This window comes from Manihot esculenta, chromosome 11 (assembly GCF_001659605.2).
Source record: "Manihot esculenta cultivar AM560-2 chromosome 11, M.esculenta_v8, whole genome shotgun sequence".
NCBI lineage: Eukaryota > Viridiplantae > Streptophyta > Magnoliopsida > Malpighiales > Euphorbiaceae > Manihot > Manihot esculenta.
Window position 1 is genome coordinate 13,821,678 of NC_035171.2, and position 72,089 is coordinate 13,893,766.

General features: G+C 38.2%; 2 protein-coding genes across 2 annotated transcripts; one reads left to right on the forward strand and one right to left on the reverse strand.

Moving 5' to 3' along the window:
• The first annotated feature begins 33,374 nt into the window (after positions 1 to 33,374).
• LOC110626869 (cysteine protease RD19A) lies at positions 33,375 to 35,631 on the forward strand. The gene is made up of 4 exons (XM_021773018.2): positions 33,375 to 33,875; positions 33,957 to 34,076; positions 34,807 to 35,053; positions 35,141 to 35,631. Exons 1-4 carry the CDS (start codon positions 33,405 to 33,407, stop codon positions 35,404 to 35,406), a joined length of 1,104 nt encoding a protein of 367 aa, XP_021628710.1. The 5' UTR covers positions 33,375 to 33,404; the 3' UTR covers positions 35,407 to 35,631.
• Positions 35,632 to 38,947: 3,316 nt separating this feature from the next.
• LOC110626347 (V-type proton ATPase subunit a3) lies at positions 38,948 to 51,708 on the reverse strand. Its single transcript, XM_021772185.2, has 18 exons — positions 51,350 to 51,708; positions 50,854 to 50,898; positions 50,020 to 50,142; positions 49,830 to 49,937; positions 49,033 to 49,143; positions 48,771 to 48,944; positions 47,131 to 47,268; positions 46,805 to 46,912; positions 44,307 to 44,414; positions 44,050 to 44,198; positions 43,446 to 43,599; positions 41,337 to 41,497; positions 41,055 to 41,261; positions 40,751 to 40,934; positions 40,570 to 40,653; positions 40,285 to 40,478; positions 39,786 to 39,845; positions 38,948 to 39,446 (listed from the first exon to the last, which is right to left on the reverse strand). Exons 1-18 carry the CDS (start codon positions 51,494 to 51,496, stop codon positions 39,242 to 39,244), a joined length of 2,460 nt encoding a protein of 819 aa, XP_021627877.1. The 5' UTR covers positions 51,497 to 51,708; the 3' UTR covers positions 38,948 to 39,241.
• Positions 51,709 to 72,089: the final 20,381 nt, after the last annotated feature.

The window sequence follows — 72,089 nt, forward strand, 5'->3', positions numbered from 1 at the left end:
TCCCTTTTAATACATGATCTTAGAGATTTTTATGATGTTTACGTAACCAACTCAGCATATGTTATGTCACCCATTGGGGACACTGATGAGATCCCACAGAGGGATCAATATTATGTTAATGTTTATGCACAGGCTGAGTTTGGTTGATGTTCATGGAAAGAAAAGTTTTAATTTTTATGTATGTTGTTGATCATGTATGGGATTAAGCAGGTTTTCAGGATGCATGTCAGGCTTGCTACGGGTCCCGGCGGCCTTAAGTCGACCCGGATCCTAGCGCCGGTAGCGGTCCGATTTTCGGGTCATTACAGAATGGTATCAGAGCCCTAGGTTCATATGGTCGGACCTAGAGTGTCGGGCTCATAGATGTTATAGAAGGTCAAGCACAATAGGAAAAGATCATGTCCACTAGGATAGGATGTGGAGTCCTGTCTTGCATGATGATGTGGAATGCCATGATAATATGCATGTGCATTAATGATATGCTATGATATATGATGCATGTGATGCGGGTTCATGTGTGCCCACATGAACCATATGATGCTGATGTTTATGTGTTGTGCACTGTTTTTTCAAAGAACAGGATGAGAGGAACTCGTCGATCAGCAAGATTGACTGGAGTACCACCTGAGGATGAGGGCATGAGCGCCCGTCCTCCAGCATTGCCTAGGGCAATGTCTAGTAGGTCTAACCGAGAAAGAGCAGCAAGAGACCCTAGAAGGTCTTTGGATCTGGGTAGAAGCAGATCAGTCAGAGGAACAGTTCAGGGAGGAATGTCTGAAGGCATGGGGGATGAGATGGATGTAGAACAGAGAAGGGATGGCAGTCTGGGAGTTAGCATGTCAGAGGAAGGTATGGGAGAGTCCCAAGGAGGCACTCAGGCCTCGGGATTTGTACAGCCACCTCACCACCCACATTTCTCACAACATCCCGGGTATTCGATGGGAGGTACATCGGATTACCCTAGTTTCACCCCTTATCCCACACAGATGCCATACTCACCATACTACCCACCATACTCTCAGTACCCAATGTATCCACCTCCACCCTACTATCCAAATCCAGCAAACCCTACCTCAGGAAATGTTGCACCACCTGCAGAACCAGCAGCCCCAGTTGCTCAACCTCCTAGATCTAGCTCAGCCAGTGGGAGCAAGGTCAAGATGACTGACTATATGAAGCTGGGTGCTCCCCAGTTTGAAACCGGTGATGATCCGTTCGTGTACTTGGAGCGGGTCAAGGCAATTACAAATGAGATTGGGGCTGATGACAGTAGAGCCATTCAAATGGCCGGGTTCACGCTCAAGTGCAAGAAGGCACGGGAGTGGTTCAAGAATTATGTGAACCCGAAAGTGGACAGCATGACTTGGGAAGAGTTTGCAAACGAGTTTGCAGGATGGGCTTTCCCTGATAGTTCAAGGGAATTGAAGATGATAGAATTCGAGCAGTTGAGGCAGACTGATGACATGAGTGTAGACGAATATACTGACAGGTTTATGGAGTTGCTGCCATTTGCTGGGCAGGACCTTAGCACAGACCAGAAGAAGTCGAGGAGGTATATCATGAAGCTCCATTCCAGGTATTCCTCTTTGATACAGTCAGCAGATAGAGAGAGTTTTCATGCCGTAGTAGACATGGCTAGGAGAATGGAGGCTAGTGCCATCATTCAGGGGACAGTTAAGCAGAGAGTGGCACAAGCTTCTGGTTCTAAAACTTCGGGTGGGGGAAGGTTAGATCCCTCTACCTTGAGTGCAGCAACTTCAGGCAGTAAGAGATGGGGTAAACCCAAGGGTAAAAAGAACAAGTTCTGGAATAAAGTCAAGTCTAGTCTGGGATTTCGGAGTGGCTCAAGCTCTGGTGCGGATATTCCAAATTGTGCAAGGTGTGGTAGACAACACAAGGGAGTATGTCGGTTTGGGACGAACGCCTGTTTCAGATGTGGTCAGGAGGGGCATATAGCTCGAGACTGTCCAAGAGCGGCCCCGATGGCTCAGTCCCAGCAGACAGCTTCAGGCAGTGTAGCGCAGCCAGCAGCTCCAGCCATGACTCAGGCCAGTGGCAGAGGCAGAGGGAGAGGGGCAGCCTCTTCTTCAGCGGGTTTCAGAGGTGAAGGTCCATCAGCTCCGGCACGGATCTTCACAATGACTCAGCAGGAGGCAGATGCATCTAACACCGTGGTGGCAGGTAACTTAATTATTGGTTGTTCAGATGTATATGCCTTGATGGACCCTGGTGCATCTCATTCTTTTATTGCTCCGAGAGCCGTGGGGAGGTTAGGTCTAATGACTTCTGGGTTAGAGTGTCCTCTCTGGGTCAGTGGACCCAAGTGTGATCCATCTGTGGCAGAGTCAGTCTGCCAGTGTAGTCCTGTGTTTGTTGAGGGAAGATGCTTGTCCGCCGACCTAGTGGTTCTAGATTTGACAGATTTTGACGTCATTCTAGGGATGGACTGGCTATCTACCCATGGTGCTACCTTGGACTGCAGGGACAAGGTAGTCAGGTTCAGAGGTGAGGATGGGTCTGAGGTTGTCTTCAGAGGAGACAGGAGGGGTACACCTAGAGGTCTGATATCAGCTCTTTAGGCTCGTAGGTTGCTCAGGAGGGGATGTCAGGGGTATTTGGCTCATGTGAGAGAGCTTAGCAGTCAGGTCAGAGAGCCCACCTCGGTGCCAGTGGTTAGAGAGTTCTTAGAGGTGTTCCCAGACGAACTGCCAGGATTACCACCTGCTAGGGAGATAGAGTTCGAGATAAAACTGATGCCTGGAACCCGACCAATCTCTATCCCTCCCTACAGGATGGCGCCAGCAGAATTGAAAGAGTTGAAGGAGCAGTTACAGGAGCTGGTAGACAAGGGCTTCATCCGACCGAGTACCTCACCCTGGGGTGCTCCAGTGCTGTTTGTGAAAAAGAAGGATGGATCTCTTAGACTTTGTATCGACTACAGGCAGTTGAACAAAGTCACTACCAAGAACAAGTACCCATTGCCAAGGATCGACGATCTATTCGACCAGCTAGCAGGAGCGGGTTGTTTCTCCAAAATAGATCTGAGATCGGGGTACCATCAGTTGAGGATCAGGGAAGAGGACGTACCAAAGACAGCTTTCAGGACCAGATATGGGCATTTTGAGTTCCTTGTGATGCCGTTCGGGTTAACTAACGCCCCTGCAGCATTCATGGATCTCATGAATAGAGTGTTTAGTCAGTACCTGGACCACTTTGTTATTGTCTTCATAGACGATATCTTGGTGTATTCCAGGAATGCAGAGGAGCATGCCCATCATCTGAGGTTGGTTCTACAGACCTTGAGGGAACATGGCTTGTATGCCAAGTTCTCCAAGTGCGAGTTCTGGCTAAGGAGCATTTCATTCTTGGGGCATGTAGTGTCAGAGAATGGGATAGAGGTGGACCCCAAGAAGACAGAAACTGTGGCTAACTGGCCTAGACCCACTTCAGTGCCAGAGATTAGGAGTTTCTTGGGTTTGGCAGGTTACTACAGGAGGTTCGTTCAGGACTTCTCGAAAATTGCAGCTCCTCTGACCAGACTAACCAGGAAGAATCAGAAGTTTCTGTGGACCGACCAGTGCGAGGAGAGTTTTGAAGAGCTCAAGAAGAGGTTGACTTCAGCACCAGTTTTAGCTCTGCCATCTAGTGATGAGGACTTTACAGTCTTTTGTGATGCGTCCCGTGTGGGACTGGGTTGTGTGCTTATGCAGAGTGAGAGGGTGATTGCTTATGCTTCTAGGCAGCTGAAGAAGCATGAGTTGAATTACCCCACACATGACCTTGAGATGGCGGCAGTAATCTTTGCACTCAAGATGTGGAGGCATTACCTCTATGGGGTAAAATGTGAGATCTTCACCGATCATAAAAGCCTGCAGTACATCCTGAGTCAAAGAGATTTGAATTTGAGACAGAGGAGATGGGTAGAGCTGCTGAGTGACTATGATTGCAAGATTCAATATCATCCGGGTAAGGCGAATGTCGTGGCAGACGCCCTAAGCCGGAAGTCACTAGGCAGTCTATCCCACATCACGGCAGAGAGGAGACCAGTGGTGAAGGAGTTTTACAAGCTCATTGAGGAAGGTCTACAGTTGGAGTTATCTGGTACAGGTGCCTTGGTCGCTCAGATGAAAGTGACACCCGTGTTTCTGGAGCAGGTGGCTCAGAAACAGCATGAGGACCCAGAGTTAGTGAAGATTGCCAGGACTGTTCAGTCAGGCAAGGACAGTGAGTTCAGATTCGACAATAAGGGGATCCTCCGCTATGGGAGTCGATTGTGTGTACCAGATGACATAGGGCTAAAAGGAGACATTATGAGAGAGGCTCATAATGCAAGATACAGCGTTCACCCCGGAGCCACCAAGATGTACCAAGACCTGAAGAAAGTTTATTGGTGGCCAGCGATGAAGAAAGAAGTGGCACAGTTCGTATCAGCCTGCGAAGTGTGTCAGAGGGTGAAGCTGGAACATCAGAAGCCGGCTGGAATGCTTAACCCGCTACCTATTCCAGAGTGGAAATGGGAGAATATAGCTATGGACTTCGTAGTGGGGTTACCGGCGACGTCCAACAGATTGGACTCCATATGGGTGATTGTGGACAGACTCACCAAATCTGCTCACTTCATCCCTGTCAGGAGTGGCTATTCTGTGGACAAGTTGACGCAGGTGTACGTTGATGAGATAGTCAGACTGCATGGGGTTCCTGTTTCTATAGTGTCAGATAGAGGGCCCCAGTTCACCTCCAGGTTTTGGCGGAGTCTGCAGAATGCCATGGGTACTAGATTGGATTTTAGCACTGCCTTCCATCCACAGACAGACGGACAGTCAGAGAGGACCATCCAGACCATAGAAGATATGCTGAGAATGTGTGTGCTGGACTTTGGCGGTTCTTGGAGGCAGCATCTACCTTTGGTGGAGTTTGCCTACAATAACAGCCATCATGCTAGCATCGGGATGGCTCCATATGAAGCTTTATATGGAAGGAAGTGCAGGTCACCTGTTTGCTGGGAGGAAGTTGGAGAAAAGGCCTTGGCAGGGCCTGAGCTAGTAGAGATCACCAGCAGGGTGGTACCCTTAATCAGAGAGAGAATCAAGACAGCTGCAAGCAGACAGAAGAGTTATGCAGACATCCGCAGAAGACTAGTAGAGTTTCAGGAGGGGGATCTGGTACTGCTCAAGGTGTCTCCTATGAAAGGAGTGATTCGGTTCGGGAAGAAGGGTAAGCTGGCTCCACGGTACATCGGACCCTTCGAAGTCTTGCAAAAGATTGGGAATGTATCGTACAAGCTGGACTTACCTGCTTCTATGGCAAGAATTCACCCGGTTTTCCATGTTTCTATGTTGAGAAAATTCGTGTCAGATCCGGGCAAGGTTCTTAGTGAGCCTGATGTGGAGATCCAAGAGGATCTAACCTATGTTGAGCAGCCAGTACGGATCTTAGACACCCAGATCAGAAAGCTAAGGAACAAGGAAATCCCGATGGTGAAAGTCCTTTGGAACCACCACAATATTGAGCAGTGTACCTGGGAGACACGGGAATCCATGCTCCAACAGTATCCCCATCTCTTTTAGAGGTTAGTATCTATGTGTTCTATGTGTTTAATATGTATGTTACGTTTCATGATATGCATGTACTAGTTGAGGAACATTCGGGGACGAATGTTCTTAAGGGGGGGAGAATGTAATACCCGGCTAGACTCCAGTATCGGAATTCCTACCATCCGGTGGAATCTCGGATGTCGGAGACCTCTAGAAGGGTAGAATCATGTTTTTATGAAATGTTTTTATGTTTTTAATGAGTTTTAGCATAAAAAGTCCTTGGAGGAAAACCCAGGTTCGGCTGCCGAAAGTCAAGTTCGGCCGCTGAACATGCATGCGTTTCGGAGGCACGTTAGGCCCCCGAAAGCATGAGTTAGGGAAGTTCAGGTTCGGCCGCCGAAAGTCAAGTTCGGCCGCCGAACATTGCATGGATGCGGAGGCACATTCGGCCCCCGAGCGTGGCCTGGCCAGCCACCTATAAAAGGGGCACTTAGCCGAAATGGGCGAGTTTTCTCCCATTTTCGGCCACAGCAAGCTTCCGACCTTCCCTTTGCAACTCTAGTGTTCTTCCTCCAAATCTCTTCCATTTTTCTTGAGTTTTAAACTCACATTGCAAGTTTTGAGCGTTTAAAGCAAGTTTTGGAGCTTTGGGAACTCAGGAGCTCATTTTTGTGGATCTCCAAGTTTAGGTCGTCTCCCTCTCGATCTTCAAGAGGTAAGAGCCGATCTTAAGCTCCTTATGTGTTTTAAATAAGTTTTATGCAAGATCTATGGGTAGAAATGCATGTTAGGTTATATGTAGAGTTATGGGTTAATATTGATGTTTTGAACAATGTGGCTTGTTTGAGTATGTTTGAAGTGTTGTAGTTGGGGTATTTGATGTTTTGAGGCCCCTAGGAACTTGTATGCATGATTTGGTTGAGATATATGCTTGATTTGAGGTTTTGGGAGGCAAGGGGTTCATGTGAACCAAGTTTCTGCCCTTCTGGCAGAAACCAGGTTCGGCCGCCGAAGGGAGTTTCGGCCGCCGAACCCCCTTTGTGGAGGCAGCATTCGGCTGCCGAAGTTGCCCCCGAAAAGAGACTTTCGTCTCTGTCTGGGACTTTCGGCCGCCGAAGGTGCCGCCGAAAGTGCCTGACTTTCGGATCTGTCCAGGACTTTCGGCCGCCGAAGGTGCCGCCGAAAGTGCCCTGTTCAGCTATTTCATGCATATCTCTATGAGATATTTTCAGGATGTTTTAGGGGGTTTTTGGGGAGTATATTAGAGTTGTAATTACGTATGTTTGGTCCCTCATTTGAGTCCACCTGTGTAGGTTCGGACCCGAGGAACCGAGGACCCCAGCAGTGAGTTCAGCTGCTTCGGTATTGTCAGAGTCGGCCAGAGGTGAGTGGAACTAAAACTTAATCTTTTAAATTAAATGCTTTATCATGTTTCATGCATCATGATTATGCAATAGGATGATTGCATTAGTTTTCACGAATATGCCGCATTGCATAATTTATTGTTGTTGTGGGTGAATGTCGGATGACCCAGTGAGTCCATGACAGGAAGACCAGGCCCCATGCTACAGGCCTGGCACAGAGTAAGGAAGACCAGGCCCCAGTCTACAGGCCTGGCACAGAGTAAGGAAAGATCAGGATCCCATCCTATGGTCTAGCGCGGTTATGGGACTTGAAGACCAGGAGCCAGAGGAGGCCCTGGGAAAATGGTAAGTAATGTATGTTCTTACAGGAAAGACCAGGACCCCATTCTACAGGCCTGGCACAGAGTTAACTTGGACTAATTGGTGACAAGTTCACCCAACCCTTATGTGAATTGTTTGTGTTATGATGCATTTCATAGAGCATAGTATTAATGTGTTTTAATGGTTCAGCTCACTGGGCTTTTAGCTCACCCCTCTCCCTTTACCCCCAGGCTTGCAGGTACAGTATAGTGCAGGAGTCCGGATAGAGTAAAGAAGTCATGCTTATGTAATAGCTAGCAATGGATATGATCAAATTGTAATGTAAAAGTACAGTATAGTTATGTAATGAGTTTTATGGATGTTAGTGTGTGCTTGACCATAGATTGTTGTATCCCTTTTAATACATGATCTTAGAGATTTTTATGATGTTTACGTAACCAACTCAGCATATGTTATGTCACCCATTGGGGACACTGATGAGATCCCACAGAGGGATCAATGTTATGTTAATGTTTATGCACAGGCTGAGTTTGGTTGATGTTCATGGAAAGAAAAGTTTTAATTTTTATGTATGTTGTTGATCATGTATGGGATTAAGCAGGTTTTCAGGATGCATGTCAGGCTTGCTACGGGTCCCGGCGGCCTTAAGTCGACCGGGATCCTAGCGCCGGTAGCGGTCCGATTTTCGGGTCGTTACATGATGACTGTTATTGTAGGCAAACTCCACCAAAGATAGATGCTGCCTCCAAGAACCGCCAAAGTCTAACACACACATTCTGAGCATATCTTCTATGGTCTGGATGGTCCTCTTTGACTGTCCATCAGTCTGTGGGTGGAAAGCAGTGCTAAAATCCAACCTTATGCCCATAGCACTCTGCAGACTTCGCCAAAACCTAGAGGTGAACTGAGGTCTTCTATCTGAAACTATAGACACTGGGACTCCATGCAACCTTACGATCTCCTCCAAATAAATCTGTGCTAACTTATCCACAGAGTAGTTGCTCCTAACAGGGATGAAATGAGCAGATTTCGTCAGTCTGTCCACAATCACCCATATGGAGTCTAACCTGTTGGACACTGCCGGTAAGCCCACTACAAGATCCATAGCTATATTCTCCCATTTCCATTCTGGAATCGGCAGTGGGTTAAGCATTCCAGCCGGCTTCTGATGTTCCAGTTTCACCCTCTGGCAAACTTCACAAGCGGACACAAACTGTGCCACTTCTTTCTTCATGGCTGGCCACCAATATACTCTTTTCAGATCCTGACACATCTTGGTGGCTCCAGGGTGAACACTGTACCTTGCATTATGAGCCTCCCTCATAATGTCTCCTTTCAGATTACTGTCATTTGGTACACATAGTCGATTCCCATAGCGGAGGATCCCTTTGCTGTTAAATCTAAACTCTGCACTGTTGCCTGACTGAACAGTCCTGGCAATTTTCACTAACTCAGGGTCCTCATGCTGTTTCTGAGCCACCTGCTCCAGAAACACTGGTGTCACTCTCATCTGTGCTATCAATGCACCTGTACCAGACAACTCTAGCTGTAGCCCTTCGTCGATGAGCTTATAAAACTCCATCACCACTGGTCTTCTCTCTGCTGCTATGTGGGACAAACTGCCAAGTGATTTCCGGCTTAGGGCGTCTGCCACAATATTCGCCTTACCCGGATGATACTGAATCTTGCAATCATAATCACTGAGCAGTTCTACCCACCTTCTCTGCCTCAAATTCAGCTCTTTCTGACTCAAGATGTACTGTAAATTCTTGTGATCTGTGAAGATCTCGCATTTAACCCCATAAAGGTAATGCCTCCACATCTTGAGTGCAAAGATAACTGCTACCATTTCTAGGTCATGGGTGGGGTAATTCAACTCGTGCTTCTTCAGCTATCTAGAAGCATAAGTAATCACCCTGTCATTCTGCATCAGAACACAACCCAATCCCACTCTGAACGCATCATAGAACACTGTGAAGTCCTCATTACTGACAGGCAGAGCTAACACCGGTGCTAATGTTAATCTTCTCTTTAACTCTTCAAAGCTCTCTTCACACTGGTCTGACTAGGGGTGAGCATTCGGTCGGTTCGGTTCAAAACTGAACCGAACCGAAAAAATCGAAAATCGAATTGTAGTATTTTACATAAACCGAACCGAACCGAATAAGAGGAATAACCGAATTGAATTAAACCGATTTAGTTCGGTTCGGTTCGATCGGTTCAATCGGTCAAACCGATTGAGAACAACCAAGTTGCTTACGGCGCGGAGAGCCGATGGACTGGAGAGCCACAACCGACGCCGACGATTGCGTGGAGGCCGCGAAAAGGCTCTTCTTGCATGCAACACATCAGAAAGCAAAAAAAATGTCAACTACACAAAGAAGCAAGTACTGGGAGAGAGAATTTGGGTGAGAAGCTAGAGAAATTGAAAAAACCTTGGGAGAAAACTACAAATCCACCTGTGACAGAGACATGTCAACAACACAAAGAAGCAACGGGAGAGAGGATTTGGGTTAGAAGCTAGAGAAATTGAAAAAACCTTGGGAGAAAACTACAAATCCACCAGTGACAGAGACATGTCAACAACACAAAGAAGCAACGGGAGAGAGGATTTGGGTTAGAAGCTAGAGAAATTGAAAAAAACCTTAGGAGAAAACTACAAATCCACCAATGACAGAGACTCTCTGAGCGCGACACTGAGATGAGGAGGAGTCGGCGTTGCTAACCAAGTCTCGACTCGCGCATCCGCAACGTAGTGAAGATCGATGACCCAAGTTAGCCGCGATGGTTAATCGGTCGGGGAGGAGAGTGGAGAGAGAGACTAGAGATGTCGGGAGGAGAGTGGAGAGAGAGACTAGAGATCGATGACCCGAGGCCGAGTTAGCCGCAATGGTTAATCAGTCGATGTCGGGAGGAGAGTGGAGGTCGGACGGTGGACAGTGGACCTGCTGGAAATGGTGGAGCTCAATGCTCAGAGAAGAGGCACAGATGTGTGATGTGAGGCGGCGTGGAATGGATAACGCGAACTCTCAGCTTTTAGATTTAGGGCAAATATAAGGGTACACTTCAAAACGACGTAGTATAGGTGATTTCGGTTCGGTTCGGTCTAATCGAAATTTTTGAATCTAAAACCGAACCGAACCGAAATCACCGATTTTTTAGAAAATTAAACCCGAACCGAACCGAACCGAATTAAAAATAAAACCGAACCAAAATTTTAATTCGGTTCGGTTCAGTCGGTTATTTCGGTTTAAACCGAATAGTGCTCACCCCTAGGTCTGACCACACGAACTTCTGGTTCTTCTGAGTCAGTTTGGTCATAGGAGCAGCTATCTTTGAGAAGTTCTGAACGAACCTCCTGTAGTAACCTGCCAAACCCAGAAAGCTTTTAATCTCTGTCACTGAGGTGGGTCTAGGCCATTTAGCTACAGCATCTATCTTCTTGGGGTCTACCTCAATACCTTCGGCTGATACAACATGCCCTAAGAAGGAAATGCTCCTCAACCAAAACTCACTCTTAGAGAACTTGGCATATAACCCATGCTCTCTCAGTGTCTGCAGAACTGTCCTCAGATGCTGGGCATGCTCCTCTGCATCTTTGGAGTACACTAAGATATCATCGATAAAGACAATCACAAAGTGATCCAGATACTCGCTGAAAACGCTGTTCATGAGATCCATGAATGCTGCAGGGGCGTTAGTCAACCCGAACGGCATTACTAAGAACTCATAATGCCCATATCTGGTCCTGAAAGCTGTCTTTGGCATATCTGCTTCTCTGACTCTCAACTGATGATACCCGAACCTCAGATCTATTTTAGAGAAACAACCTGCTCCAGCTAGCTGGTCGAATAGATCATCGATCCTAGGCAGGGGATACTTATTCTTGGTAGTGACCTTGTTCAACTGTCTATAGTCGATACAAAGTCTGAAGGATCCATCCTTCTTTCTGACAAAAAACACTGGAGCACCCCAAGGTGAGGTACTAGGGCGAATGAAATCCTTATCTACTAAGTCCTGCAGCTGCTCTTTCAACTCTTTTAACTCTGCTAGCGCCATCCTGTAGGGAGGAATAGAGATAGGTCTGGTACCAGGCAGCAATTCTATTGCAAACTCTATCTCCCTATCAGGTGGTAGTCCTGGAAGTTCGTCTGGGAAGACGTCTGGAAACTCTCGGACTACAGGAACTGAGGCTGGTTCCCTAACCTGTCTATTTAGCTCTCTCACATGAGCTAGAAACCCCTGACAACCCCTCCTAAGCAAACGAAGAGCCTGAAGGGCTGAGATCAAACCTCTAGGTGTCCCCCTCCTGTCTCCTCTGAAGACACACTCTGACCCATCTTGGTCTCTGAGACTAACTACTTTGTCTCTGCAGTCCAAGGTAACTCCATATGTAGATAGCCAATCCATCCCTAGAATGACATCAAAATCCGTCAAATCTAGAACCACTAGGTCAGTTGGAAGGCATCTACCCTCTATGAACACTGGACTGAAATGACAGACTGACTCTATCACTGATGGGTCACATTTGGGTCCACTGACCCAGAGAGGACACTCTAACTCAGAAATGATCAGACCCAACCTCTCAACGGCTCCAGAAGCAATAAAGGAATGAGAAGCACCGGGGTCCAACAAAGCATACACATCAGAACACCCAATAATAAGATTACTTGACACCATTGTGTTCGACGTGTTTGCCTCCTCTTGAGTCACAGTGAAGATCCGTGCTGGGGCTACCGGACCTTCACCTCGGGAACTGACAGGAGCAGTTGTCGAAGCCGGTCAAAAATAACCTTCTTGGTTACCTACAATTTACAACTGCAGATAGTGGTGAAGGATCGTATCCACAGAGAATTGATTACCTATTTATTTATCTCAATCAAGACCAATAGAACTAATTGAAAGCACAAGTGAAAGCAAGTAATCGCAAATAGAACAAAAGTAAAGTGCAAGGAAAGTAAAAAGGGGGGTTTTGAGATGATTTGATTAACAACTATTAGAAGCAATTAAAATAGAAAGTAATTAAAATAAAAGAGGAAATCAATATGAGAAAAGTCTAGTTGAAGATATGGATCCACTTCGGTTGTTTGGGTTGATCATTGAAACATGGTTATCTTGATTAATTCAATAGGTTGGTTATGGGGGTGGAAGACGCTTCTCACCACCATGTCTTTCCTTATGAACAAACTGATTAGGGAACGTCCTCTAACCAATTACTAATCAACAAATTGCCAAGCAACGTCCTTGGGCCATACGCATCAAAACAATTGCCAATTGCATGAAGAACAAGAAAGATCCAAACCCTAGCCACTCAAACGCATGAGATGTTGCTAGATCATATAATTTCTTGGGTTTTTACACCAAGTGTTCTATGGACAGAATATTTCCAGCAATTACGGACTAACAAATATCCTAATCCAACAATCAATTAACTTTGCAATTAAGAATCAAGTGGCCAATTTGATCAAAACAACAAAGCAATCTTGGAATCAAAGCATAATTGCATGAATATTGAATAAAATCAAAGACAAAAGTTTATGTTCAGATCTCACAACCCATTAAACAACCTTAGTTTCAACCAAACTTCAACTAGAAAGAAGGTTTCAGCCACTCATGGCTGAACCAAAACAGAAAATAGATGAAAAGAAAGCAAAAGATAAAGAACTAAGGTGGAGAGAGCCTTGGAGAGGCCTTGCCGAATTTCTTTGAGAAGAGGTGGATCAAAATCTGTCTTCTTGTCTTCTTGAAGCCTTTAAATATGTCTTGAGAGGCTGCCTAGGGTTTCATGGAAGTCCAGGAGACTTTTAGAGGCTGTCCAAAGTGTCCTTGGTGTTGCATGTGCCTTGTTTGTGCATGAGTGAAGGCAAAAACGAGTCACATGTGATAGAAGGCAAGTGGGGGCACTTTGGTCTTTTCATAGTTGTCCAAGATCCTCAAGATGTTGTACATTAAGTCCAAGAGATTGCCCATGCACTAATGAGGAAGGTGGAGCCTCCTTTTGAATTTTGAATGTGCATGATACTAAGTGGGAAACATGTGATCTTTGGATTTGGCTTCCTTAATAAGCTTGATCTTGAAATCCAATATTTGAATGTGAATCTTGAAGATTTGGATCTCAAAATACTTCCCTTGTTTGGCTCCTCAAATATGGCAACTTGGGATATGGCTTCTTGAATAAGGAAAGTATGCATTGAGAGTGATTTTCGGCTGCCTAAAATGAGTTTCGGAGGCTGGACTTTCGGCTCTGGACGCAAGGTTCAGCGGCCGAAGGTGCCCCCGAAGGTGGGTGACTTTCGCCTCTGGACTTGACTTTAGGCCGCCGAAAGTGCCCCCGAAAGTGGGTGACTTTCAGCTTCCGAAAGTGCTTCCGAAAGTGCTTCCGAAGGTGGGTGACTTTTGGCTTCCGAAAGTGCTTCCGAAGGTGCTTCCGAAAGTGGCTGTTTTTTGGCATTCTTTGGCACTTTTAAGAGCATTTTCTTCAAATTGTTTCTTCACACCTAATACTTGCAAAACATGATTAAAACCACAAAATTAGGTAGAATAGGTGCAAATAAACATCAATAAGATCATGAAAATATGGGCTAAAATATGCTCTATCAGGAACCTGCCGCTGAAGAAGAGGCTGATCCTCTCCCTCTGCCTCTGCCACTGCTCTGAGGCATGGCTGGAGCTACTGGCTGTGCCACACTCCCTGAGCTCATCTGCTGGGATGGTGCCATAAAGGTCAACTGAGGACATTCCTGAGCAAAATGTCCCTCCTGCCCACACTTAAAGCAGGCTGTAGATCCCATACGACAAACTCCTTTGTGCGGCCTTCCACATTTCATGCACACTGTACTGCCTATGCCAGAGTTTGAGCCACTACCCATTCCCAGACTAGACTTAATCTTATTCCAGAACTTGCCCTTCCTCGCTTTAAATTTTTCTCTTTTCTTGCTGCCAGAAGCTGCTGCATAGGGGTCTTAGAACCCGAAGACTGTGCCATTTGCTGTTTAACTGTTCCCTGAATAATGGCACTCGCCTCCATCTTCCTAGCGGCATCCACTATAGAGTGGAAACTCTCTTTCTCTGCTGGAAGAATCAAGGAGGAATACCTGGGATGAAGTCTCATGGTATATCTCCTTGCCTTCTTCTGGTCAGTGTCATAAGCCTGACCCACATACTGTAACAGATCCATGAACTTATCTGTGTATTCCTCTACACTCATTTCTTCAGTCTGTCTCAGCTGCTCAAATTCTATCACTTTCAGCTCCCTAGAACTGTCAGGAAAAGCCCACCCTGCAAACGCATTGGTGAACTCTCTCCATGACATACTGTCCAACCTGGGGTCCACATAATTCTTGAACCACTCTCGAGCCTTCTTACATTTCAATGTGAACCCTGCCATCTCAATGGCTCTGCTATCATCAGCTCCTAACTCATCGGTTATCATCTTAACCGTTATGAGGTACTTAAAGGGATCATCTCCCGTATTGAATTTAGGAGCATCCAACTTTAGGTACTCTGTCATTTTCACTTTGCTTCCCTCAGCTGAGCTAGGTTGAGGTACTTGGACAACTGGGGCTACTGGTTCTGGTTCTGGTGGTGGAGCAGAAGGTGCTGAACTTGGCTCTGGGTATGCTGTACTGGGATGGAAAGGTGTGGGTGGATACATGGGATATGGTGGGTAAAAAGGAGGATAAGTCATATAAGGCATGTAGGTAGGATATGGGAAAAAACTAGAGTAATCTGACGTACCCCCCATCGGATACCCTGGGCCCTGTGGAAAGGGTGGATAATGGGGTGGATAACCAAACCCCGAGACCTGAGCGCCTCCCTGAGACTCTCCCATACCCTCTTCAGACCTGCCCATACCCATGCTTTCCTCTCTTGGCTGGTTCACATCCATAGCCTCCCTCACTTCCTCTAAGCTCCCTCCTCTATCTGCTCCTCTTCTGCTCTCGTCAAAAGACCTTCTAGGATATCAACGAAGACAATACAAAAAGAGCTTTTAAGACACCAAGACAACCATTCCCGGATATCAACGAAGCCAAAAAAGGTTTGGACTTCACTAGCAGGTAATAAATTAAGCCAGCAACTCTTAATAAAGTTGCAATCTCTTAAAACATGTAGCACCGACTCAGACTGAGTACCACAGCTCATACACAAGTCTGAATTAATCCATCCTCTCCGAAACCGCTGAACATTGACCATAATTTTCTCATGGGCAACTTCCAACAGAAAAACCTGCATCCTCTGCGTGCCAGGTGCTTTCCAAATAAGCTTCCATAATGGTAAGGCAACTGGTAAACCACATTTCTCCACCAGAAGAGAGTACCCCGTTTTAATTGAATACTGTCCACTAATGGAATGTCTCCATATTATTCCATCCCTTGAGTTAACATCATCATGTAGGCAAATGGGGAGTAAAAATGCTAAAACGAAATTAGGTAGCCATAAAGACAACCGATTCCAATCCCATCCATATCCAGGGATCCAATAATATCTCACAACCATCTCTAATTCCAAAGGATCAATAGGAGCAGAAACCAATCGGAAAAGAGGTCCAACCGAAAGCCAATCATCTTGCCAAAACTTAACATCAGTACCACTACGAACGTCAATAGAAACACCGCTAGAAACTAATTGGAGGCCCCAGCATAAAGCCTTCCAATTCATAGAGGCACCAGGAGGTACTCGAAGATTCCAAGAAATTCTACCATTATTATATTTCCAAAGAAGACATGAGATCCATAAGTCAGATGGGTTCATAAATGCCCGCCAACATAATTTACCCATCATAGCTTGATTCATTAATCCAAAATTTCGAATGCCCAACCCACCATTTTGCTTTGGATATTGCAAAGTTTGCCAATTAATCAGATGAACAGCAGAATTCCCACTGTTACCATGCCAAATAAAATTACTGCAAAGCCGCTCCATTTCCTTACAAATAGACACCGGCAATTTAATAGATTGCATAGTATAAATAGGAATGGAGTTCAAGACTGATTGGACCAGCGTTATTCTCCCTGCTCTAGAAAGTGCACCCGCCTTCCAACCAGCAAGCCGGCTCTGCATATCATCAATCAATCCATGAAATTGTACCTGAGATACTCTACTATGAAGAGATGGTACACCCAAATAACGCCCAAGGTCAGAGACCAAAGGAATTCCTGATTTAGAGGATAAATGAGATGCTATAGATGTACTCACATTCGGAGAAACAAAAAGGCTTGACTTTAAAAAATTCACCTTTTGTCCAGAAGCATTACAGAAGACAGTTAAACAATTAATAATAACATCTAGCTGTTCTTCTATAGCTTCAGCAAACAATACCATATCGTCGGCGAACATGAGATGTGAAACCAACGGACCATTGTTGGAAATAGGAAGTGGATGCCACTCTCCTTGTTCCACCGAATGTTTAATAATATTGGAAAGTTGCTCCACACAAAGCACAAAAAGATAGGATGATAAAGGGTCGCCTTGCCGAACCCCACGAGTGGGCAAAAAAGACTCCAACTTTTCATTGTTCCAAAGAACTGACATAGAATCAGAATGAACACAATGTCTCACATTCATTCTCCATAAACTGGAAAAATTAGCTTTCTCCAAGCTCCAATCAATAAAGCTCCATTCCAGCCTATCATAGGCTTTTTCTAAATCAATTTTCAAAGCCATAAATCCATTGCCACCGTTCATTTTCCCCATAGTGTGAAGAGCCTCTTGGTAAATGACTACATTATCCGTGATTTGCCGACCCGGAACAAAACTATTCTGCTCTGGTCCAATTAAAGAAGTAAGGACTTGTTGTAACCTGTTCACCAAGACCTTCGTAATAAGCTTATAAAGCACATTACAGAGGCTAATTGGCCGAAATTAAGTAATTAATTCAGGGGTAGCCACCTTCGGTATCAATACCAAAACCGTCTCATTAATCATGCTTGGGAGCTCATTGCCTTGTAAACAAAAAAGAACAAAATCAATCACCTGAGTCCCAACTATTGGCCAAGCCTTCTTATAAAATTCAACAGTAAAACCATCGTCGCCAGCCGCTTTACCACTCGCCATCTGGTCCAATGCTAGCTTAACCTCCTCTGGAGAAAATGGTCTATCAAGTTCTGTAATTTGTGTCGTGAAGAGCACAGGATGGGCATATTGGAAAGGAATATCCAAAAGCTCACCCAAATCAGAAGTATACAAATTGCGAAAAAAATTGATGGCCATACCTTTAAGAATCGACGGATCAGTAACAACCTCCCCCAAATCATTCTTTAAAGCAGAAATACAGAATTTTTTCCGTTTGATAGTAGCTGCTAGATGATAGAAATGAGTATTCCGTTCGCCGTTCGCTATCCATTCCTCTTTTGATTTCTGAAACCAGTACATCTCCTCTTGGCGTAGAATCTCTTCCAATCTGCGTTTCAATTTAAATTCAAGCTTTACAAGGCTCCTTGCCAGGCTTTCAGCAAGATCTCTCTGAACACCACCTAACCTGTGTAAAAGCCTTCTCTTGTTATCAAAGATATTACCGAACTGAGTCCTATTCCACTCTCCAAGCTGAATTTTTAATGTGCTCAGATTATGAATTAGGGAACGATTTGGATCCCAAGAGCATGCAACTACTTGATCAAACTGAGCATGTAGTGTCCAAGCTGTTAAAAAACCGAAAAGGACGAACTCCAAAAGCTAGAACCCCTTGACATTTAATCACAATTGGAACATGATCTGAATGCAATTTAGGTGGATGTTCAACAATAGCATCAACATAATCCAGTCTCCAATTAGGAGATACAAAACATCGATCTAACCGAACAGCTTGATAGGGGACATTTTCACCACTTCTCTGCCATGTAAAACCACTCCCAACAAACCCCAGATCAATAAGAGAGTGCTTGAAAATCCAGTCTGAAAAATCCTGAGCTCCTGGAGGATTAGAAGAAGAATATCCACTTTGTTCAGATGAGTCCACTACATAATTAAAATCACCCGCGACAATCCATTTAGAAATGGATAGACTATTTTCTCCAGAAAGAGATTGCCAAAGCTTCCTCCTTAAATAAATATCAGGGATTGCATAAACTACACTAAACAACCATTTCTCTTCAGTAGAAAAATTAATTGCTACCGTAATGAATTGCGGATCGGTAACAACTAATTCAATTCGAAAACCATCTTCTGACCAAAGCAACCAAATACCACCACTAAATCCGACTGCCTCAACACGGATCCAATTTTCATACCCCAACAAACCACAAACTTCATCAGCCGCTTCTCTAGAAATACGAGGTTCCACTAAACAAAAGATGTTAGGATGATATAGCCTCTTGTATTCCTGAAAAGCGTTGCGAAAAGTAGATGATGTTGCACCATGACAATTCTAGGTTATAATTATCATTAAAATAAATATTAAAAAGAGCATCATCAGATTAATCTCACAAGGGTATCACATAAGCTGTTGGTGCTCCAAAGGAGCAACCAAACTAGCAGAAGTCGCCTTATTCAACTCATTCAAAATTATCCCAGCCACAATCAACGTGACATCATCCTCACTCCCATTGACTGTCTTCTGTCCAGGGACAATATTCGGGCTAGACGGATGAGAGAAAGATAAGTTACGAAAACCTGGTGGATTTGGAGGCACATGATTCAAGACACTCAACCCCACCTGATCTTCAGAAGAAACAACCCAAGATTCTACCCTCTCCTTCCCATTACCAACAACTACAGTATGCTCAACCTCTGCCGCTGCTTTCCTTGATAATCCAATTCTAGTATTAGGTCGTACTTCCCTAGAAGTCGTAGCAGAGGATGAAATTATCTCGACATTAGCATTATTAGCCACAGCCTGACCTCCTCGTCCTCCACGAAACAACCCTCTACCACCATGACTCCCTCTCTGGATTTCACCTCCCCTATATACTACATTATTTGCCCGGTTACTAGGACGCTCATCATGGACAGCTATGTGAATCTCCTGAGTGCCCAAACTACCATTATTCTGCTCCTCTGGTATGACCTCATCCTCTAAATTAAGTAAAGAGTCAAAACGATTTCCCGTAGACCCATCTGTAACTACCCTTCGAACCTCATTTCTGTCAACTCTCTTGGGCCCAGGCCTGATACTCTGACGATTATCCCCACGTCGATCCCTCCGAACCAACATCCAATCCCCAAAATCCTCAGTAGCAGCGGGATTGACAGGCAAACTCTCAGGCATTTTGTAAGTCTCACGGTTCAACTCATGACCAACAACAGCACCTTGCTGATTAACAGAATAAGGCTGATTAACCTGCATTGGTTTAATACTAGGACAAGTTTCCTTCACATGCCCATACTTACCACACTCAAAGCTCACCATATACAAACCCTCATATTCAATCCGGCGAACTCTACGGTGTAGCTTGAATTTAGATAGAAGGGGCTTAGTCAAATCCAATTCCACACAAACTCTAGCAAAATGTCCTCGAGTCACAAGGCTAGTATTAGAGTCAACTTTAACAGGCTCACCTATTTTACGAGCAATGCGTAACAAAAGTTCCTCATCATAATATTCAATAGGCAAGCAAGGGAAACGAACTCATACAGTTAAACGTTCTAACACATCCTGAAAAGGGTCAAACTCCGGGCACCATTGACGAATAGTCAAGTAGTGGTCAGCAATAATCCAGGATCCCTCCGATCTAGCAAAGTCTAAGTCCCCAGAATTAGTGAAACGGACCAAAAAGAAATTGTTATCCAAAGCAATAACATCCATTGGAGTAGAAGGTTTCCAGAGTTCTTTCAATCGTCTACACAAATATGTATAGCCTATTGAACGTCCAAAAAGTTTCACAATAAGGGAATTTTTCCAAGGTCGATACAATTGACGTTTATCCACTCTCGAAAGTCTAATCACAGGGCAACGATCATCCTCATCATCCTCCTCACCATCCGAAACAAAATGAAACTCATCGTCTTCAGGAGCCATGTCACTCCCAGAAGCTCCCTGCAGTCCTGGACCGTTTCTATTCGTCACTACATCCTTAAAAGAAGGTCCATTAACAAAACCAAGGTTCACAGGATTATTCTCAGTCTCTATCATCGGATAGTCAGGTGAAGAATCAGGATCATCACAAATCTCATTCAATGAAACACCCATCTCACCATCTTTACATTTCCTGCGTACACTACGCTGGAGAAGATCATCCTCTTCCATCGAAGTCATTATCCTCTAGCTCGCGAACGACAGAGCAGCAGCAAGCGGTTGCGGTTGGGTGCGGCGTGCGGCGTGCGGTTGCGGTTGCGTCATTAAATTAATTATTTTGATTCAATTATTCAATAAATTAATTTAATTAAATAATTAAAATTTTTTCATTCATTTCAATTATAATCAAGATAATTAAACCAAAGCTATAATCCTACATTGTTTTTTTTTTGTCTCGCTGCCTTTCAAGTTATTATTTTTTCTTACCTCAAGAAGTCTTGCAATCTAAAGTCCATATGATTAAAGACTGGAGGAGCTTGTTTCCCACAGTGCCCTCTGAATTTATTATAGGTTCTAATTAGGTGGTCGAGAAATATTTTGTTTAAATTAAAAAATTGATTTAATTGAATTAATTTAAAATTTTAGTTTAATTTTTTATTTATTTCAGTTTATTTAATTTTTAATTTTAAAAATTTTAATTATTTTAATTTAAAAAAATAAAAAAATAAAAAAATTAAATTTAGTAATAATAATATATTATTTTTAATAATATAAAAATATTTTAAAATATTTTAATTAAATTTTAAAATATTAAAAATAAAAAATTTATTAAAACGTATCGAATTAAATTAAAATTTTTAATTTAAATTAATTTTTATTTAAAATTAATTTAATTTAAATTTTATAAATATTAAAATTTAAAATTTCAATTTATTCAATTAAATTTTAAATCAAAGTAAACAAATATGATTTGAATTTTTGGAAAAAGCCGTTTCCGATACTAGTATCCGAATTATATACTAATTTACAAATTTTTGCATTACTTTTGTTTTAGAAATAAGTTTAAATTAAATGTCTATACTTTTATTAAAAAAATTTAAAAATAATTAATTTATTTTTTTACTAAATACATTTTTTAAATTTTAAGATCAAATAAACTAATAAAGTATTATTTTTAATAATAATTTTTGTTTTTATAATTTTAAAAATTATTCATTATTTCTATCTTATTTTTTAATTTTAAAATAATTAAAATATTAAAAGTTAATATCTCAAATTATAAAAAATAAATTTTTATTATTAAAAAAATAATATTATATTAAGTTCAAATATATTTAGTATTAAAAAGTAAAATTTAAAGATTCATTTAGCTAAAATAATTGAATTGAATTTATTTGACTTTTAAATAAAAATATTTAATTAATTTTTTTTTATTATGTTGTATATTCGCAAAAACCGACAATGGATCATCGATGGATAATGGATTTTGGTATTCAGAATCACAAAATATCTGTTCTGGAAAAAAAAATCGCAAAATATCTCAATTATGAAATACTTTTCCAAAATGTGACACAAAATGAACTTAAAATAATATTAATGTTTAAAATTTTTAATAATTGGTATTGAAAATGTGATTAGTGCTTTTCTTCATATTACTGAATCAGTAGCATTTTTTTTTTTTTTTTTGAAAAGATATGATTTTTAATTAATGTTAAAATAAAAAAAAATTATTCACGCTAAATTAATTGTCCAACTATACCTTTTAAAAAATCTAGAATTATTAATAAAAATTTTCCTTACTTTTATTTTTTTTTCATGTTTTCAATCATACTCAAATTTATTAAAGTTAAAATTAAAATTTTATAATTTTAAAAATATTTTATTATTTTTTGGCTAATTATCATTCATGCATCAATGATATAGTTCTAAAAGTCTTCATGTAGATTCAATTGAGGAGGGGCGACATATGTTTGTGCTCTTTACTGCTTCTTTAATTTTGGATTTTGAATTTTCAGTTAAAAAATTTATTATTTAATTTTTAAATATTATTATTATTTATAAATCAGTTATATATTTTTAAAAATTTATTAAATATCTTTTTATTTTTTTATCAATGGAATATGCCGCCTCTCCTCAATTGAATCTACCGTCTTTTATTAATTCTTTCTTTTCTGTTGCTGTTGCACCTTCCAGACTATTGTCTGCAACCTATCACTAGCCAAGTAGACATTATAATGAACAATAAGATAATAATTAAGACTTCTTTCAACTTGCTTATATAAAGAGAAAGAAAAAAACAATATCTATTAGAATAAAACATCTCTTAGGTCCATAAACCCAAACTATGATATCTAAATAAAAAATTATCTGCACTGCTCTGATATAGAAGGGAAAACCCACCCAGTGACGGGTGAGAGGGAGGAAGGACGGCAATCAACAGTTTTGAAAGCATGGAACTTTAAGAAGAAGTGAGAGAAAAAAAAATTAAAAGATTGAGAGATTAGAAAAAATGCTAGGAATCTAGAAATTAACTTTAGCATTTTGAAATAATAAAGTAAATTAATTAAATAATAAAAATGAATTACACATTAAAATAGAGCGAGTTGGAGTAAAGATTATCCATAATTAAAGATAAGCAATCAATTTTAAATTAAATTAAAAAAATAAAAAAATCAGATTACATATGTTGGAGAACCACACAAAATTAAATAGAAGAAATAATTAAAATGAAATAATTTAGTTGAGTTTGATTCAATGTAAAAACCGATTTCATGAATATGAATCAATATTTTCACCATTCAAAACACTAGATGCAATCCAAAAATCTTTCATTCAAAAACACCAAATGCAAACTAAGATCTCAATCCAGAAATATAAATCTAAAAGCAAATATGGAAAACTCGAATCCAAACAACAGCCCATTAACATGCAAAACATACAAACTCAAAAATAGTATATAGTTAGGGATGAGCAGTATTCAATTCAAACTGAAAAAATCAATCGAATCGAATCGATTTAAAAATTTAGTTCGATTTTTTATACATTTCGATTCGATTTGATTTTTAATTTCAGAAATTTCAGTTATTTCGGTTCGCTTCGGTTTTGATCAGAAAAAAATTGAAAAAACCGAACCGAACCGATTAGTGATAATAATATGTTTTTTCAATAATATAGAGAAATTAAATCATATTAATATTAAAATATTTTAATTAAATTTTAAAATATTAAAAATAAAGTGTAAAAAAATTAAAAAATTATTAAAAATCGAAACCGATTAAATCGAATCGAACCGAATCAGACCGGTTCGATTCGATTTCTGACCAAAATGGGTTCGGTTCAGTTTTTATAAATAATAAAATTTTAGTTTTCGGTTTATTCGGTTCGATTTGATTTTGAACCGAACCGACCAAATGCTCACCCCTATATATAGCCACACAAAATCATAAATATAAATTTTAAAATAAATTAAAACAATTTTAATCTAAATAACAAGAAACAATAATCTTGAAAAATAGCACTCACAGGCTTAGCCTGGTGGTAAGTGCATCCGAGTAAATCTGAGAAATCTTAAGTTCAAATCCCCCACTCCCCATTTAAAAAAAAATAATTTTGAAAAATAACATAAATTCATAAAGGGCAATTTATGATTTAGTCCCTGGGTATTGCCATTATTAACAAGTCAGTCCCTGTATTTTTAGAAACCTATTAAAACGTCCTTATGTTTTATTTCCGTCAACGAAAATAGTCCTTCCGTCCTATTTTCCGTTAAAATTAGATAAAGGATGAGAGAGAAAATTTTTAAAATCCAATTTTACCCTCAAATAAAATCATTTATTTAGTCCTTGTATATTGTAATTATTAACAAGTTAGTCCTTACATTTTCAAAAATCTATTAAAATATTTTTATCTTTTTTCATATCTATTAAAACGTCCTTATTATTTTTTTCCATCAATGAAATAGTCCCTATCTTTTCTCACATCTATTAAAACATCCTTATCGTTTATTTAAGTCAACGAAATAGTCCCTCCTCATCGTTTCTTTCTGTCAACGAAATCGTCTCTCCCTATATTTTTAGAAATATATTAAAACGTCCTTATTGTTTCTTTTTGTCAACGAAATAGTCCCTATCTTTTCTCAGATCTATTAAAACATCCTTATTGTTTCTTTTTATCAACAAAATAGTCCCTATATTTTCTTTCCTCTTCCTCCTCCTCCTCCTCCTCCTCCTCCTCCTCCTCCTCCTCCTCCTCCTCCTCCTCGAAGAAGAAGAAGAAGAAGAAGAAGAAGAAGAAGAAGAAGAAGAAGAAGAAGGAGAAGGAGAAGGGAAGAATGAGAAGAAGAAGAAGAAGATAAAGAAGAAAAAGAAGCAAAAGAAGAAGAAGAAGAAGAAGAAGAAGAAGAAGAAGAAGAAGAAGAAGAAGAAGAAGGAGAAGAAGCAGAAGAAGAAGAAGCAGAAGAAGAAGAATTGATGAAGAAGAAAAGGAAGGAGGAGGAGGAGAAAAATAATTGGGGGTAATTTAGTCTTTTACTATATTTTTAACGGCAAAAATAGACAGAAGGACTATTTCGTTGACGGATAGAAAATATAAGGACGTTTTAATAGGTTTCTGAAAATACAGGGACTGACTTGTTAATAATGGCAATACCCAGGGACTAAATCGTAAATTACCCATTCATAAATACATAGCTATATAAACGATAAATTCATTCGAGTTCGAATATGATATTTTTTTCAGAGATCATATTTATTCATATTCTATGAAGAGTAAGGACGATGAGACTAAGTAGAGGGGAATGATTAAAAGGTGAAATTAAGAGTTAAAATATTAAGAGATGATCCTTAAAATTTAAAATTTTATTTTTTTAATCAAATCAAACTAAAAACTAATAATATTTAAAATTAATAATCAAATCAAATTGAATATATCAAAAATTTCTAAACTAAAAAGTTAAGTTTGATTCGATGGTAAGCGCTACCATCAATTAGGGGTAAGCACTGTTCGGTTGAAACCGAAATAACCGATTGAATGGATTTGATTTAATAATTTGGTTCGGTTTTAAAATAAAACCAATTCGGTTCAGTTTTAATTTTTAAAAATTTCGGGTTGATCGATTCGGTTTGGGCTTGAAGACAAAATAGTTCGGTCGAACCGAATCGATTGAATTTTATCATAAACGCTGCGTTTTATTATAGGTTTATATTCTACCACTTCGGCACTTCCCACATACAGCCACCACGTCGCCACCTACCTCCCTCTCACTCTCAGTTGAAGCACCCTGACAGCCGCGAGATGACTCCTCACCAGTCACCACTTCACCAATCTCCAACTGTCGTTCTCCCTTCTCCATTCTCGTCCTTCAGTCCCGCAGCTACCCACCCACCCAATCGCTAGTCCTGCAGTCACCCACTCATCCAATCGCCAAAGCCAGAGTCTTCTCTCCATCCCTCGTGTCTCTCTCTCACGGTCGTTCGCTCATGGCTCGCATCTCTCTCTCACGATCGTCGCTCGCATCTCTCCCTGACGGCCGTTGCTCGTATCTCTCTCTCACGGTCACAATCACTCCATCTCCGACGCTATCTCAGATCTCAGCTCAGTCTTCAACTCTTCTCCATCTTTCTCTATCGGCTGTCACGTTTGGTCTCTCATTGAATCATCGTCGTCTTTAACCGTCTGTCACGACTCGCCTCTGCCATCTTGTCATCTCGGTAAGTAGATTTTCTAATCTCATTATTTTTTTATTTATTAATTAGTGATAAATTTGATACTTGTGATATTAAATATGATATATGAATGATTGATTCTTATAAAAGCAAACATCCATAGAAGAAATAGGAGGAAGAAACTGGTTAATTTGGATTATCATAAACATATGAATATGGTGAGGATTATGAAATTTTCATTATTAATAAAAAAAAATATAAAACATAAGGTTTATATTTATTATATGCTAGTTAATTTGGACTACCATCCAGATATCCATAGGAAAAAATCATGAGTGATGAGAATTATGAAATTTTCATTATTAATAAAGAAACTGAATGTCTGAATTGAATCCATGAAGGCAGATGTTAGAAAAATGTCCTTTTCCTAAGAAGATGTCTTGCTTGGTACAATTTCTTGACACCAGATCTTAGGAAGATATCTTTTTCTTGTGCATTTCTTGGTACAATTTCTTGATACCAGATCATTGCACATTACAAAATTATGCAATATATAATTCTGAAATCAACATACTTTTTCCTTTTTCTTTTTATGTCACTTGATTATAATTCGAGTTTGAGACCTTACAATCCTGGTAAATTATAATTATGGTGTAGTTTAAACTTAATTTTCTTTATATTTTTGAAACTATCTAATACTAAAATATAAATATAATTGCAAGTTAATGCAACATATTAGTCATTTAATAATTTTCTTTATATCTAAAATATAAAAGATTGTTAGATGGAACTTGGTCCGTGAACTAAGATAATGTCTTCTACACATATGATAAAAAAACATTATTTTTTATAGTATATGATAATGTGCATTATTTTTTATTTTTTGTGCTTTATAATACTCTAAATTTATGTGTAACTATTCATATTTTTAATTTATACAGAACAATCTTTATTTGAAGATGACAGAGGCACAACAAGGAGTATCAAGTAATCCTCTTTTGATAATGTCTAATCAACCTCTAATTACTTCAAGTCAAACTGAAGCAGGAGAAGCTATTTCCAAAATAAAGAGAAAGAGTATGAAGGCAAGATCAACTATTTGGGATCACTTTACTAAATTTGTCGATAATACTGGTACGCAAAAAGACAAGTACAATTATTATGATAAAGAATTTTTTTCTGATCCAAAAAAGAATGGTACTATTTTATTTAGAAATCATATGTTTGCATGCATAAAGAACCCTCATAGTATGACTATAAGACAATCCCAACTGTCTTTACAACCTACTTGTAGTAGACAAAAGGGAAGGGGAACACAGTTAGGTACATTAAGTACATGGCATTTTGATCAGAATGTTTCGAGGCAGAAACTAGCCAAGATGATTATTGTTGACGAGCTTCTATTTATGTTTGTAGAAAGGGAAGGGTTTAGAGAATGAATTGAATATACATAATCTAGATTTCTAATAACATCTTGTTGGACAGTGTCTAGGATTTGTTATGACTTGTATTTAGAAGAAAGAAAGAAATTTAAAAAAAAAAATTCAGAAGACTAGTCAAAGGATTTTTATTACTACAGATACATGGACCTCATTGTAAAGAATCAATTATATGTGTGTCACTGTATATTTTATTGATGATAATTGGACACTGCAGAAGAAAATTATTAATTTTTATCATATTACAAGTCATAAAGGTGATGACATAGGGATGACAATTGAAAGTTGCTTGCTTAGTTGAGGAATTAAGAGAGTCTTTACTGTAATTGTTGATAATGCCAGTTCAAATGATGTTGTAATTTCCTATTTGAAAAAGAAAATCAATGCTTGGAGGTTTAGCATTTTAAATTGCAGATATCTTCATATGAGATGTATTATCCACATAATCAACTTAGTTGTTATTGATGGAATGAAGGATAGTCTTACTCCAATTAAAAAAGTTAGAGATGCAGTTAGGTATATCAGGCAATCTCTTGCGAGGTTGCAAAGGTTTAAGGCATATTGTGAGATGGAAGGGATTCAAAGTAAGAGTTCTTTATACTTAGATGTGTCCACTAGGTGGAATTCTACTTATCTGATATTAAATTCTGTACTGAAGTTTGAAAATGCATCTGAGAGATATGCAACTGTAGATCTATACTTTAAAATTGATCTTCAATCATGTGAGAGTAATGGTGTACCACATAGTCTAGAATGGGAATGTATTTGAAAAATTATTGAATTTTTGGGACATTTTTATGAACTTACTTTGAGAATTTCTAGATTTAGATGTGTTACTTCTAATATATTTTTTTGATGAGATTAGTTATGTTGATTGTTTGTTGTAAGAGTGGAAATCAAGTAATGACTTAGAGTTGTCATGTATGGGAGAGAAAATGAAACTTAAATTTGATAAATATTGGGGGATCCTGATAAGATGAATAAAATTATTTACATTGCACTAGTGGTTGACTCTCGATATAAGTTAGAATTTATGTATTTTGCTCTTTCAATTGTGTAGGGAAAAGAAAGTAGTATAGAATTGGCAAAGAAGGTTAAATTGTTTGTATATGAATTATTTGATGACTACAAGATAATATTTCAATTTGAAAATGCAAATGAACACATTGAAAATGTAACTGGATTATATGAAGTATATGGACATATCCATATCAAGTTATCCTTCATTTAATAAACATAAAATCTAATAAAATAGTTAATTCCAAAATATCCATCAACAATCATGTCACCAACAATCAAGCATCTATTCTTCAAATCCTCTATTCTTCAAATGCCAATTAATTTCTATAAAAACATGAAAAAAAAAATAGAATTGTTAAACTAAATGAACAAAATGATTAATTGGTATATATATGTATATGAATAATTACTTTCAACTATCCAAATTTATCGTATTTTCATTTGTACTACTGCTTATGTCCACATTTGCAAGTGCTGGAAAATTATAAAAAAAAAGTAAATTATAATCATGATTGATACTTTCAAGTCTTTCAAGGTCTACAATTTGTTCTTCAATCGGTTTGTGATGTTGAAATTTTCGCAACCAATTTTGTGTGCATATTAAAGCTTTCACTATTTTAGCAGTTAAAGAATTTCTAAAACAATCAAGCACTTTACCTCCAGTGCTAAACACTGATTTTGAAGCAACTGCGGATATAGAAACTGCTAATATATCTTTCAACATATGTAATAAGATAGGAAACCTATTAGTATTCATTTTCCATCATTTTAATATGTCAAAATCTTCTTTCTCATCCAACACTATAATGTCCTCATTCAAATAAGAATCTAAGTCAAACTTGCTCTTCGTTTCACCAATTTCTATTTTATGTTGTTGCATGAATTGATGATCTAATCTCATTCTAGGTTTTTTTTTTGTTTCTTCCTCGATGCTCTCACTTACATTTTCAATGTGTTCATTCGCATTTTTAGATTTAAATATTCTCTTCTAGTCATCAAATAATTTATACACAAACAATTTAACATTCTTTGCCAATTCTGTACCTTTTTCTTTTCCATACACAGTTGAAAGAGCAAAATACATAAATTCTAGCTTATATCAAAGATCAACCACTAATGCAATGTAAATAATTTTATTCATCTTATCAAGATCCCCCCAATATTTATCAAATTTAAGTTTCATTTTCTCTCCCATACATGACAACTTCAAGTCATTACTTGATTTCCACTCTCGCAACAAACATTCAATAGAAATAATCTCATCAAAAAATATATTAGAAGTAACATATCTAGATCCATAAATTCTCAAAATAAGTTCATAAAAATGTCCAAAAAATTCAACAATTTTTTCAATATATTCACATTCTCGACTATTTGGCACACCATTACCCTCACAAGATTGAAGATCAATTTTAAAGTATAGATCTACAGTTCCATATCTCTCAAATACATTTTCAAACTTCAGTGCAAAACTTAACATCAGATAAGTAAAATTTCATCTGGTGGACACATCTAAGCATAAAGAACTCTTACTTTGAATCCCATCCATCTCACAACACGCCTTAAACATTTGCAACCTCGCAAGAAATTACCTGATATACCTAACTGCATCTCTAACTTTTTAATTGGAGTAAGACTATCCTTTAGTCCATCAACAACAACTAAGTTGATTATGTGGGCAATGCATCTCATATGAAGATATCTGCAATTTAAAATACTAAACTCCTAGCATTGATTTTCTTTTTTAAATAGGAAATTGCAACATCATTTAAACTGGCATTGTCAACAATTACAGTAAAGACTCTCTTAATTCCCCAATTAAGCAAGCAACTTTCAATTACCATCCCTATGTCATCACCTTTACGACTTGTAATAAGACAAAAATTAATAATTTTCTTCTGTAATATCCAATTATCATCAATAAAATATGCAGTGACACACATATAATTGATTCTTTGCAATGAGATCCATGTATCTGTAGTAATACAAATCCTTTGACTAGTCTTCTGAATTTTTTCTTTTAATTTCTTCCTTTCTTCTAAATACAAGTCATAACAAACCCTAGACACTGTCCAACGAGATGGTATTCGAAACCTAGATTGTGTATATTCAACCCATTCTCTAAACCCTTCCCCTTCTACAAACATAAATAGAAGCTCGTCAACAATAATCATCTTGGCTAGTTTCTGCCTCGAAACATTCTGATCAAAATGTCATATACTTAATGTACCTAACTGTGTTCCCCTTCTCTCTTATGTACTACAAGTAGGTTGTAAAGACAGTTGGGATTGTCTTGTAGTCATACTATGATGGTTCTTTATGCATGCAAACATATGATTTATAAGTGAAGTAGTACCATTCTTTTTTGAATCAGAAAAAAAAAATCTTTATCATAATAATTGCACTTGCCTTTTTGCGTACTAGTATTATCGACAAATTTGGTGAAGTGATCCAAAACAGTTGATTTTGGCTTCATACTCTTTCTCTTTATTTTGGAAGTAGCTTCTACTGCTTCAGTTTGGCTTGAAGTAATTGGAGGTTGATTAGACATTATCAAAAGATAATTACTTGATACTCCTTATTGTGCCTGTTATCTTCAAATAAAGATTGTTCTGTATAAATTAAAAATATGAATAGTTACACATAAATTTAGAGTATTATAAAGCACAAAAAATAAAAAATAATGCACATTATCATAAACTATAAAAAATAATGTACTTTATCATTTGTATAGAAGACATTATCTTAGTTTATGGACCAAACTCCATCTAACAATCTTTTATATTTTAGATATAAAGAAAATTACTAAATGACTAATATGTTGAATTAATTTGCAATTATATTTATATTTTAGTATTAGATAGTTTCAAAAATATAAAGAAAATTAAGTTTAAACTATATCATAATTATAATTTACCACGATTATAAGGTCTCAAGCTCGAATTATAATCAAGTGACATAAAAAGAAAAAGAAAAGTATATTGATTTCATAATCATACATTGCATAATTTTGTAATGTACAATGATCAGAAAATGCACAAGAAAAATACATCTCCCTAAGATCTGGTACCAAGAAATTATATCAAGCAAGACATCTCCCTAGAAAAAGGACATCTCCCTAACATCTGCCTTCATGGATTCAATTCAAACATTCAGTTTCTTTATTAATAATGAAAATTTCATAATCCTCATCACCCTCATGATTTTTGCCTATAGATATCTGGATGGTAATCCAAATTAACCAGCGTATAATAAACATAAACTATATGTTTTATGTTTTTTTTATTAATAATGAAATTTTCATAATCCTCACTATATCCATATGTTTATGATAATCCAAATTAACCAGTCTCTAGCTCCTGTTTCTTCTATGGATGTTTGCTTTTATAAGAATCAATCATTCATATACCATATTTAATATCACAAGAATCAAGTTTATCACTAATTAATAAACATAAAATAATGGGATTAGAAAATCTAATTGTCCGAGATGACAAGATGGCAGAGGCGAGTCGTGACGGACGGCTGAAGACGACGATGATTCGATGAGAGACCAGACACAACAGCCTATAGAGAAAGATAGAGATGAGTGGAAGACTAAGCAGAGATTTGAGATAGCATCGGAGACGGAGTGATCGCGACAGTGAGAGAGAGATGCGAGTGACGGCTGTGACTGTGAGAGAGAGACGCGAGCCGCGAGCGACGACCGTTAGAGAGAGACGCGAGCCGCGAGCGACGACCGTGAGAGAGAGACGCGAGCCGCGAGTGATGGCCATGAGAGAGAGATGCGAGGGATGGAGAGAAGACTTTGGTTTTAGCGATTGGGTGGGTGGGTGGCTGCGGAACTGGAGACTGGGTGGGTGGGTGGCTGCAAGACTGAAGGATGAGAACGGAGAAGGGAGAACGATAGCTGGTGATTGGTGAAGTGGTGATTGGTGAGGAGTCGTATTGCGGCCGTTAGGGTGCTTCAATTGAGAGTGAGAGGGAGGTAGGTGACGACGTGGTGGCTGTATGCGGGAAGTGCCGAAGTGGTAGAATATAAACCTATAATAAAACGCAACGTTTATAGTAAAATTCGGTTGGTTCAGTTTGACCAAACTATTTTGTTTCTAAACCCGAACCGAATCGACCAATCTAAAATTTTCAATAATTAAAATCGAATCGAACTGATTTTATTTTAAAATCAAACTAAATTATCAAATCAAATTGGTTCGGTCGGTTATTTCGATTTCAATTAAACAGTGCTCACCCCTGGTTGTTATTGAATTATATGAAGTACATGGATATATGTAATATGGAGTGTGAATTACTTGCTATTATATTTTGATATTATTTGAATTATTTTGATAAGTATAATTTAATTATTATATTTGATTAAATATTAGGTTAGAAGTCGTTGATTAATTTAAATTTTATGATTAATTGATTGAATTTTATGATTAATTAAATATATTATGTTCAAATCAATTCTTATTAGGATCAAATTATAGTATAATTTAATGAAATTAGAGAAAAGTTCAAAAATTGATTTCGAACCAAACTGAATCGAACGACTAAAATCGATTTAATTGAATTTACTCCAATTATAGATTGAATTAAATCGAACCGAATAAAATAAAAAATTAAATTTATTAAATCGAATTAATTCAGTTCTATTTAATTTAATTTTTTATTTTATTTAATTCGATTTGATCTATAATTTAAATAAATTCAATTAATTCAATTTTGATCGGTTAAATTTGATACTAAACCGTACCGACGCATGCAAACCCTGCCATCAACCTTATCCGGATGCAGCTCGAGCTTGCCTTAGCTTTTCCACAACAATGCAACGTTAAGAACTTCAGTCCTCTTTTTCTGCCACGTTTCCTTCTCCCACTTGCTTTTCCTTCTCCCAAAGGAAAGTAAAAGGCCTGTAGCTTTAAGCTCATCCCAATAAGTCCTATACACGTATAACGTATCTGTACGCTCCAATCCTCGCCAATTTCACGTTTCCTCCACCTGTACATATACGTATAAAGTTAAACCTACGTATTTTTATACGTTTTACTCTCCGTGGACTCTCTATATGTAGAGCTTGGTTTTAGCTGTAGTATCGGTCACCTTCCGTGAGCATGGCTCTTCGATTCTCTTTCTTTATTTTCTCTCTTCTTTTTGTCTCCGCTGTTGTCGAGGAGACGGTGACTTCAACGGGCGACGAGGATCCGTTGATCAGGCAGGTGGTGGATGGCCAGGATGAATCGTCCTCGAGCCCTCATATGCTTAGCGAGGAGCATCACTTCTCGCTCTTCAAGAGGAACTTCAAGAAAGCCTATGCTTCTCAGCAGGAGCATGACTACCGATTTAAGGTGTTTAAGTCTAATCTGAGACGCGCTGCGCGTCACCAGAAGTTGGACCCAACGGCCACCCACGGTGTCACTCAGTTTTCCGATTTAACTCCAGCTGAGTTTAGGAGACAGTTTTTGGGGTTGAGGCGGCTGAGAATGCCTAAGGATGCTACTCACGCCCCGATTTTGCCTACAAATGACTTGCCTGAAGATTTTGACTGGAGAGAGAAAGGAGCCGTTTCTCCCGTAAAAAATCAGGTATTTTTTTTTCTTCCCAAATGATGTTATATTTACATGTGTATTAGGTTTATTGATGATGGTTTTTGATTGGGGATTTAGGGTTCGTGTGGATCATGCTGGAGTTTCAGCACCACCGGGGCCTTGGAAGGCGCTCATTTCCTCGCTACCGGAGAACTTGTTAGCCTTAGCGAACAGCAGCTTGTAGATTGTGACCACGAGGTTGGCTTATTTTACACGTTTCCTTCTGTCATTTGTTTTTTTTTTTTTATAATTTTTGTTGATATTTATGGTCAACAAGTTCTTATTTTATATATCTATAAATTTGTGATTGATTATTGTGTGGTGGTACATTACAAGTGCCAATTTTACATGCTAGAATCATATTTAGCTAATTGCTCTTGTGGAGGATTGATGTTGATTCGTTGTTTTGACTGTTGTTTGGGCTGATGCCGAGTCCCTATGATATTAAATCTTTTCAAGTGGCGAAAGGAACATCTCATCCCCAGATTATTAGACTTATTTGCAAGCTATAAGGCCTTATTTGGTTTAAATGTGTTATTTCCTGGAAAGCCATCCAGTTAGGTTGGGTAAGTTATTTTCCTCCACTAGAGAAATGCCAACAAACCAAAACATAAACAATTTTTACACTTCCTGTGAATTTCAAGTTCCCTAGCTTGAGTTACCTCCAACCAAACAAGGCCTAAACGTTTATTGCTTGAAATCTGCTGGCTGCGAATGCTTGGGGCTTGGTTAACTTACCTATGGATTACACTGATTTAATAGATTATAAACTATATAGTACGGGGAAGTGAGGAATCTTGTAGTCAAGTCATGCTGCTAACATCATTTTAATTATGTATGTGGATATGGTGGGTACTTTGGCTACTCCAAAGTGGTGATTTTCTCGGATTGCTTTGTCTAAATTAACCAACTTTATGCATATCTGCAGTGCGATCCAGAAGAGGCAGGTTCATGCGACTCTGGTTGCAATGGTGGGCTCATGAATAATGCCTTTGAGTATACTCTTAAAGCTGGTGGTCTAATGCGTGAAGAAGACTATCCATACACTGGTACTGATCGTGGTGCTTGCAAATTTGACAAGACCAAAGTTGCAGCCAGAGTGGCCAACTTCAGCGTTGTGTCCCTTGATGATGATCAAATTGCTGCAAATCTTGTGAAGAATGGTCCTCTTGCTGGTAAAAATAGCGCTAGTTTTCAATGGAATAGTATATGATCAGTTGTTCTTTCATGCTGTGCCTAACTTAAGCTTTGTTCGTATGCAGTGGCTATCAATGCCTTCTTCATGCAGACCTACATTGGGGGGGTCTCATGTCCTTACATCTGCTTGAATAGGCTGGATCATGGAGTGTTGTTGGTAGGGTACGGTTCAGCTGGGTATGCACCCATCCGGTTTAAGGAGAAGCCATATTGGATTATCAAAAACTCATGGGGTGAAACCTGGGGAGAGAATGGATACTACAAAATCTGCAAGGGTCGCAATATTTGTGGGGTAGACTCCATGGTATCAACTGTTGCAGCAGCTGTTTAAACTCCATCACTGTATACAAGGCATGTTATATTATTTTTCAGCATATGATTCGAACTCTTTTGTCATATTCATCCAAAGCATCAATTGCTTTAGGATGTTAGAACGGCTGGATTGTCGAGTGGAAATTTTTAGAAATTTCTTTATGCTTTAGTTTGTCAGTACATATCAACATTATGGAGATGTGATTTTTATATATAAATCCACATAAAACGATATTAACATGAACTGTATTGTTTTGTGTGTTTTTCGCTTTAATTAAAAAAAAAAAAACTGTGTATTGTATGCATATACACTACATTTTGAATGAGTGATTCTTTCACACACTTAATTGAGTATAAATTACAATTTAAATTTTCGGGGGTGTCTTAAGTTTCATAGTGTTTGTAATTGAAGTGAAGGATTATCGTATTGATGGAATAAGAAATATGAGGATTGAAGGTATTTTTTTAAAAGTCCAGTATATGGGAAGGTCTGAAACAGCACCAGCCCAAAAAGAGGAAAAGCAGCCCAAAGGCCAAAATTAAACTAGCCCAAACATAAGGCTACTATACAAAACGCCAACGGGTAGCTAACAATTTGAATTCACAACCCGATTCAGCTGACCCGAAGATGTCTCCTTCTCAAAGTGCTGCAAACACCCAAGAATGGGAAGACGCTGGAGATGAACGAAGGTTTCTATAGATGTACTGATGGATGCCTTGAAACTTAAAGATTTACATCAACCAAAAAAGAAAAAAAAATCGGGTTGTAAAAATTATAACCGCAAAAGAAGGCCAAAAACCGAAGACAAACAGAGGTTGATTAATCGTTCAAGCAAGGCAAAACTGGAACTACAGCTTTCAAAACAGAGGAGCACTAGCAAGTTGGACCATCCAGCGACATGCAGGCACCATACTGTGCTTTCGCTGTCCGAAATCAGGGGGAGGAAATAGAGTTCTAGCCGTTTTACTCATAGGTTTTGAGGGATCAGCAATAGCAAATTTGTCTTTGTAAATGTCTCCGAGAGTATCTCTCTTCCCACCAAACACTAGCAACTCTAGAAGTGAGTCACAATCCTGCTTCGAACACAACCAAAAAAAGAAAAAAAAAAAGAAAAACAGCCTAATGTATACTGTGAGCAAAACACAACAAAACCAGTACAAGATCCTTTCCCATGAAAGAATCGCCTCCTAAAATAAAAGTTCAAAGAAAAATGCATCTACGATTAGCCCTCAAGGCAGGGAAGAGAGCCCACATCTTCTAGGCCGGAGAAAGTTACAGGAAATGATAGATGAAGGCTCTGAAAGCGAAGAGATGTTTTTTTTTTTTTCCTCTTTACACAGTGTAAAGAGAAAATATATGAGAAATTAAGTTGGTCCTTGTGAAAATATTGTTTGATATAATTATCATACTTAAAATGCTAATTTATAATTTACCTCTTAAATAATATTTTTAAAATTTAATAAAAATTATTTGACATTCTCATTATGATCTGGTGCGGAGTATGATGTCAAAATTTTCGATTTGAAACTGTCAACATAAGTATGCAAATTTGTAGTATTTGTGTGGAGTATGATTTGGCTTTGTAGTTTGAATTGAAAATTTACGATCTATGATTTGGTGTTGGCGCCCCAATATTCGTATGAAATCATCTCAGCCAAAGGATTTAAGTGTTCATATGAGAACATTTATTTTTAATTAATTAAAATTTATAATTTAATAGTAAATTCAGATGCGGAAAACTAATTAAATGATAAATTCAGAACCGTTAAAATTTATATTCATTATTTTTTTTTTCAATTTTTAAATGCTAAAATGTCCAAATAAACCTTTCCCAAAAGCAAATAAGTCAACTTTTAAATTTTTTACCGAATTAACCTACATCTTTTGATTTAAGGTCAAATTAGTTCTAAATTAGTAAGATATTATAATATAATTTTTATAATATAATAATGAATATTATATGTTTTTAAAAAATTACTGAATATTATATCTACTTTAGTTATTATTTATAATATTTTTAATTTATTTATCATATCTATTAATTTTAAATAATTTATTGCTATAAAATTCAATTTAAAAAATTATAATTAATAATATAAAATTTATCCTTGGTGTACCTATTTGAATCCCTATCAGGGATCAGGACTATCAAACGGCCCATACCAAACACTCCGTCCGTATTTTCGGAATTAAGAATATTAGATTTTAGTTTTTCTTTTAATTTTTAAAACAATGAATAATTTATTAAAACAATGAATAATTTATTAAAATTACAAAATTAACATTTAATTATTACAAATTAAAAACATTATTTATTTTTCTTGCGCTGTTTAATCAGTTTTGCATCAAGAGTTGTATGAATCAGTGATTCGTGGTCCACAATCTCTAGAGTTTCTACGCTATTTTCTCAATTCCATGGTGTAAAACTAGTGTTGCACAAGTTTAGTTTCCAAATCTAACTTAAACAGTCAGTTTAGTTTCCAAATCTAACTTATACAGTCAGTTTGTTTAACAGATTAATTATTTACTTATTTTTTAAAAAAAATTACTATTTAATTTTTAAATATTATCATTATTAATAAATCAATCTTACATTTATTTTTAAATCTATTGAAATATTTTCTTTTCATCATCAAAATATTTTTATTTTTTCCTGATTTTTAAAAATTTATTAAAATTATTATTTTTTCTTTCCATCACCAAAATATTTTTACTTTTTCTCTTTAAATAAAATAATATTTATTTTTTATTAAAAATAAATAAAATAATACTTATTTTTTATTAAAAACAAATAAGATAATACCTATTTTTTATTAAAAATAAAAAATAAATGAAATCAACCATAAAAGAATTTTTAAAACCAAATTACACTAATCACCTTATTTAGTTCCTAAATTTATCATTATTAACAAATCAATTATACATTTTTAAAAATTTATTAAAATTTTTCATTTTAATATCCTCTCCCAAGAAGAATAAAAAAAAAAACTTTTATTATATTTTTAATAACAGAAATAAACGAAATTAAATAGAAAAACTATTTCATTAACCGAGTGAAAAAATAAACACAATTTAATAGATTTTTTAAAATTAAAAAATTTACTTATTAATAATAAAAATATCTAAAAATTAAGGAGTAAATCTCATACTTTTAAATGCAGTTTGTGAAGAAGGTTGTTTCTTACCGTTACAAGTAAATTAGGTAAAAGCTTCAACAAACAAAAGAAATTGGCACGTATCTAAACCTTGTTCCAATAACATAGTTCTCATCCCTCGTCTTCTGAGACTCTTTTGTCAAGTCCCTAACATAAATTGACATATTTAAACTCTTTTTTGTCGTTTTTTTTTTCCAATTGACTTCTTTCTGATCATTCCAGTGCAACCTACATTACATCATCTAACATAAAAAAATATTTTCTTCCTCCATGCATTCACAAACTGCACCATCTTATATTAAAAAACTACAATGACTTCTGCCACCTTTAACCAAGAGCCACCACATAACTTGTGTGTTCATGGTAAAATTCTGATGCATACAAATAACATCAAAACAACCATCTTTGTGCAAATCACATCAAAACAACCATCTTTTATAAATAGAGCAATAAACAAGTTGAATATTCTTATTATTATGCCCAGCCTACCCGCCAGCCACACGAGAAAATTGCTTATTCCTCCCAAGTCCCAGTAGAGGACAACAATTGGAAGGGAAAGGAGCAGTGATTCAAACCTGCCTCAATCCCTCCTACAAGATCAACATGGACTTCTCTTCATGTTAAATGAATAAAATCAACATCAATCCATACCTATGCACACAGAATACCTTTATCGTTGATGGCAACCGTGATTTGCTTCAGTCATCTTCATCACTGAGCAATGCAAATGAAAAAGGATAGAATTTATAACCATCTCCCTCGTAGAACTTGTTTTGGAATTCCACCCAATGAAGTCGCAAAGCATGTAGGAAAGCACTGAGTGTTTCCATCACTAGCAACACACCAATAGTCGCAAAAATGAAGATGATGATGCCGACAATGAGGATAACTACATTGTTGAACCTGTGTGACATGTAAAGCAATGTCACTAATGTCCATGCAAATGTTTGTATACACTGTAGATATCCATTTCACCACTAGGTTGGGTCTTTTGACCGACAGCCTTACTAAATTTTAATTATTTCCTGCATAGAATAGTTCATTGTGCAAAATAAATGCAATAGATGATAGGAGTAGCCAGAATTTTGTGCTTTTGTTTTTTATAAAAATATTTTTTAATATAAATAAAATTAGCATGACAGGCACAGGCATATCTTTGGTCTCACATTGGAGTACGCAGTTCAAAAGCTATAAACTTGAAAAAAACTGCTTTACAAAGAGACATCACAGAATATACCATACCCCCATGCAAGGAGAAGAACCTTCTCATAAAATACGCTTGACAGCTCTGAATGGGCAAGACTGCAGAAAGAAAGAAGCAAGACAAAGCACACAGTTAGTCGCATCAGACGGATCAGATGCCTATCTAAATAAAAAGGAATGATGGATAAGTGACTGCAGCCAAGCATTTGGAAGATATCTAGACATGCCAGTGCCATCCAACATCCATGGAAGGATAAGCTCTTCCTAGCAGGTCATCAGAGAGTTCCCCCCACAGGTAATACACAGACATGAAGATGGTGTCCTTGCAACTATTACACAGTGAACATATATGTCTTTGCATGTGCCTGACTCTATAGCAATAGGTGTGAAGCATACATGCAGATCCACAACTATTGCTCAATGCCCAGCACAACATGAAGTTTGAGAAAGATAATCTTGAAGAGACTTCACCTAGATTTAATAATGATCAATGATTGAATACAGACAGATGTGCTTCTCCAACTCTACAGTGACATACCTGAGAGCCCATAGACGAAGGTAAGATGCTGTGTTTGAAACTGCTCCAAGTACAAACTCAATGGTATGTATCAGTTGATGTACAAAAACCTCACTGAATTCAAATTCTTCATGACCATTGGAACCATGATTCACCTCCACTTGAAGAGACTCCTCGGTGGTCTGAAGTGGTGTGTATGACTGTCCTTGGTGCCTCTGTAAATAAGACATTCAGAAATCAGAACACATGAAGAGAACAAGCTATAATGTATTAAACAAAAGAAAGAAACTTGGCTAATGGAGATACATCTTGGTGTTGCTTCTTCAAAAGTAAAGGCTTTGGAAGCAGCATCCATGGCACTGAAACAAGGGCCAGTAATAAGAGGACTTGCTGAAAATAGAAGACAGAATATAAGTAATTGAAATGACCGAACGTCATAAATGGAATAGGGAAAAATAAATAGAAAGAACTGAGAGATAGAGCCGACCTGAGCTATCTTTTGTCCTGCAAAGAGCTGATTTTCCCCCAATTCATCCGTTGGACTCAAGAACATGTATATCATTACATGGTATAAATCAGCCTGTGAACCAGTGCACCACTTCACAATGATAAGGAGTGATAAATAGCCAAACAAGCTGTTTAAAAATATTATTTGGGGAATGAACTGAAACCTGGAAAGTGGAAGAAAAATAATAGCATTCAGTAACAATGTATATTACTGTAATGGTTTCATAACCCCAGAAAAACTTGAAATATGCTCAAGTGACTGGCATCCATGGTACCATACTCACCAGATATTCAAGCCATTTCGAAAATAAACAGCATTGAAGTAACTCAATATGATACCAAGATTCATTTGGGCAACTCCAAGAAGGATTGACATTTTCATCTTCAAAGAGTTTAGAAATGGCAGCTCACTGCGAGTGCCATGCCACACAGGATCCACGCCAAAAGGATAAGTGGAACCCACCTTAATCAATCCATCTGTAGTAGCATCCCTGGAAAACAAGAATGCATGGGAACATTATATGATTTAAAGATCACAAGATGTATCAAAGGCTTGACTCAAATACCTGCAAGAAAGATCACGACATGCATATGCTGAACGTCCAAACAGCGGGAAGGGAACTGAGAAAAACTCATTATATATCAAACCGGTATAAATTGAGAAGAGGGCCATCAACAAGATAACATAACGACCACCAAAGGTCATTTCAGTGATATCCCCAAGCTTCTGTAGTTCAGAAGAAGCATTATTAATTAGGTTCTACACAGCTAGGAACAAATTTATTCTTAATAGGAGCACATATCTAAAGACAAGTAAAATCATTTGCTATTATAGCCAGTAAGACAAGAAAGATCATTTGCTATTATAGCCAGTAAGACAAGAAAGATCATTTGCTAGTATATCCATAAATAAATGGGAAATTTACTAACTAGTCCCTAGGTTATATCACAAATAATGCTTTGGTCCCTGCACTTTGCAAATTAGACTATTTAATCCCTCAATTCTACTTCAGCTAAAATTAGAGGTCACTCCGTCCAATCTAGCTTAGTCTCCCTAATTTCGATGGTCCAAGGAGAGAAAAATTACTAAATTACCCTTCACTCTCTCTTGTGCTCTCTCTCTCTCTCTCTCTCTCTCTCTCTCTCTCTCTCTCTCTCCCCCCCCCTTCCCTCTCCATCTCACCCTATCCCTATTCCCTCGCTCCCCCCCACAATACTCTTAACAGCTCCAAGTTCCAACAGTGTAACCCATTCTCAACAACTCTTGAAAATGGCAAAAGAAATTGGAGATAAATGGAGGAGGAAGCAGCAGTAATACAGTGACTTGTTCAACAGTCTCAAGATTCCCATTCAAAATCAAAACGACGATAGATTAAGGTAAACCACAAGACTAAATAGCACTGGAAGTGAATAACACATCATCAAAAAATGTTCCCATAAAAGATTGTCTCCCAACACGTAATCGTTTGACTAGATCTGTAAAAGGATATCCAAATTTGATCTACAATGAGCTGCTAGCCTTAAGCAGATGTTGCTGTGGCATTCTTCCTTGGTGCAGCTTGAGGCTCTTCCCTAAAACCCATATTAGAAATCAATTTATTTATACCAATCAAATTAGTTCCCTCAAATACCCACAACAAAACAACTAATTATCACAGGAAAAGCAGAGAAGAAAGAAAAAGGAGTGAAATTGATTTCCCAGAGGTAATTTTCTTCAAAAACTGTTGATTCTCTATTCAGCCCCCAGATCAGCAGCTACAATCATGACTTTAGCATTGAAAGCAATGGCAATGTAGAAGCTAGATGAGAGGAATAATTTTGAGAGCTCTAAGTGGACTGGCAGCAAATGCATCTCGCCTGAGCAAGATATAGCAATTATTCCACGACAAGAAGTTGGATGACAGCACCATAGAAGAAAACAGCCAAGACACACAAGATCATGAGTCCAGAAAAAGTGAAAGCCATGGGCCTGCAGGGAAGAAGATGACTCAACAATCGGAGTAGGATGACACGTTCATATAGCATCCAAAGATACCCAACGCCCACACTGACCTTTCCATCCCAATCCCTAAACTCTGCCACTACCCATTGCCTTAAATCCCCCACCAGCACCCAAAGATACCCATCCCTGGCTTCATTTTGCCATTGTTCCAATCAGATTGATGATGTCGCAAAAGCGAACCAACGCCACTCTCTTCTCTCCTTCCCCTTACACTATTGACATTCATTTAATCAAGGGTACATTTCATACCTGATGCGGAAACCCCCAATTTTTTTTTTTGGGTTACATGCGGAACCCCAAGTTGAATCGAACCAAAAAGATTTTTAACATATGATTTTTTTTAAAGGATGGGTATTGGGAAAAAATTATCAACCCTAATTGAATTAAGGGTACATTTGTCTTTTTGGATTAACATCAGTTCGCTTTTAAATTAGTAGGAGGGACGTCAAATTTTGTAGGAAGCAAAATTGAGAGATTAAATTGTCTAATTTCCAAAATACAAAGACCAAATTGTTACTAGTGATATTATCTAGAAACATAATAGTAATTTCCCTAAATAAATCAGTGAAAGTTGAAAGACCATGTAAATTTAATTCAATGAGATAAATTATAAAACGATCAAAATCAAAAGTGTAAATATCTGGTTTACGATAATAAATCATCAGTTGTTCACCTGGCCAGAGAGTTTCCTTTCCCTGATTATAAAGATTAAGGTTGCAAGCAACAAGCATATTCCATGCCCCCAGTCACCAAACATGACAGCAAAAAGAAAAGGGAATGTAACAATAGTGTATACACCAGGATTTGCTTCTTGATACTTAGCCACCCTGCAACCATATTAAACGGAAACTTATTTCTACCAATAAAAGTAACATTTCACAAATACAAAACAAACAAACAAGAGTAATTTGTGAATATTTGGGTGCACAGATGCATACATTGTATGAATATGAAGGTGCAAACACATTCTACTCTTAGGAGCATATTATAGAATATTCTACATAAAATGAGGCAGCAATTTATTGGGTTATTTGCATGAGTAAATGACAGGCCAAATTATCGCAACAGTGTCAAACTCACACCAAACCATGTGCTTGAAGCACAGGGAAGAGCAGCATGAACTATCTAAGATATGATCATAGCATGCAACTAGTCATATTGACTCAAATGAGATCTGACACGCTAGTAGATTTATGATACATTTGTTGCAATGTTAATACATTGATACATTCACCAAGAAAGCAATGACAAGGATATTAGATTAGTGCGTAACTCACCCATATGCATCAACAATTTCTTGAAACGCAGTAGTAAATTTATTTGTGCGAAAATAAGTAGGTGGGGACTCCTTTGTATGCAACACCTGGAAAATTGCCCCAACCTGTGAGTTGGAGTCAAATGCAGCCCGTTGCAATGCTTCTTGGATCTGCACAGATCAAGAATAAATTAGTTTTTATCCCAAGCAACATTTAATTTCTCATGATAGTTGAAAATTTATGATGGGCTCATTCCAATTTAAACTCAAAAGATTTACCTGCTTTGAAGCAAAAACAGGACTCCACCCTTCCGCAACAAGACACTTTTTTGTCACATCAAGACTAAGCATGTTCAGAGTGTGGTAGATGGATTTCTCCTTCCTCACCTTCATGAGTTCAAAGAGACCAATGTTAATGACTATAAATAATCCAATTATGTATTATTAAATTGATGCAGGATGTGCAAGGCATGAATACACACCGTGTCAAAGAGGGGCAAGATTATTTCTGCTGCCTCACCTATATACTAAGTTGTGACTGTGAGGATGTGCAATGGATATAGTTGGATGAAACTGTCCATGAAAAACAAAAACTCATTTTGGTTTTTGGCAGGGAGCCAAGGTTGTTCACCAGGCTATCCCCTCACTTTTTCCTTTTTTATTTCACCTCTAATTTCTAAAAATGCTAATCTAGTTGCATAGTAAACTATTGTCTTGAATAAGATTTTTATTACACCAGAGAGAGAAACACCCCCAAAAATGCAGATGATTAAGATAGCAAGGGCCAAGGTTCAGATTGCTTTCACAGTATCTAAACTCATAAAGCAATGGGATAACATCTAGTGGGTACTATGTACAACTAATAAGCCATTTTCTTGATTAAGATTTTTATGACACCAGCTCAAGAAACAGACCCAAAAAGATATAGGGGAAGTACAAAAAGAGTACCCTATGATTTAGGCCATTTTCAAGTAGTGTCATATGGTTTCAGTTTTGAATATTTTATGAGTTGTTGGGTTGCTATATCAAATTGGCTAGTCATTTTGTAAAGCACCTCAATCGTTTATATAAACCCATATAAAATGAATTAATGTATAATATACTCAGCACTATCTCCAAATTTCCAAATTTAACAGTACATAAGCATAGTTACTCAGGGACGCCTCAGGCTCAAGGCTCACCAGCGCCTTGCTTCAAGCGCAAGGCTCTAAGAAGGTTTATTTCCACTTTCAGCAAGTACTTCAACTATATTTCTTCATACCGTTGTTTTTTTTTTAAAAAAAAAAAAAAAAAAAAAAAAAAGAGGACATTAAAATGCTATTTAAGTAATATATTTCTTGATTATATGCCATATATATCTAAAGAAATGAAATAAAAAATTAACATGATATTTATGTGCTCTTTTTCTTGATTATCTAAAATCAGATTTTTCTTAAATTTTATTTTTATGCCTCGCTTCATTCGGGCACAAGGCGCACATTTGCATCTTATTGCACGTCGAGCCTTTAATAACTATGCAAATAAGGTCTTAACACTATTAATAGTTGTTGATGTGGAGGATCCTTCAATAAAAAGATACAATCTCTTCATAAGTAGAACCAATAAAGAGTCTTTTTTCAACCTACTCAAGTCCAAACCATTTAGACCTCTTAGAGGTTCTAACCAATAAGCATGTAGATCCCAAAAAGTGCATAGTTTCGTTCAGTCCAAATAGTTATCCATGTACCAGTATAAGATTCAATAGCTACCACAAGAATCTCTTAGTAGTTTCTTTGGAACAATTAGGAGATTTTCTAAAAGAAATACGGGGTTCTGCTTCTAGCGGCAACATGCTATGGGGTGGTGGTCCCAGGAAAATCATACGCTTTTATGAAACCATATGCTATGGCCCGAATCCCAATATAGTATAAACAAATTGAATATTTACCAAATTCATTTTTTAGGATTTTGTGAATTTAGCGGGTTGAAATAATAATTTATGAAGGAGATTTTCATATTTTTGCAATTCAATTAGATGTGAAATCAAAAACTTTTGTGGTTATAGAAGAAGGGTAAAAATAGTGCTCGTCAGGCTTATCAGCAGCTACAAACGGGTGTTAGGTTGTTTGGACCTTCTTTGCTAACAACCTTAAGCATAGGTTACTGGTTTGCCAAAACCCAAACCACAAGACTCTACTTGAAAATGGCACAAACCACAGATAGTTTTTTACGATTTGCCCAGAAATATTCAGTTAATTACAATTGCAAGGTATAGACTACTACTTGAACTAAATTTTAATTCATTTAAGTTACAAAACTGCGATGGCTTTAGTCTCTTGAAAGTCTAGCAATTATCTTATTGCTTGCATTTTTTACAAGGAATAGAAATCACCAAAAGTGCAAAAGTCAATGGATGAAAAGTTGAAGAGAAGATAAGATCAATTGTGAATGAAATGCCACTAATAATCAAATAAAGGCAGGATGTTGAACAGGGAGACCCACAATTTAGGATATGAGAGATGGAAGATGCTGCCAACACAATTATTATAAAGCACAATAGCACAATCATATATTGATGTTACACACTTAAAAGTGTGTGCGTACAAGAGAGAGAGAGAATTACATGAATCAAGCACCATGAACCAGCAAGTATAAAGCAACATAGCATAGTCTCATGTTCAAACAAGAACTTACTCAGAATTTTGTAGAGGAGCAAATGCAGAAAAAAGAGAAATGGGACAGCTCCTCTGTGTGTGTGTGTGTGTGTGTGTGTGTGTGCATGTAGATTTTGAACAAACCATCGAGTTCCACTGCACAAACTGATCACCAATAGTCTGCAGCAAATTGCTCCTGTGAAGTATTCCTGCATCTATGGTAGTCTTCAACTCTGAGACTCTTCCTGAGACCTAAAAATGGAAGTAATAATACAAATTATTCCCGCTCAAAGAAGGTTTCAATAGCACATTCACAAGAAAGTTGACAATAGCAAAGAAATACCACACACAATAATTATATTTCTTGAAATATGGACAAATTAAAGTTTCAGATATTCAGAAGAAAATAAAGCTAAATTAATTATTTTCCAAAGTTAGACAAAGCATCAACAAGAACAGAAGTTCTCTACCTCATCAATCATCTGGTTTTGTTTGCCAAGATCCTCAGTGAAAGGATACCGATTTGCCCCAAAAGCTTCACATATCTTGAATATTTTGGTCTTAGCTCTTTCTCCAGAATAGAACACAACAAATACATTCTTCTCAATCTGTAAATTGGCATTCACAAGTCATGAGCAAAAAGATAAGTGTGGTGCATAAGAGCAGTAGAGAGGTGAATAAATTTTCTGCATTAAACCCACAATTAATGCACTAATCAGAAACCTAGCAGGATGTAAATTAATACTCAATCAATTATACAATATACACCACCTAGCAACAAAAGCTATCTAGCCTCTGCACTATATTACTGGATCAACATTTCATGCAAAGGCACATGCCGAGATGCTCACAAGAACTCAGACTGACATGGAATACAATTAAGTAATCAATTCAAGAATAAAGGGATTATCCGGTAACAAATAATTAGAGCTAAAACAAACTATTTAGTTGAAATAACCTCTGTATCATGTGTGTTGCACGCGATTTTTTACTTTCAAGTTTCAACTCAAATATATTTTTCTATAGATTTTTAAATTACAATTTTATATCATGTAAATATGTAATCTAATAAAGTTCCATCAGAACTGAAAAAAAAAAAAAGTATATTATTGTCAAAGTTCAATATATACTGGGTTGATTACTATAAGGACAAGCTTGTAATACATTTAATTAAATAAAAATTGTATTTAATTATAAGTGCTGAAAATCCGTGTCCCTCATTGGGAAAATATAAGGTGGAAGGGTAATATATAAATGGTTGGGTAGCAAATATTGAATTGACTAGTCATTTTTTATGTGTAAAGTAACTCAATCACTTATATAAGCACATACTACAAATGAATTAGTCTAATATGCGCAGCAACCTCTCCTAATTTTACATGGTAGTATGGCCCAATTTAGATTATAGGTTTCAACTGCTCAAAAGGGTATATAATTGGACCCATATTGGATAATTGTTAATTATCTAGTGACAACCATGTAGTTGTACTTGAGACGGGAGCATGGGGAATCCTTGACCACATTGGGAAAATATAAGGTGAAGGGCAATACATAAATGGTTGGATTGCAATATTGGCTAAGCTAGTCATTTTGATATGTAAAGCAACTCAAGATCACTTATGTAAGCCCATAAAATTAATTAGCATAATATGCCCTGCACTCTCTCCAAATTTAACAATAAGTAGTCTACATCCGCACAATAATATGATTAATACCAGAACTACTAAATATAATAATATGTCTAAATGTAAAGTAACTACTAAATATAATAATCTATCTTAATTTAACTCAAAATTATATTTACAATAAGATATGACCATAAACCAAGAAACAAGAATAGTTGCTTGGTTGTAGAATTTTCCCTTGGTATTCTAGGCAGTACGAGTTATTAGATCTTATACATGATTAGGATTAGATTTATGGTTAAGATTAGGCTTTTTTCTAATAATAATAATAATTAATACTTATTATTTTTTCTATCACATCAATTAATTAAATATTAACTTTCAGCATGTAGTTTCTGTCCACTCAAAGTTTCCACCCTCATCCATGCTTATATGTCCAGCATAAATTAACCAGAACAGCAATATAATGATTAGCCAAACCTGACCTTCTCGCCAGAAACAGGATCAATTACAGGCTCCTGAATAGCAGCCTGCCTGATATATACATTGCCCCTGGTAGCTCGGAATATAATCCTTTCAAATGCCAAAGACTTTTCTTTGGGAACAAGGCCACTAAGAAACCCCAACTTTACTTGCTTTGATGAATCAGTTGATATTTCCTATGGAACATCTAGTCAAGTCAAAATACTATTGAGTGATAATAGATGCAGGAATTGCTAGTATATCAAAGGTTGGTAGAATCCATACTTGGTCTGCTAATAAAGGAGTTTCCAGTGACCCTTCACCAACTTGATGTGATTCGATTTCCCTCTGCTGAGCAGTTGCACTGCTTAATGCTGAAGAAAAGAACTCACCAGTCTAAAAGAAAGAATATCAGCATCTTGTTGACTTGTTTCTTAAGCATCAAAAGTGTTGAAGAAATATTTATTTCAAAAGATTAACATCTCAGTTGGCAAGCAAAGAAGAAGAAAGACTATAACATATAACTGAATGTAGATGAGAACAATCTAAACATTTGATTATCTTTGCTTGTTGAAGAAAAGTATAGGTCAAAATTGACAATATTGTTTCTACTCTAAATTCTATAAGCACCTTAAAGACATCAAATGCAACAGGAATCGGTAGATTGGCATGACTAACTCAATTCTACTATCACACGTTGGAATTTCCTCGATTAGCTCAAGGACATCAAGGCAACTTGTGAAATCAAAGGTACAACTACTTTTGGTGGTTAATTATTCTCCTTGAACAAGCAACTCAAAATCTAATAGATGAAATTATTATTCAACAATGTCAAGTTCAGCTTTTTCTTTTTCAAATTATCTATTGAAGATCTATCAACTTTGGTTATGTTTTCTATTTCTTTCGTACCCTAACTCTTCTTGCATCTCTTTTCTTCCACCATCTAAGGAATACATAAACTCTGGTATACCAACTACCAGAGCATGTCTATTTCAAAATATTGGATGCTCATCCTCATGGCATATATGCATGCAAATAGTACCAATAATTATACTTGGTCATGGTAGAAAAAGTATCCATACCTTTAGAAGAACAAGCTTATACTCTATAAGCTCATTGTAAGTGCGTTGTAATTTATCATTATTTGCATTCATTTCTACGAGTTCTGCCTCAAGTTCCCCAAGTTTTAACTACCATGCCCAAATAGAAGAAAAAATTAGAGCATGACAACCACGAGCCAATTCAAGGGACATAATCAACTTCTTTACATACATCTAGACCATCCATATCAATGTCAGTTCGTGTAACGGGCTTTGACGAAGGTGACACACCCGCCTTCTCCATTTGATCCTTGAAAAATCGTAACTTCCGTGACATCTCTCCACATTTTTTGATCTTAACAACAAATAAGTAAATAGATAAATAAATAATACTTCTACCGACATAATCTACTTTCAAACTGATAAAAGATTCAGAGTATTTGATGACAGAAGTAATATTTCACAACAGGACAGAAGCAGAGTTAAATCTTATGCTATTTCCATTGTTTATATTATCATCGTTGTCATTTCAATCTCCAAACTAGATAAGGCACAGTATTTACTGCTTCAAACAAGCAGTGAGTTTAGTCTCTCATTCCATGGTAAATTGTTGAACGCAAAGAACGCAAACAAACTGATTATGCATTTCTGGAAGTATCTTTTTCTTTGGCCTGAGCATGTGTGTGTTTGACAGAAATAATAAAGTTGATGTGTGATCAAGGCTGTACAAAAGAGAAATTCCAACTGAAGGGGGAGAGAGACATAGAGGCAACAAAAACAGAGATGAGCACAATCTTCTGGAAGTCATTTTCAATCTTCACCATACATGGTAAAATGTTTGTCATAATCATAAATGGTTTAAAATTCTTGTGAATTCTTCTTGAATTACTACAACAGTACTACTCAGTGCAAGACAATGTAAACAAAATCAAGCAGTTTATCAGTTTATCCACCAATCTAGTCACTTTAACCACTATGCATTAAGTTCATTTTCACTTCTAATTATTAAGTCACACCTCAAGATACAAGCAAGACACAACGCAGTGTATACACCACAAAAGCATACCTGAGCTGCATAAGTTCTCTGAAATGGGCTCTTCTCTGAATTGAGCTGGAAAACAATACAACACATGAATAAACGCCTTCAGAAGTTGAATACCTGATAAATCAGACATCACTAGCTAATAACACATTGTTTCTGTAGCTAGCCATCTGAAAGGTACTTTTTCTTGGGGAAAAAACATTGATCCTGTTGTCACAAGCAAGACACTACGAATAACTTTCAACGTCTCTGACAAAAAATTGACAGATAATACCCTAGCGAAGATTTGAGAACCTGTTAGGTTTTCCCCTCCATATCTCAATAACTCAAAATCAGGAGAAGATTTGGAACTTGAAGTCAACAAAATTAGAAAGCAAAGAATGTTTGCTACAAGATAGAGCTACACATTAGAAACTTCGTATTCAAATGAGCATTGGAGAGTAAAGAAGAAGAAACGAGCAAGGAAACTGCAATATCAAGATTAAACTAATTTTTTAGTTTACACGGAAACTGTACAGACATCTTTGAACTGAAGGAGACCGAGGTCGCCGAGATAAGAGACGGTGAGGTGAGCGGACTCGATGGGGATGATGAGCTGCACTAGTTGCATCGCCTCCGACCTGAACAGATCCATCGGCGGACAGCATCCTCTACGAACCTCCCCCATTTTTTTTATCCTTCCTTGTCCTCGCCGTTAACAAACGGATTGAATTCTCTTGCTCTCCTCTCCTCTCCGCTATCCCAAGGAGAAAAGTTTCAGTGTCAGAGTCGCTGGTGGATTTGTTTATCTCGCTGCTATCTACTGATTTCAATCAGAAATGTTTACAGGAGAGAACAAGGGGAAATGTGGTATTCCTTCTGCTTACCTCCACAAGCTTCCACGTCTTTTACAATTGTGTCCCCCATCATAGGAAGTTTCTTTTCAGTTTTACCCTCTCGTTAAGTGATTGAATGTTCAGTTTTCGGTCGAATCTTTAAAAAACATGAATTAAATCGAATTAATTTAAAGTTTTAGTTTATTTTTTTATTAATTTTAATTTAATTTTAAAAATTTTAATTATTTAAATTTAATATTAATTAAAAAAATTAAATCAAATTAATAATAATAATATATATTTTTAATAATATAAATAATAATAAAATTAAAATATTTCAATTAAATTTTAAAATATTAAAAATAAAATATAAAAAATAAAAATTTATTAAAAATTTAAATTAATTAAATTAAATTAAATTGAATTAAATCAAATCGATTCAATTTAATTTAATTTTTAATCAATTTAATTGAATTTTTATAAATATCAAAATATTAATTTTCCACAAGTTAAATTTGATTTTTAAGAGAGGACCGAATGCCCATCCTAAATATCCTTGCACGTTCTTGTACATTGGGCTCACTAAAAAATTATTGATATATTTATTATTTAGTTTATTATAATATAGAAAATTTTATTAATCATTTTAATTTTAAAAAATATATTAAATTATTATTAAAATTTAAAAAAATTATTAATTAAGTTTTTATTAATTTAATCATGAAATATTAATGGGTAAACTGTAATTTAATCCCTCTGATTTAGTGAAATGTAACATTTCGTCCCTCTGTTTTAAAAAACCTTTAATTTAGTCACTGTGATTTTTAAAAACTATGCATTTGGTTTCTCCCGTTAGATTTTCAGGTAAATCACCGTTAATTTTAATTAAAAGACTAAAATACCCGTAACAGCTTCTTCACTCCTGACCTCACCTGCTTCCTCCCAAATGGCCACTTCGACATTCAGGTCCACCACCAAGCGAATTCCATTGCGAAATCCTCTTCTTCCAATCGATTGTTTTCTGCTTGTGTTTTTAATTCTCCATGTGTCAATATCCGGTGTACTTTGGGGTATTGCAGAAGAGCTATGTCGTGGAGGAGAGCGATGAGGAAATTGAGGATAAGGAAGGTCCACAAGCAGAGCCTGAAGAGGAAGAAGAGGAGATGGTGATAGTTTTTTTAGCTTGGGATTGGTGTGTACTTGCTTGTTTTGATTGTTTAGTTTTGAGTGTACATGATATTTTACGGCTACTGTTTACATCAAAATGAAGAAACCCAATGCTGCCATCCGGGATGCCAATGCTGCTCTTGAGGTTGTTGCTTTCATTAGTTTATTTGCACAGCTGCTTGCATGAAATCAAACACAGAAGAAGGAGGAGGAGGAGGAGAAAAAGATGGGGAAGAAGAAGATCGAGAAGAAGAAGAAGAAGAAAAAGAAGGAGATCGGGAAGGAGAAGAAGAAGAAGAAGAAGAAGAAGAAGAAGGAGAGAGAATGGGTATTTTAGTCTTTTTAACTAAAACTAACGGTGATTTAACTGAAAATCTAATGGGAGGGACTAATGGCATAATTTTTAAAAATCACAGTGACTAAATTGAAGGTTTTTAAAACAGAGGGACGAAATGTTACATTTCACTAAACCAGAGGGACTAAATTGCAGTTTATCATATATTTAATTATATAATATAAAAAAATTTTAATTAATTTTTTAATTTTATGAAAATATTTATTAATTAATTCAATTATATTGAAGGGATTTTAAACTTTTTTATTATATTTAATAGTTAAAATAATATATAAATTAAGTAATAAATTTTTTAAAATTTTAATATATTTTAAAATCTAATTTTTTTAATTTTTTTAATTTAATTATTCAATAAACCAGTTTAATTTTGCTTGGTATTTAAAAAATCATTTTATTTAATTATAAAAATTAAAATATATATATATTTTTTAATCCTGATTTATTTCTTAATCGGTAAATATAAATCAAATTTAGCTATTAATTAATATTTTTTAGTTTACTCAACGAGTGAAAGTATTCTGTCTAAACTAATTAAATTTTAAAAAAATTAGAAAAAAAAATAGAATAGTCTAATTTTAAATAAATCCATATTTAAAATATAAAAGAATAAAATTAATAAATATTGATTTGGCTTAGTTTACTGAACACCAAAAATTTCAAATCCAAAGTAATTCTTCGCAGTTTTTAGCATTAAATTCGCAATTCTGTCAATCCCAATCAATCCTTCCCAGCAACACCATATCAATTACACAACATAATTTCAATGTATAACACACAACATGGTGTTTAACCCAAATTCATCATATACAATAAATCCAAATAGCTATTTGCATACAAAAAAAAAATGCAGTGAACTGACATCATTGCACCATTGAAGCCACAAGCGTACAGATACACGAAGGCATAGAGAATCAATGACAACCACAAAAATCCTACGGGTGCCGCCAATCATTCATCAGATGCAACATTTACCCTTTATATTATGTTTGGGAAGGAATTTTTAGTCATAAAGTATAACTTTTAACATAATTGTTTTGTTTGACAGAAAAGTTATTTTAGAAGAGTACAGTTTTTTTGAGGCTTTAAAACTTCTAAAATTCTCACCATTTTTCTTATTAAATTGATGCATTAGAAAGCTTTTAAAACCTTACTTTCTTTTTTTTATTTTGAGAAAAATTAAAAAAAGCAGACACTCATATGAACAATATATAATTTTCTAATATTCCCATACATAATCAATGAATAAAAAACTAATATTTATATCAACATAGGTTTTTTTTATCTTTCTCATCTTTTCTTATTTTTAAAAATCTCTTCTCACTCCATTTAAATACACTATTAATTACTTTTTTTTCTATAATTTTAGTCCATTTTATTTTTTTATACATATTAAAAAAAACTATTGACTTTTCAATTATACTTATTTTAAATACATTAAATTTTATTAAATATTAAGAGATATTTTAAGATATTTATTGAAAATAAAATAAAATAAAATAAGGTTATAATAATTAATTTATATATTATTATAATATAAAAATTTGATAGTAATTTTAAAATAATTAAAAAAACAATAAAAATTATGGGATAGATTTCTTGTCTTTGAAAAATTTTAGGAGGGTCAATTCAATAACCACTGCGATTCGAGAATGGGATGACCAAGAGTGGAAAGAGGAGAAGTTAGATGAAAGAAGAAAAGGACAATAAAGGGAGGATTGGAGATTAATATATTGATTTGGGATTCGTTTAGAAGGGAAATGAACTTACCCCATGCTTGAAGGAATCATCAACCTTGAAAGGAAAATAAAGGCCTAAAAGAACCAATTTACTATGAAGCTTTATATAAAGAATTCATTTCTTAGGATTTTTAAACAATTATAAACAAAAAGCGAATAAAATTCACAATCCTTGAAAATCAATAACTGATAAAATGAAAGTAACTGAATTGATTAAACTGAGCTGGTTGAGATGAAAAATATTCAGCTCTACACCTAATTTATATATAGTAATAAATTTTAATTTGATATAAAATCCAGTAAAGATTAATTTATTGAACAATTTTGGTTACAAATTCTAAAATTTGAGTTTAAAATACTAGGTAGTTTAGTAATATATTTTAGAGAGATTTATAATTTAGTTTCTATATATTATTATTATTTATAAGTTAATTTTTATATTTTTAAAAATTTATTAAAACATTTTTACTTTTTATTTTCATCAATAAAAATTTTTTTTATTAAATTTTTTAAATTTATTTCATTTAAAAATAATGAAAAGATCAAAGTGTCTTTATTATTTATAAATAACTCAAGTACATATTTGTTAAAATTTATTCAAAAGAGAGGTAGTGATGAGTTGAAAAAAAAAAGACGTCGATTAATGGAGCATTTCAAAATTGTTTAATTTTTTTTTATAAATCATTCGATTTTGAAATTCATCTGTTATTTTAATTTGAATTTGCATTGGATAAGTCCAAGGGAGTAAATCACTCCCTTTCAAATTTTTAAAAATACTCCCTAACTAGAATTACGGACACTTACGGAATTAGGGGTTGCGGACCATTACGGAATTAGGAACTTTGGTTAAGGGAAAAAGATTCATGCCTGTCTCGCCATCCCATCTTATTCCTGGAGGGTTTATACAAGTCTATTTTGCTACTGAATTAACAACCACCTCAAACACTTTCACACGGTTCAGTGAATCCACACAAGAAAGGGCAGGGACACAGCTTTTGATTTGTGGCAAGATCATCATCTTTTTAAGCTGCAGACTCTCTCTCTCTACAGCCCATATTTTCATCGTCTTGTCCTTGAGCCAGTTGCAAAATCATGACCAAATGGATTCCAAGCGCATGACCATATAATTTTGTTGTGCACGTCCTTCCTTGCTAGAAGCTGACAAAATTCATGCCTGCCTCTTTTTTGAATCAGCTTGACAAATGTTAGCCTCTCTCCACTAAAACCTCTCACTACAAGATTTATATTGATCACCAAGTCCGTTAGTAATACTAACGGTAAGTACAACGGAATAGGCGCACAGTATTCTTCACTAATGGAAATAGATAGCCGTTAATAATCCGTAAGTGAAATACTAACGGATACTTTTTATGTTAGTAATCCGTAAGTGATATAATTATTTTTTAATGTAATCTGTTTTCATTAACGGATCCGTCAGTGAATTTTAACCCAAATTAGAGTAGATGAGATTCCAAAATCGTGAGATTGAGAAAAATTTCTCTGAGCATCCAATCTCTCTGGGTCTCATCGCTGCGCCATCCATCGTTCGCCGCCGCCAACCATCGTCCGCCGCCATCCACGGTCTGCCGCCATCCACCGTCCACAGGTGCGTCCTTCTTTGGCATCACAGTCCACGAGTGTCGTGAGATTGAGAAATCAAAATCTATCTGAGCATTCAACCTCTCTGGGTCTTTCACTGCCGCCGCCATCCATCATCAATCATGCTAACCATTGTCCGCCGCCGCCAACCATCGTCAGCCGCCATCCACGGTCTGCCGCCATCCACCGTCCACAGGTGCGTCCTTCCTCAGCATCACAGTCCACGAGTGAGCCCCTCTCTCTCTCCGGTCTTGCCATTATCGACGTTGACTATCCACAGGTGCCCTATTTTCTTGCATGTACTCTATTCTTGTGAAATTATTGTGAATTGTTTTATATTTTTGAAATTTTTTATTTTTGTGAAATTTGTGAAATTATCCTCTGCACCCGCTTGATTTTTGTGAATTGTTGTGAATTGTTTTAAGCATGTTCACAATAGTTTGTAGTTAAATTAATGGGAGAAACTTTCATTACTTATTGCTGTCAGCAAATCAATTTTTTTTTTCAAATTAATTTGCAGTGCACCAACAGGTGCACTGGAAATTGCCAAGTGCACCAGCAGGTGCTGGAAATTGCACCTGCTGGTGCACTGCAAATTGCAAGTGCACCAACAGGTTTTATGTCAATTAATATATGAAGTTATGGATGCCAAGCATTTGAGTAATGGAGTTAGCATCTTTTATGTCCAATACATTCATATTTCTGTTGCTTTGTACTTTGCGAGATCATTTCTTCTGAAACATCCAGTTTAGAACTACCCTTGCTTCTATTTTTGTAACGACCCGAAATCGGACCGCTACCGGTGCTAGGATCCAGATCGACTTAAGGTCGTCGGGACCCGTTGCAAGCCTAACATACATCTTGACATACCTGATAAATCTCATACATGATCATACATTTAAATAGAAACTTTAAACTTTCCATTTACTAAGCTCGACCTGTGCATGCACTGAAACTAAATACATAAATCTCCCATACTAGGGTCCTCATCAAATGCTCTAGTTGGGTCAACGTTGCATTAATCAAGCTTGGTTTACATCACATTAAATACATTATACAATGATCATGAACAAGAGGGATTAACCATAAACTCTAGGGTCAAGCATAATACTAATCCTCAATACAATTCTTATACAATATCTTACATTATATTTCAATACATTACATTATCTTTCATGTCCACAACTAACTATTACATACATTACTCTTGCTGACTTCCTGGTCTACCCCGAACCTGCAAACCTGGGGGTCAAGGGAAAGGGGGTGAGCTACTAGAGCCCAGCGAGCAGAACATATAAACAATTTATATAGATATGCCATCATGAAATGCATCACATCACAAACAATTCACATCACGGATGGATTTGTCACCAATAACCCCTTCTTTCCTCTATATCACAACATATTTGCCAAGACGTGTGGCATGGGCAGCCCTGGACTTTCTTACACTTTGCCAGGATGCGTGGCATGGGCAGCCCTGGACTTCCTTATCATACTGGGGCTAATGGGTCATCCAAAATCCATCCACATCGTCAAACATTAATGCAATGCAACATATTCATGAATTCTAATGCAAAATAACCTAATACATATCATGGCAATCGTGATGCATGGATCATGCTAAAACATTTGATTTCTCGAAATGAAAGATTAGTTTAGTTCTATTCACCTCTGGCAGATACTGGACTGACTCTGAAGCAGCTATCTCACTGTTGGGGTCCTCGGTTCCTCGGGTCGAACCTATACAGGTGAACTCAAATGAGGGACCAAACATATACTAACATGACTCTAAACATCTCCCCAAAAACCCCCTAAAACATCACAAAACAATCATAGAAAACATGCAAAGGAAGGCTGGATAGGGCACTTTCGGCGGCACCTTCGGCGGCCGAAACCCCCTTCCAGATCCGAAAGCCATGCACCTTCGGCGGCACCTTCGGCGGCCGAAAGTCCCTTCCAGATCCGAAACTCAAGCACCTTCGGCGGCACCTTCGGAGGCCCAAACTCCCCTCCAGAGCCGAAAGTCCAACTTTCGGGGGCGAGTTTAGGTGGCCAAAACATGCCACCACAGGCAGGTTCGGCGGCCGAACATGGTTTCGGCAGCCAAATCTGGGTTCTTCCAGAAGGCAGAACCCAAGCCTCCAATATACATCCAGCCACCCCAATCCTCACAACTCAAACCAACTCATACAAAAACATGCATAAATACTTCCTCAAGCATTTAGGGGCCTAGAACTAACCCATACCCTAGCAACATCACATTTTAACATACAATAACATACATTGCATCAATTAAACCATATAAACCCTAATATTTACAACTAACCTAATCATGCATTAAAACTCTCTAAAACCCCTCAAAACTTACCTAAAGCATCAAAGAAGGGTAGGATCTCCACTTACCTCTTAAAAAGCGAGAGGAGAGGCGATCCAAACTCGGAGATGGGAGAAATCGAGCTCCGGGGTCTCCAAGCTTCAAAACTTTGTTCTTAGCTCAAAAATCTTCAAAACCAAGTTAAAACTTGTCAAAACTTGAGGGATTTGAGGAGAAAACACAAGATCGACAAAGGGGGTGGCGGAGACTCACCTTGCCCGAAAATAGAGAGAGAAAACTCGCCTATTTTCGGACAGGGGGCCTTTTATAGATGGTTGGTCAGACCACCTTCGGAAGCCAAAAGTGCCTCCACAACTCCACCATGTTCAGCGGCCGAACATGGGGTTCGGCGGTAGAACATGGGTTTCTCCTCCAAAATATTTTCTTTCAAAACTCAATTTCTTTCCTCATTAAAACCACAAAAATATGTTAAAACATTTATAAAAACATGATTTTACCCTTTTAGAGGGTTTCGACATTCGAGATTCCACCGGAGAATAGGAATTCCGATGCCGGGGTCTAGCCGGGTATTACAATTTTATGATCATGAATAAATTAAAAAGTTCCAACTGTTGAGTCAATGTTTGCTCTTGCTGAGTCTCTTATGAATGGAAATCTCTCATGTTGTTCCCAAAGTTTTCCAATACCACTTTGGTGGTCCCTTAAATTTTACTTACATTCTTTTGAAGGAATAGCTACTTGGTGAAAGCTTAATTAAACAACTGCTCAAGTAGGTCAAAATTGAGAAAAATGTGTTCTGTTTTCAAATGAATGAATTTATGTTTAATCCAATACACAAGTCAAAAGATTCATTTAATTGATATTACAGCATGGTAGGCTGGTTTAAAATTGAAAATATTATGGAGTTATCACCCCGCTTATCTTAATATGAAATCCTCAATCTTGTCTAGGCCTTCCCCACCTCTTTATATATACTTTGTCACTTCCTTTTTAAGTTCTTAAGAAATAAGCACAGAATATGCTGTCTGCAGATATCTGGAATTGTTGAAGATCTTAGGGGTGCAAAATTTTAGTTAGAATCTTCTGAAGTTGAGGCTGGAAAGGCTGTAAAAGATTTGCTTAGGCGCCTAAGTGCACCTGCTGGTGTAATTTCCAGTGCACCTGCTGGTGCACTTGGCAAGTGCACCAGCAGGTGCAATTTCGATGATAAATGCTACACTTCTTATAATTGGTAACAAAGAGAAAGACTAAGCAGAGAACCACTTCCTCATGAGCTTTTTGAGGCCACACATAAGAGATAGGGGACGGAGGAGTTTGTTGATACGAGGTCAAAAGCTATTTATGTAAGTTGATATTAAATGTAGTTATTAACAAATTTGATTTACTTAAATTGTTTTACTTATACGTTACTTTAAATTTATAATGCATGATAAATACGTCCAACTGAAGGAGGCTGCAACACAGCAACAGGAGGGAAGCAATGAGCCGATGCCCATAAATGAGGCCCAGCTGTACTACGAAGCGGTTGGCGGGCAGAAAAAGAATTGAGTTTATAGGTTAGGGTCCCAAGCTTCAGCATATTTTCATGAGTCATCTCATTGTTCTGCTTCATACACGTCGGCACCCCCAGTGGATCCTCCTACAATTGAAGCAATGAACAGGATGCAAAATAAAATTGATCGGCTAGAGACAGAGAATGGTCGAATTACTACAGTGCTATATGAGTTGCAGACATTTATGCATAGGATGATGGCACAACAGGGTATTGGGACATCCACTCAGACATCTGCTCCTAGGGCACCTTCAGCTCCATCTCCACAGCAACGGCATGATGATGCACCTATCATTGGTGATTATCATACAGACAGTGATGATGATACAGATGATGAGCTAGCTAGTTTAGTTTAGTATGTATCTTTTGTTATGACCAGTTGATAATTTTTATTTCAAATTATAATTATAGTACAAATTCTTTAAGTTTTAAATATATTTTAATGAGTAATTTGGTTTTTTACGTTTATAGTATTATTATTGTCCAGTATGATGATGGATGTATATGAATGCACAGGGTACAGGTACAGGGTGCATAACAGGTGCATATATATGATTTTGCAATTTTATAATTTACCAACGGATTACCAACAGAATTTTCGTTGATGTCTATTTTTATTCACTAACGGATTACTAACCAAAAATCCGTTAGTGTCACCAACGGAAATTTCCGTTGGTGATCCGTTAGTGTCACTAATGGATACAAATTTCTGTTAGTGAATAATTTACCAACGAGGATTTTCCTGACGGAATGAATCCGTCATAGATCCGTTAGTGAAAAATTCCACTAACGGATCTTCAAAGCTTACCAACGGAAATTTCCGTTGGTAATTTTGTCAAATCTTGCAGTGTCTTATCTTCTCTTATTTTCCTTTTGCTGTTGGATAATTTTGGTGCTTATTGGTTTTCTATTTTCCAGCAATTCTCTTGATATTAAACAAAAGAAAAGAATCCCAATCTATCCTCACCCTTTCATTTTTAAACCAAAAAATTACTATAACGTAGAAATGAAAGAAGAGAGAAAAAAAAAAAAGAACATTTCCATCAATATTACAGAGCCAAGAAAATAATACTCTTCAAGCTTTTTCATTATCCAAGGTCTATGCTATCATTTTTTTGCTGGCTCATACTCTGGGTTACTTGTTGATTCCATCCTCATTTGAGTATGCGGAGCTCACCATTACTGGAATAACTGATATGGGATTAGAGAAAAAGTTGTGAAAGAAGATGTAATACCCGGCTAGACTCCGATATCGGAATTCCTACCGTCCGGTGGAATCTCGGATGTCGGAAGCCTCTAGTAGGGTAGAAACATGTTTTATAAAATGTTTTCATATTTTAATGGTTTTTAAGTATGAAATTAAATGAGTTTTTGCATGAAAATAACATTGGAGGAAAACCCAGGTTCGGCCGCCGAAAGTCAAGTTCGGCCGCCGAACATGCATGCGTTTTGAGGGCACGTTAGGCCCCCGAAAGCATGAGTTAGGGAAGTTCAGGTTCGGCCGCCGAAAGTCAAGTTCGGTCGCCGAACATTGCATGGATGCGGAGGCACATTCGGCCCCCGAACGTGGCCTGGCCAGCCACCTATAAATGGGGCACTTAGCCGGAATGGGCGAGCTTTCTCCCATTTTCGGCCACAGCAAGCTTCCGACCTTCCCTTTGCAACTCTTGTGCTCTTCCTCCAAATCTCTTCCATTTTTCTTAAGTTTTAAACTTACATTTCAAGTTTTGAGCATTTAAACCAAGTTTTGGAGTTTTGGGAACTCAGGAGCTCATTTTCGTGGATCTCCAAGTTTAGGTCGTCTCCCTCTCGATCTTCAAGAGGTAAGGGCCGATCTTAAGCTCCTTATATGTTTTAAGTAAGTTTTATGCAAGATCTATGGGTAGAAATGCATGTTAGGGTATATGTTGAGTTTATGGATTAATATTGATGTTTTGAACAATGTGGCTTGCTTGAGTATGTTTGAAGTGTTGTAGATGGGGTATTTGATGTTTTGAGGCCCCTAGGAACTTGTATGCATGATATGGCTGAGATATATGCTTGATTTGAGGTTTTGGGAGGCAAGGGGTTCATGTGAACCAAGTCTCTGCCCTTCTGGCAGAAACCAGGTTCGGCCGCCGAACCCCCTTTGTGGAGGCAGCATTCGGCTGCCGAAGTTGCCCCCGAAAAGAGACTTTCGTCTCTGTCTGGGACTTTCGGCCGCCGAAAGGTGCCGCCGAAAGTGCCTGACTTTCGGATCTGTCCAGGACTTTCGGCCGCCGAAGGTGCCGCCGAAAGTGCCCTGTTCAGCCACCCCGTGCATGTCTCTATGTGATATTTTCAGGATGTTTTAGGGGGTTTTTGGGGAAGATATTAGAGTTATGTTTTTGTGTGTTTGGTCCCTCATTGGAGTCCACCTGTGTAGGTTCGGACCCGAGGAACCAAGGACCCCAGCAGTGAGCCAGCTGCTACAGAGTTTGTCAGAGTCAGCCAGAGGTGAGTGGAACTAAACTTAACCTTTGAATTAAGAAATGAAATGCTTTTATCATGCTTCATGCATCATGATCATATTATAGGTTGTTTGCATTAGAATCCACGACTATGCCGCATTGTATTGTTGTGATAGATGATAGTGGATGGACATTAGGATGATTCATTAGCCTTCTGAATACGAAGTCCTGTGGTGCCCATAATAGGGCCGGGCAATACGAAGTCCTGTGGTGCCCATAATAGGGCCGGGCAATAACTCCGAGTACGAAGTCCTGTGGTGCCCATAATAGGGCCGGGCAATACGAAGTCCTGTGGTGCCCATAATAGGGCCGGGCATGGAGCTGAGGGATTTTTGAATCAGTCCATCCGTGGTGTGATTTGTTTGTGCAGTGACGCATTTCATGATAGCATGTTTTAAATATTTTCTTTTATAGTTCTACTCACTGGGCATCTAGCTCACCCCTCTCCCCTAACCCCCAGGTTTGCAGGTACGAGATAGATAGAGAAGGCAAGACGAGAAAAAGTCATATGTATGTAATAGTTAGTTTGTGGGCATGACAATTGTATTATGATGAAATGTAAAAATATTCAGGATTTTATGTAATGAGGTTATTGGGGATAGCGTTGTGCTTGACCATAATATATTGTTAATCCCTTTGTATATACATGATCTTATGTTATGATGTTTATGTAAACTAACTCAACACAGGTTGTTTTGCCTTTAAGGCTTGATGAGATCCCACAGAGGGACTATGTTATGTATATGTCCAGAGTATGCACAGGTTGAGTTAGTTGATGACAGTATGTATGAAGAAAAGTTTTAATTTTTATGCATGTTGTTGATCATGTATGGGATTATACAGGTTTACAGGTTATATGTCAGGCTTGCTACGGGTCCCGGCGGCCTTAAGTCGACCCGGATCCTAGCGCCGGTAGCGGTCTGGATTTCCGGGGCGTTACAGAATGGTATCAGAGCCCTAGGTTCATATGGTCGGACCTAGAGTGTCGGGCTCATAGATGTTCTAGAAGGTCAAGCACAATAGGAAGGTCATGTCCATTAGGATAGGATGTTGAGTCCTGTCTTGCATGATGATGTGAAATGCCATGATTTTGTACATGTGCATGGATGACATGCTATGCTATGTGATGTATGTGATGAGGGTTCATGTGTGCCCACATGAACCATATGATGCTGATGTTTGTATGATGTGTGCTGTTTTTCAGAAAATAGGATGAGAGGAACTCGTCGATCTGCACGATTGACTGGAGTGCCACCTGAGGATGAGGGCACGAGCGCCCGTCCTCCTACATTGCCTAGGGCAATGTCTTGTAGAGCCAACAGAGATAGAGTGTCAAGGGACCCTAGAAGGTCTTTTGATGCTAGCAGAAGGGGGACAAATAGAGGAGGAAGTTCTTCAGATGTGAGGGAGGTTATGGAAGAGGATTAGAGGAGGGATGGGAACCTGGATGTAAGCATGCAGGAAGAAGGGACAGGGGAGTCACAGGGAGGCGTTCAGGCCTCGGGGTATGGTTTTCCACCCCATTATCTACCCTTCCCACAGGGTTCAGGGTATCCGATGGGAGGCACATCGGATTACTCCAGCTTTAACCCCTACCCTACCTACATGCCCTATCCACCTTTCTATCCACCCTATACACAGTACCCAGCTTATCCACCCTCACCCTTCTATCCAAACCCGGCAAACCCCACTTCGGGGAATGCTGCACCTCCGCCTCCACCACCTACAGAACCAGCAGCCCCAGTTACTCAACCTCCTAGACCTAGCTCAGTCGATGGGAGCAAGGTAAAGATGACAGATTACCTCAAGCTAGATGCTCCCAAATACAAGTCAGGGGATGACCCCTTTGAGTATCTGAGAGTAGTGAAGACAATAACTGATGAGCTAGGGGCAAGTGACAGCAGGGCCATTCAGATGGCAGGGTTCACTCTAAAGTGCAAGAAGGCACGGGAATGGTTCAAGTGTTATGTGGACCTGAGAATAGACGGTATGACATGGGAGGAATTTGCGAATGAGTTCGCTGGATGGGCTTTTCCAGACAGTTCTAGAGAACTGAAAATGATTGAGTTTGAGCAACTGAGGCAGTCAGAGCACATGAGTGTAGAGGAGTTCACGGATAAATTCTTGGAGCTATTGCCGTTTTCAGGGCAAGCTCTAGATTCAGATACGAAGAAAGCCAAGAAATATGTTATGAAGCTGCATTCCAGGTACTCCTCATTGGTTCAGTCAGTTGAGAGAGAGAGTTTCCACACTGTGGTGGATATGGCTCGAAGAATGGAGGCAAGTGCTATAGTTGAGGGGTCAGTGAAGCAGTCAGTGACCCAGTCTTCAGGGGTTAAGACCCCAGGTAGAGGAGGACCAGGTTTCTCTTCTCAGAGCTCAGGTAAGAAGAGGTGGGATAGCACCACCAAGAAGCCGAAGAAGAATAAGTTTTGGAACAAGTTGAAATTCGATCTGGGATTCGGCGGTGGCTCGAGCTCAGGCTCAGATGGTACAGAATGCCAGAGATGTGGAAGACCGCACAGGGGAGTGTGTCGAGCTGGGACTAATGCATGTTTCAGATGTGGACAGGAGGGACACATAGCTCGGGATTGTCCTAGAGCGCCTTTTATGGGCCAGCCCCAGCAGACAGCTTCTGGTAGTGTGGCACAGCCAGCAGTTCCAGCCACAACTCAGGGCAGTGGCAGAGGTAGAGGGAGAGGGGCAGCCTCTTCTTCTGGTTCCCGAGGTGAAGGTCCATCAGCTCCAGCCAGGATCTTCACCATGACACAGCAGGAGGCTAACACATCCAACACCGTGGTGACAGGTAATCTCGTCATTGGGTGTTCTGATGTGTATGCATTAATGGACCCGGGTGCATCTCATTCATTTATTGCTCCGAGAGCCGTTGAGAGGTTGGGTATGATAGTCTCTGGGTTAGAGTGTCCCCTATGGGTCAGTGGACCTAAGTGTGACCCGTCAGTGGCAGTGTCAGTCTGCCAGTACAGTCCAGTTTTTATTGAGGGAAGATGCCTCTCCGCCGACCTTGTGGTTCTAGATTTGACTGACTTTGACGTCATTCTAGGGATGGATTGGCTATCTACCCATGGTGCTACCTTGGACTGCAGGGACAAGGTAGTCAGGTTCAGAGATCAGAACGGGTCAGAGGTCGTCTTCAGAGGAGACAAAAGGGGCACACCTAGAGGTCTGATATCAGCTCTTCAGGCTCGTAGGTTGCTTAGGAAGGGATGTCAGGGGTACTTAGCTCATGTGAGAGAGCTAGACAGTCAGGTCAGGGAGCCGGCCTCGGTGCCAGTTGTCAGAGAATTTCAGGATGTCTTTCCTGATGAGCTTCCAGGTTTACCACCTGCTAGGGAGATAGAGTTCGAGATAGAGATGATGCCTGGAACTAGACCGATCTCTATCCCTCCCTACAGGATGGCTCCAGCCGAGTTAAAGGAGTTGAAAGAGCAATTGCAAGAGCTGGTAGAAAAGGGTTTCATCCGACAGAGTACCTCACCTTGGGGTGCTCCGGTCTTGTTTGTGAGGAAGAAGGATGGATCCCTTAGACTTTGTATCGACTACAGGCAGTTGAACAAAGTCACTACCAAGAATAGGTACCCTCTGCCAAGGATCGATGATCTATTCGACCAGCTAGCCGGAGCGGGTTGTTTTTCCAAAATAGATCTCAGATCGGGGTACCATCAGTTAAGGATAAGGGATGAGGATGTGCCAAAGACGGCTTTCAGGACCAAATATGGGCATTTTGAGTTCCTTGTGATGCCGTTCGGGTTAACTAACGCCCCTGCAGCATTCATGGATCTCATGAACAGAGTGTTTAGCCAGTACCTGGATCACTTCGTTATTGTCTTCATAGATGATATCTTGGTGTATTCCAGGAATGCAGAGGAGCATGCCCATCATCTGCGGTTGGTCTTGCAGACTTTGAGGGAACATGGCTTGTATGCCAAATTCTCTAAATGTGAGTTCTGGCTGAGGAGCATTTCGTTCTTGGGGCATGTAGTGTCAGAGAATGGTATTGAGGTAGATCCCAAGAAGACAGAAACTGTAGCTAACTGGCCTAGACCCACTTCAGTAACAGAGATTAGAAGTTTCTTGGGTTTGGCAGGTTACTACAGGAGGTTCGTTCAGGACTTCTCAAAGATAGCAGCTCCTCTGACCAGACTAACCAGGAAGAATCAGAAGTTTCTGTGGACCGACCAGTGCGAGGAGAGTTTCGAAGAGCTTAAGAAGAGGTTGACTTCAGCACCAGTGTTAGCTCTGCCATCTAGTGATGAGGACTTTACAGTCTTTTGTGATGCGTCCCGTGTGGGACTGGGTTGTGTACTGATGCAGAATGAGAGGGTGATCGCTTATGCTTCTAGGCAGCTGAAGAAGCATGAGTTGAATTACCCCACACATGACCTTGAGATGGCAGCAGTAATCTTTGCACTCAAGATGTGGAGGCATTACCTCTATGGGGTGAATTGTGAGATCTTTACAGATCATAAGAGCCTGTAGTACATCTTGAGTCAGAGGGATTTGAATTTGAGACAGAGGAGATGGGTAGAGTTGCTGAGTGACTATGATTGCAAGATTCAGTATCATCCGGGTAAGGCGAATGTCGTGGCAGACGCCCTAAGCCGGAAGTCACTAGGCAGTTTATCCCATATATCGGCAGAGAGGAGGCCAGTGGTGAAGGAGTTTTACAAGCTCATTGAGGAAGGTCTACAGATGGAGTTATCTGGTACAGGTGCCTTAGTGGCCCAGATGAGGGTAGCACCCGTGTTTCTGGAGCAGGTGGCTCAGAAACAGCATGAGGACCCAGAATTAGTAAAGATTGCCAAGACTGTTCAGTCAGGCAATGATAGTGAGTTCAGATTTGACAGCAAGGGGATCCTCCGCTATGGGAGCAGACTGTGTGTACCAGATGACATTGGGTTAAAAGGAGACATTATGAGAGAGGCTCATAATGCAAGATACAGCGTTCACCCCGGAGCCACCAAGATGTATCAAGATTTGAAGAAGGTTTATTGGTGGCCAGCTATGAAGAAAGAAGTGGCACAGTTTGTGTCCGCCTGCGAAATATGTCAGAGGGTGAAGCTGGAACATCAGAAGCCGGCTGGAATGCTTAACCCGCTACCTATTCCAGAGTGGAAATGGGAGAATATAGCTATGGACTTCGTAGTGGGGTTACCGGCGGCGTCCAACAGAGTGGACTCCATATGGGTGATTGTGGACAGACTCACCAAATCTGCTCACTTCATTCCTGTCAGGAGTGGCTACTCTGTGGACAAGTTGGCGCAGGTATATGTGGATGAGATCGTCAGGCTGCATGGGGTTCCTGTTTCGATAGTGTCAGATAGAGGGCCCCAGTTCACCTCCAGATTTTGGCGGAGTCTGCAGAATGCCATGGGTACTAGGTTGGATTTCAGTACTGCCTTCCACCCCCAGACTGATGGACAGTCAGAAAGGACCATCCAGACTATCGAGGATATGCTCAGAATGTGTGTGCTAGACTTTGGCGATTCTTGGAGGCAGCATCTACCTTTGGTGGAGTTTGCCTACAACAACAGCCATCATGCTAGCATCGGGATGGCTCCATATGAAGCTTTGTATGGAAGGAAGTGCAGATCACCTGTTTGTTGGGAGGAAGTTGGAGAAAAGGCCTTGGCAGGGCCTGAGCTAGTAGAGATCACCAGCAGGATGGTACCCATAATCAGAGAGAGAATCAAGACTGCTGCAAGCAGACAGAAGAGCTATGCAGACGTCCGCAGGAGACAGTTAGAGTTTCAGGAGGGGGATCTGGTATTGCTTAAGGTGTCTCCAATGAAGGGAGTGGTTCGCTTCGGGAAGAAAGGTAAACTAGCCCCACGATACATCGGACCCTTTGAAATCTTGCAAAAAATTGGGAATGTGTCGTACAAGCTGGATTTACCTGCTTCGATGGAAAGAATCCATCCGGTTTTCCATGTTTCAATGTTGAGGAAGTTTGTGTCAGATCCGAGCAAGGTTCTTAGTGAGCCTGATGTGGAGGTCCAAGAGGATCTCACCTATGTTGAACAGCCAGTACGGATCATAGACACCCAGATCAGAAAGTTAAGAAACAAGGAAATCCCGATGGTGAAAGTCCTGTGGAACCACCACAACTTGGAAGAATGCACTTGGGAGACACGGGAGTCTATGCTCCAGCAGTACCCTCATCTCTTTTAAGGTTAGATCCCTATGTGTTTATGTGCCTTGTATGTGTGTTATGTTCTTTGCCATGCTATGTGTGCTAGTGAGGAACATTCGGGGACGAATGTTCTTAAGGGGGGGAGAATGTAATACCCGGCTAGACTCCGGTATCGGAATTCCTACCGTCCGGTGGAATCTCGGATGTCGGAAGCCTCTAGTAGGGTAGAAACATGTTTTATAAAATGTTTTCATATTTTAATGGTTTTTAAGTATGAAATTAAATGAGTTTTTGCATGAAAATAACATTGGAGGAAAACCCAGGTTCGGCCGCCGAAAGTCAAGTTCGGCCGCCGAACATGCATGCGTTTTGAGGGCACGTTAGGCCCCCGAAAGCATGAGTTAGGGAAGTTCAGGTTCGGCCGCCGAAAGTCAAGTTCGGCCGCCGAACATTGCATGGATGCGGAGGCACATTCGACCCCCGAACGTGGCCTGGCCAGCCACCTATAAATGGGGCACTTAGCCGGAATGGGCGAGCTTTCTCCCATTTTCGGCCACAGCAAGCTTCCGACCTTCCCTTTGCAACTCTTGTGCTCTTCCTCCAAATCTCTTCCATTTTTCTTAAGTTTTAAACTTACATTTCAAGTTTTGAGCATTTAAACCAAGTTTTGGAGTTTTGGGAACTCAGGAGCTCATTTTCGTGGATCTCCAAATTTAGGTCGTCTCCCTCTCGATCTTCAAGAGGTAAGGACCGATCTTAAGCTCCTTATATGTTTTAAGTAAGTTTTATGCAAGATCTATGGGTAGAAATGCATGTTAGGGTATATGTTGAGTTTATGGGTTAATATTGATGTTTTGAACAATGTGGCTTGCTTGAGTATGTTTGAAGTGTTGTAGATGGGGTATTTAATGTTTTGAGGCCCCTAGGAACTTGTATGCATGATATGGTTGAGATATATGCTTGATTTGAGGTTTTGGGAGGCAAGGGGTTCATGTGAACCAAGTCTCTGCCCTTCTGGCAGAAACCAGGTTCGGCCGCCGAAGGGAGTTTCGGCCGCCGAACCCCCTTTGTGGAGGCAGCATTCGGCTGCCGAAGTTGCCCCCGAAAAGAGACTTTCGTCTCTGTCTGGGACTTTCGGCCGCCGAAAGGTGCCGCCGAAAGTGCCTGACTTTCGGATCTGTTCAGGACTTTCGGCCGCCGAAGGTGCCGCCGAAAGTGCCCTGTTCAGCCACCCCGTGCATGTCTCTATGTGATATTTTCAGGATGTTTTAGGGGGTTTTTGGGGAAGATATTAGAGTTATGTTTTTGTGTGTTTGGTCCCTCATTGGAGTCCACCTGTGTAGGTTCGGACCCGAGGAACCAAGGACCCCAGCAGTGAGCCAGCTGCTACAGAGTTTGTCAGAGTCAGCCAGAGGTGAGTGGAACTAAACTTAACCTTTGAATTAAGAAATGAAATGCTTTTATCATGCTTCATGCATCATGATCATATTATAGGTTGTTTGCATTAGAATCCACGACTATGCCGCATTGTATTGTTGTGATAGATGATAGTGGATGGACATTAGGATGATTCATTAGCCTTCTGAATACGAAGTCCTGTGGTGCCCATAATAGGGCCGGGCAATACGAAGTCCTGTGGTGCCCATAATAGGGCCGGGCAATAACTCCGAGTACGAAGTCCTGTGGTGCCCATAATAGGGCCGGGCAATACGAAGTCCTGTGGTGCCCATAATAGGGCCGGGCAATAACTCCGAGTACGAAGTCCTGTGGTGCCCATAATAGGGCCGGGCATGGAGCTGAGGGATTTTTGAATCAGTCCATCCGTGGTGTGATTTGTTTGTGCAGTGACGCATTTCATGATAGCATGTTTTAAATATTTTCTTTTATAGTTCTACTCACTGGGCATCTAGCTCACCCCTCTCCCCTAACCCCCAGGTTTGCAGGTACGGGATAGATAGAGAAGGCAAGACGAGAAAAAGTCATATGTATGTAATAGTTAGTTTGTGGGCATGACAATTGTATTATGATGAAATGTAAAAATATTCAGGATTTTATGTAATGAGGTTATTGGGGATAGCGTTGTGCTTGACCATAATATATTGTTAATCCCTTTGTATATACATGATCTTATGTTATGATGTTTATGTAAACTAACTCAACACAGGTTGTTTTGCCTTTAAGGCTTGATGAGATCCCACAGAGGGACTATGTTATGTATATGTCCAGAGTATGCACAGGTTGAGTTAGTTGATGACAGTATGTATGAAGAAAAGTTTTAATTTTTATGCATGTTGTTGATCATGTATGGGATTATACAGGTTTACAGGTTATATGTCAGGCTTGCTACGGGTCCCGGCGGCCTTAAGTCGACCCGGATCCTAGCGCCGGTAGCGGTCCGGATTTCCGGGGCGTTACAGAAGATTTGAGAAAGGAGGTGTTGAAAAAGAAACAAAATAGTTTAAGTTAGGATTTTATTAGGAGGATTAGGAATTAAAGAGGGTAAAATTGAATTTTAAAATTTTTCTATTTTATTTTTTATTTATTTTTAATGAAAAAAATAAAAATATTTGATTTGTAATGGTTTAATTATGTAAGGATGTTTTAATATATTTTATAAAATAAAGAGATTGAATGGCAAAATTCAAAGACTCAATAGTAAATCTCATTATATTTTTAAGTTAAATTATTATTTTTTAAAAAAAATGCATAGGTAAGTTATATATTTTTATATATTTCTCAATTTAATAATATTTAAAAATTTAATAAGTTGCCAATTAATCTAATTGATTTTCTTTTATGTTCAAAGCGTAGAAAATAGATGAAGTATCTATGAGTTCAAATCTCTCCACGAGTGATTCACGGAGAAAACTACCTCTTATTATATTACTCATTAATTAAACTTCGTTTCCATGTTTTATTTAAATAAAAATATTGTAATTTATATAAAATTTATATAACTTTTAAATTAATAATAGATTTTTTCTGAAAAAAGTTAACAATAGATTTAAAAATTCGTTGTAGTATTCGTGGATTTCAGCCTGTGGATTTAGATCAAACC

Bases quoted from the DNA above. Each gene is read 5' to 3' on its own strand.
- LOC110626869 (XM_021773018.2), top strand. From the start codon at position 33,405: ATGGCTCTTCGATTCTCTTTCTTTATTTTCTCTCTTCTTTTTGTCTCC. The intron at 33,876-33,956 runs GTATTTTTTTTT...TTGGGGATTTAG, and splicing joins TTTCTCCCGTAAAAAATCAG to GGTTCGTGTGGATCATGCTG. The intron at 34,077-34,806 runs GTTGGCTTATTT...GCATATCTGCAG, and splicing joins TTGTAGATTGTGACCACGAG to TGCGATCCAGAAGAGGCAGG.
- LOC110626347 (XM_021772185.2), bottom strand. From the start codon at position 51,496: ATGGGGGAGGTTCGTAGAGGATGCTGTCCGCCGATGGATCTGTTCAGG. The intron at 44,199-44,306 runs GTAAATCTTTTG...TGATCTGTGCAG, and splicing joins CTGTTTTTGCTTCAAAGCAG to ATCCAAGAAGCATTGCAACG. The intron at 41,262-41,336 runs GTATTTGAGTCA...CTTGTTTTCCAG, and splicing joins TGTCGTGATCTTTCTTGCAG to GGATGCTACTACAGATGGAT.